The following is a 72,089-nucleotide window of genomic DNA, read 5'->3' as shown; positions in this document are numbered from 1 at the left end:
GCACGAAACCTTCTGACAAAGGTGTGCGGATTATCTCCAAGTTCATGCGTAAGTCCCATCAGAGTTTTTACTTCTTCCAGGTGCTCAAACGGTGGTGCGTCCTCTGCTTCGTCTTCCGACTCGGAATCCTTGTCGATGACAGGATGTGTTGAAGGCATCGTTGTCCTTTCAGCATGAATCCAAGTTCTCCCAAGGACCATGTCGTATCCAGGGTCTTCCCGGATTATGAAAAACTTGGCCTCAATGCAGATCGATCTTTCCGTAACTTTGAGAGTGATGAAGCCGTATGCGTTTCTGGAGATTCCTTCGTGGTCCCTGATTGCTATGGGAGCGTGGGTGGCTTCCTGTAGAGTAATACCAGCAGCTCTGAGAGTTTTCAAAGGGATGATGTTGACGGCGGTACCAACATCGATGAACGCCCTCTTGAACTCATTTTCTTTAATGTGCACTGTGGTGAGCAGTCCCCAGTCATACATTTCTGTGTCGGTGGCTAAAGGTCCGGTGGTAGTCTCTTGGATCAGCGGACGTCTTCCGGACACGATGTGGTTCAGTGCAGCAAACATGTCCTTCCTTTGAGCTTTCGAAATATACAACAGCTTGCAGACATGTTCGATCAGAGATTGGACCGTTTCCTTGACAGGAGGTTTGGAGATGGTAAAAGTTCTGACTGGGAGGGGGTTTTTGTGCACCCCCTCATTCCCCAGGTTGAGCTCTCTTGATTCGACCTTTTCTTTGAATATGCGCTTCAAAATTTTGCAATCACTCGTGGGATGGCTGACGTATCTATGGAAGCGACAATACCGAGGATTTTCCATGGCCTCTTCAGTTGGTTCCTTCTTGACATAAGGCAATTGTATTGCGCCATCTTGAATCCATGCATCGAGTAGTTCATTAACTTCTTCCATTGAACATGGAAAATCAGGTGCTTCTGGATCTTCCGTATGCTGAGGAGGGATTTTCGAATTCTCCTTCTTGTGTATCTTTGAAAGGGTGGAGGAAGTCTGCTTGTGTTGTGGTACTGCTTTTCGCTTACTCCCTTCCACGACAACATTTGTTGAAGGTTGCAGGTTATACTGCTTGTTAATCAGACGCCTGCTTCCTCGAGTGTCTTTTGAATCTTCGGTCTTTGTAGACTTTGCTCTTTCCAAAAGAGCGGGTGCAGTGGTTGCTGACCTCTTCGCAGCTTCGTGAAGCTCTAAGAAAGTCTGGAATCGAAGGTTTTCTAGCAAGGCCCTGTAGACCGGGAGCATGCCATTGATGCACAAGTCCCCCAGTTGTTGTTCCGTGACGTTTGGGTCATGACAATCCAAAGCTTGGACTCTGAACCTTTTCACATAATCATTGGGATTTTCACTGACCCTTTGAAACATTCTTCCAAGGTCGGAGAGGGTGACTTGTTCTGACATGAAGAAGTATTTCCTGTAAAATGCGTTAACCATTTCTCCCCAATTGTTGATGGTCCCTGGTGTGATGCTGTTATACCAGGTGTATGCCCTGCCTTTCAGAGATTTTGAGAATTCCTTGAGACGGACGACATGATTATGTTCATGTTCTCCCAAGGCTTCGATAAAATGAGAGACATGTTCCCGAGCATTGCCAGTTCCATCATACAAGGTGAAAGTTGGAGAAACGTAACCTTTGGGGAGTGGAATCCTCTGCGTAGCGGCAGGATAAGGAGGTTGATGACGATGGTCATACGATGTCTTTCCTTTTCCATGGTTCTCTAAGAGGTGCTCCAGATCCTCGCGAGTGATGAAATTCGGTGATCCCTTCGCTGCTGAGTTGTCTGCAACAGTTTTGTGGACTTCGTCGTCTTCTACTGTATGTATTGGAATTACTTTAGGATCGTCGTCCGGGGATTTCTCCTTCTCCTTTCCCTTCTCTTGAGTATTCTTTTAAGATAATTACACAGCTCCTTCTGTGTAGCAGTCATGTCAGTCTGGTTCTTTGCAAGAGTCTCCTGCGCTTTGATAAGATCAGCAATGGTAGGCGATGGACCTCCTCTGACTTCTTCAGGGTGTCGTCCGGAAAGTGGATGACCTTCAGCGTGAGGAGGAGTAGTGTCACCACCATCAGTGTTTGAGGTCGGAATTGTCTCCAGGATATTCTGATTGTTGTTGTTGCTAGTGTTAGCACGGTTTGTGTTAGGATTCGTAACTGAACCTGGCCTGAGATCAATCATCTTGTGAAATTGTGAGATTGCAACCGAGAGAATGATCTCCCACTGTGGTCTCAATCTGTAGATGGGGAAAATCGATTTGCTAGTTTTTAAGGAATTGAGGAGACGACCGTACGGAGGAGACTCCTCGAACCGAGCGAAATGTTAAACCTCACACAGATACACCGCTGCAAAGGGGGTGCTTTAGATTCGAGAGATCAATCTGTAGTACTCCGGCCTAAATCAAGACAATGACTGTTCCAGAGTAAATTCGGTCACAAGAGAGGATGGGTTGATCTGTAGGAGGAAAGCTGAGAAATGTGTGGAATCAATGGTAATCAAAGATTGTGGGTGTGTGTATTCTGAATATGATAAGATCTGAATGATTGAAATTGCTCAATTGAGAGTAGTTGCTCAATTGATGAGTTGATGATCTCGTGTTGTCGATGAGACGTGAGATTGATGATACCATTGATGCCGATTCAATCATGATTCAGAGACTTATTTATATTGCTGGAATTGTAGACACCATGATTCCATGAAGTGTGACAGTTGATGGAATCAAGGAGTGGGGAAGTGGAGATCGTGTTTGAAACCAGTTTCTCAACGTGTGGAGACTTGGTCGATTTTCCACCCACTACCTCGTGAATTCCTTCAACTGATTGCACGACTTGCTCACATTCCATCGTGTGTTTGAAAACACGTGTCGTAGACCGCCAGACCAAAACCCTAAGTGATATCCCCCCAAGTGACACGATTGACGTCTCGTGGTTTGTTAGTCAATTGATGACTTCGTGGTTTGATGTGACGATGAGTCCATGTAGTTGTTGAGTTGAACATGATGTTCTGAAACTCATGAATTGAACATGTCATGAGACAGAGGTATAGTTCTTATGATGAAGTGAGCAAGTATTGCTTGGATCGTTGAATATTGATTGTTGAACCAATATTCCTTGGTTTGAGCAAATATTTATCATCTGAGCAAGTGTTGCTCATGTGATGAATTGTTGAATATTTGATCGTATGAGCAAGTGTTGCTCATGGATTATTGGAAGTGTGACCAAAATATTAATTAAAATACTGGTTGTTGAACCGAGCATAGTTAATAAGATTAATGATCATGAGGTCGTCGTAAAATTATTAAGGTTGGAATCTGGAATGATGATCCTTGGATTCAGAAACCCTAATTTGATCAATTGATGATCAATTCATGGTTCGTCAGAATTTTAACCATGGGACGAAGGAGGGAGCAACTACATGGGACCGTGGATCATCCATGTAGTGTCCATATACTCACATAAGAAAATACAAAGAACTCCTGAAGAGTTGACGATTTGTTGGTGAAAGAATGATCAAATGCTGGTTTAATCATTTATTCGAAAATGCTCGTCTGAGCCTTAGGTGAGAAAACCTAATTAATTATGACGAGGCGAGGGACCGACCATGGAGTCATGAAACCGGACCTGGGTTGTCACATGACCGCCTGACGATCACTTCATGAAAATCCAAAGTGTGTGGAAGAGTTTTGGACCTAATACGAGCAATTGTGCAAATTAGGTCAAAACTGTGAAAATTGATGAGACTGGCTTCCGTGAGCCAAAGAGCAAATCTTGGTCGGTCAATATAGCGTGCTCATGTCCCCAAGGTGTCCGCGTCTCAGTCCTGAGAATTTTGATAATTTCTTGCGTGCAATTGAGCATCCATTCGAGAAAATATGCCAAAATTAGGGTTTCGACGAAACTGAGGAAAACACCATGAGATGATGAAAAATAATTATAAAATAAGGAATGAGGAGGCGTGGGACCGCCATGGTCAAGGCATGGTCGGCCGATCGTGACCACGGTTCTGTGGTGCCTTTTCCTTAATTTTATAATATTTTGATGATTTTATGAAAAATTCATGAATTTTGAGAAATTTGATGAATTTAGGGAGTTTCCATGAATTGAAGGAGTTTCCATGAATTTAGGGAAGTAAAAATATTAAAATAATAAAAAACAAGGGCGTGTGGGACCGTGGAAGGCATTGTCGGCCGGCTAGGGCCCGGTCCCACGAGTTTTCCTATTTTTTTTAATATTTTTAGGTATTTTGATGATTTGAGGGAATTTTTCCTAATTTGAGAGAAATACCATGAAATCAAGGAGTTTGATGAATTCAAGGAAAACTAATAATAACATAATAAAACAAATGAGCGTGTGGGACCGACTAGGGCATGGCCGTCCGGCCAAGGCCCGGTCCCACAAGTTTTCATAATTTATTTTATTTTATTATTATTTGATGATTTGTGCAAAATACCATGAAATCAAGGAGTTTTTCATGAAATTAGAGAAATAATAATAATAATAATAAAATAATAAGAAACTGTGGGTGTGGGGCCGGTTGGGACCAAGGCATGGCCGGTTGGCCAATGGTCACGCCCCAAACTCCTTTCCTTAATTTTTATATTATTTTTTATGGATTTATGGAAGTACCATGAAACCGAGGAGTTTCCTCAAGATGAAGGAGATTTGATAAAATGAGAGAATTTTCATCAAATCATGGAAAATAATAAAAATGCATTAAAAATATAAAACTGGCGTGGGATTGACCACGACACGGTCGGTCGGTCGTGTGTCCGTGCTCCTAGCACCCTGGTCAATATTTTAATTATTTATTATTTTCTTCTCTATTTTGCATAGGTTCATCGTTTCGTTGTATTTTTGAAATACTCGTTCGTGCGGTGACTGTTAGTGTATCATCGTTGAATACACCTTCACTATTTGAATCGGGGCTTACTTAGAGGTAGCTCAGACGCCCGGTTGTTGATTATTTATTACTAATTGTGGAATTCAGTGGAGAATAATTCACAATACTGAGTAATAAGATGTTTATTATTAATTCATAGGATCAGCTGAGGATTCGACTACGAATTCAGAATAATAAAGTGAGCATTACCATTCCATGGGATCGTAGATTCGACCATAGAATCAGAGTAATTAAGGTTTATCTATTACCATTTATGAGACCAGTTGTGGATTCGATCATGAAATCGGAGTAATGAAATAATATAGTTATTGTTATTCTATGAGATCAAGCTGTGGATTCGATCATAGAATCAGAACAATTGTTATTGTCATTCCATGGGACCAGTTGTGGATTCGACCATGGAATAGGAGCGATTGTAATTAGGAATAATTAACTCTGTGGCTCTATACTAGCAGAGCAAGTTGTCTAGGAGCATTAATCATCCCGATATGAGCTTGTCGGTAAGTCATCTGAAGCATCACACATGATCTCAAAGGGTAGGTTCCAGTTAGGTGCCTGGACTATGGGCGGTAGTGAGTAAAGTATTAAGCTTCTCAAAAGCCTCTAAACAAGCATCATCAAAGACAAACTTAACATCTTTTGGAAGCAAATTGCAAAGAGGTCTAGAAATCAAGCTAAAATCCTTAATGAATCGACGATAAAATCCAGCATGCCCTAAGAATGACCTAATATCTCTTATGGTTTTTGGGACCTGTAAAGTCTTAATAAGGTCAACTTTGGCTTTATCTACCTCTATACCCTTAGAAGATACGATATGCCCTAGAACAATTCCTGAACAAACCATGAAGTGGCATTTCTCCCAATTAAGCACTAAGTTCTTTTCTTTACACCTAGTCAACACTAATGACAAATGATGCAAACACTGAAAAATCATCCATAAAGACCTCTAAGAATAGTTCTACCATGTTAGAAAATATGCTCATCATACAACGCTGAAAAGTCGCAGGGGCATTGCATAGCCTGCAAGGCATGCGTCTATACGCAAAGGTACCAAAGGGACGGGTAAAAGTGGTTTTCTCCTGGTCTTCTGGGGAAATAACAATCTGATTATAACCAGAGTAGCCATCTAAAAACCAATAGTGACTATGACTTGATAATCGCTCTAGCGTTTGGTCGATGAAGGGAAGGGTAAAGTGATCCTTCCTAGTGACCTTGTTCAATTTCCTAAAGTCAATAAAAACACGCCACCAGTGGTCACCCGAGTTGGGATTAATTCATTGTTATCATTCTGGACTACAGTAACATCGGATTTCTTGGGAACAACCTGAAAGGGGATGACCCACTTACTGTCTAAAATAGGGTAGATAATGCCTGCATCTAACAATTTAAGAACCTCGGTTCTAACTACTTATTTCATATTAGGGTTTAGTCGACGTTGCATCTCCCTAGAAGGTTTGGTATCTTCCTCTAAATAAATCTAATGCATACAAACAGTAGGACTTATACCCTTAATGTCTGCTATGGTCCACCTTAAAGCTTCCTTCTTGTTTTGAAGGACAATTACTAGCCTACTTTCATGATCGCTATCCAAGTCGGAAGCAACAATCACAGGTAAAGTCTCAGACGGGCCTAAAAACACATACTTCAGGGTATCGGGCAATGGTTTTAGGTCCAACTTAGGAGGCTCTTCTAACGAAGGAACTAGGGTAGACTTAGAAACTGGTAGTGTTTCGAACTTAGGTTTCCATCCATTACTAGTGTCTAACGAAGGGGTTGAATCTAACAAATCATTCACCTCATTAATCACATTATCATCATCAAAATCAATCCCAAAGTGAGCTAGGCATTTCTCTAATGGATCTTCTAAAAAAAGTATTTGGTAAAGACTCCTCGACTAATGTTCCTATCATGTTCACCTCTTCTATGCTCGAGTCATATAGTTCAGAGGGTAGCTTACTAATATTAAAAATGTTCATCTCAATAGTCATATTACCAAAATACAAATTCATAATACCATTTCGACAGTTAATGATCGCATTGGATGTAGCTAAAAACGTGCGACCTAAAATTACTGATATCTGGTTCTCTGGGTCAGGGACAGGTTGGGTATCTAGGATAACAAAATCCACTGGATAAATAAACTTGTCGACCTCTATAAGAACATCCTCTATCACACCACTAGGAATTTTAACGAACCTATCAGCTAACTGAAGTGTCATCTGGGTAGGTTTCATCTCACCAAGTCCTAGCTTAAGGTACACATGGTATGGGAGTAAGTTCACACTGGCTCATAAGTCAAGCAACGCTTTCTCAACACGGTATTTACCTATTGTGCAAGAAATGGTAGGGGACCCTGGGTCTTTATACTTAGGAGTAGTGGTATTCTGAATAATAGAGCTCGCGTGACTAGCTAGAAAGGATTTCTTCTGGACACTAAGCTTACGCTTTCGCGTACACATATCCTTAAGAAACTTGGCATAAGCGGGAATCTGCTTAATTGTATCTAATAATGGAAGGTTGATAGTTACCTGCTTAAAAACCTCCAATATATCATTAAAGTTAGACTCCCTCTTAGTTGGGACTAGCAGCTGTGGGAATGGGGCTCTAGGAACAAAGTCGGGATCAACATGACCCTCATCGGTCTCTTTAGAGACTATATCAGTCTCGTCATTTTCTGGTTCATAAGGGTGAACTACAACATGTTCACTTTCAGGCATGGCGACCTTATTGTCGACTTTATTTCCACTCCTAAGGGTTGTAATAGAATTCACATGATTGTACGATTTCTCTCCTTTGGGATTAGGATCAGTATGACTAGGGAACCTTCCGTTATCTCTCTCACTTAGAGTCTTAGCTATTTGACCTACTTGAAGTTCTAACTTAGCAAGAGTCTGGGCATTATCTTAAAAATTCTGCTTGGTTTCCTGTTGAAAACTCACCTGGCTCTTTACTAACATTTCCTGGCTCTGTGTTAACATATCCTGGATCTTTTTTAATATACTAAGAGATTCCTCTAAGCTTTTCATTCTATTCTTAGAAGGGTTCTGGAACTGGGCTTGACCTGAAGAATTCTTATTATAACCAAAACCTGGGGGAGGCTGAGAATTACTAGATTGACCTTGATTCTGGCCTTTAGACCAAGAGAAATTAGGATGGTTTCTCCAGCCAGGGTTGTAGGTCTCTGAGTATGGGTCAAACTTCTGATGGTTTTCAAACCTAGAGTTTTTATAGACAGCATGGGATTACTCTTCACTAGCCTGACCTTCCCAAAACGAGTTATCGGGTTCTACTCCACAACTAGAGACTTGAAAGGCTCTAATTCTATCATTAGGTTCAACAAGAGACCTATGTTTAGATTGGTTCAATTCCAAAGCTTCTAACCTCAGATGGTAGGCTATGCATCCAGGACTTGGCTTTATCTCTCAGGGAAAAGGTGAACATCCTAAGTTTCAAGACCTCATCACTAAGGTCTTTAATCTTAATTGTTCCACAAACTTCTTCAAAGTCCCTAATATGAAAGTAAGGGTTTTCATCGTCTTTTCCTAAGAATATAGGGACCATCTGAAGGATACCAGGTTTCGACTCATAATTAGCCGTAGAGGCTGGCAATTTAATGCACGATGCTCGGTTGGTCCTAGTTGGGTACATGTAATCTTTCAAAGTAGCCATTGCTGGCACAGCTGAAGTACTAGGGGCCCTCAAAATGGGGCCCTCAAAAGAAGAATCTTCGAGCTCCCCGCCTTCACAAGAAGAACTACTAGGTTTGTCACTAATCAAACGACCTAGAGTGTTTCTTTTCCAAGCCCGTTCTCTAATGACCTCGGGCATACACTAGAAAAAAAAATTAAAAAGAAAAAGTCCTAAAAAGGAAGGGAAGTTCTACGCAAACACAAACAAGGCTGACTCCACCACAGCAAACCTACTGATTTCTAGCAAACAAAAAGCATGATGGCTCCACTTACATTTTTTCTAGACCAGCTTTTAATCCTTCGAAAGGGAATTCGTTACAATTTAAGCAAACCCCTCTGGAATCAATCTGAGTTAACGTAAGTTGAATAGAGACGAGGGAAGCTCAGTGGAGCTTTGATACCCAAGGCCTCACCGGCATTACAAGGCGGCGCATTCAACTTACAGAAACCATCATGAACTTCGAAGAACGCTTAAAAGAGTAACCAATATTTTTCGAACGACTTTCCTATTAAGCTCGTTACCCTATCGGTCTCGTTCTAGTCAGTATTTTAAGCTTGGTTCGCGTTTGGTATCGTTTTCCTAAGGCGGGAAAGAAGAGAACGGTGATGAAATCCGAACCCTTATCTTGTATGGCCATGCCTTGCGCTTTACTGGGAAATTAAAGCAGTCGTTTTCAATTCCTCAACATATATGCATACGAAGGAAGACAGTAAACTCGCTGACAGGGGATTCGCGGGTGTTTAGACAAACTTACCTCCCGTACCAGACGGGCGAAGAAACGTTGTAGTCGACTCGGGCCACAACTCCTATGTCATGTACGAACCCGAGGGGCCGAGGCAATATCGTAATTGTCGTCCTTCTCTGCACACAGTTTATATTTAAGACTACCCTTCCGTAGGGTTTAAAAAATAAAAGAATGTCCCAAAGTCCAAGTCCAAAGTCCAAATAGGGAAGTTCAAAAATAAAAAGAAAATTATAAAAATAAAAAATATCCTAATACAATTTCTAAAAACTTAAAAAAAAAATCTGAAAGATAAAAACAAAATCTAATAAAATTCTCTCTCTCTTTTTTTTTTTTAATTTTCTTTCGCTCTTTTCGCTTTGTCTTTGACTCCAAATCTTTAAGTATTCACCAAAATCTTTGGAAAATTTTTCTTTTGCTCCAAATTCCAAAATCTGTAATGCAAAAATAAAAACCCAAAAATCTAAAGTAGAAAAAATAAAATAAAATAAAAACCTAAGAAATAAATCTAAAAACTCTAGCCTAAAGACAAGTCCGCGTCGGCGGCGCCAAAAATTGATAGAATTTTCAAAGTTGTTGTAGTAAAAGATTAGTTGAGACTTGTGAAAGCAATAGATTTTAGATTTAATAAAACTTAAAAATAAAGAAAACTTAATTCGAAGTTGATTTCAAGATTTAAAAATAGACCAATGCTTCGGATTCCACTATTCCTTCTAGTTGATTGGTTTATAATGATATTTCTGAAATTATTATAAAGCTCTTTTTCTCATTAATTCACTATTAATCTATAAGGTGTCCAAACATTAAGTTGTAATCCCTAAGTATGAATTATCAAAGAATTGATTCTAAGCATAACACATCGAATTGATTTACAACTTATTAAGAAAACCAATTTTATCTTTATGTTGATCCTAGTGAATTAAATAAAATAAATAATTAAAGAAATTGTAAGAGAAATTACCAATCAAGCATGAGTGAATAGTTTCCTCCTTTGCATTGATCACTAGGTATTTTAGTCGCTCATCATGGTGAAAACCATTTCAAATAATTTATTTATGCTCAAAAATGGTTTACAAATGATGAATAAGGGAGAAATGATGAAAAACCTGGTTTGTAACAGTTATATTTGTTACAAACCGAGCTGTTACAAAGAACGATAAAACTAGAGTGTCGTTGTTACTGTAGCACAACGATTGTCTTCTATAGTCTAATGTTCTTCGTGTTCTTTTCAATGGCAGCAGCAACAGATATCTCCAACTCACGTTTCTTTGCTCTGTTATCTCTCCAATCACTTGGTAACCTTTCTATGAGTCCCCAGCACCCTATATATACCCGACAGAACCTCCAAATATCGCATTCAACTCCTAAATATTCTCTCATTACTCGGTAATATTTTGTTTCCATTTCTTCCTACTTTCGTGTCTGCAGCTGTCAATATATACTCAATCACGCATCAAATGAATGTGTACACGAATCATATGGCGCTAACATGTTCAAAACTCACGCCATCCTTCCAAAAATAGCACAGAAAAAATCCCGAGCACACTTCCATCTCAGTTTTCACGAGAAAACATGCATCTCCGCTGCATCACTTTAGCACGGGTCTTCTAGCCAAATTCAATCAAACGAAGGACCCATACCAAGCCTGTTAGCCTCAGTCACGTCATCCAAACCAATCTCAGCCATTGAGTCTCGCTAAAACACCACCAAAGTGTGAACCCTAATCTTGGCTGGTGACTGCAACAGTTTCCCGCCAATTCTGAAATTTAAATGAAACGGACGACCTCCCCCTAACAGACATGGGGGTGTGAATAGCATGCCCAACTGAGGTTCCCCTTATCTAAAGTGAGGGTGCCTTTGTAATTTTTCTCCGGGGGTCCAAAAAACACTTTTTGAGCAACTTTTTCCACACAAGTGTATTTCTCCAAAAACACCTACACAAACATAAAAAACACCATAATAAGTATAAAATCAAGCACTAACAATAGAGACACTGAGGACAACTCAGACACAAAAATGTATCTATCAGATCCCATTTCCGAAGAAAATATTCATACATGGGCACCTGACGGGGAATGGAATTGGAATTATAATATAAGCATTTACTTTGAAGAGGATGAATGGCCGACTTATAACCCGATAGCCCTTATTTTGGCAAAATAGGCATTTATTGCATTACAATACACTCCCCAGAACTTGGACGAAAATTTGGGGGGGCACTACCGTGGGAAACAAGGTTTGAAATTATTCCTCACATGAGGAGCACTGTCTCATTGTAGAATTTTGGTGGACAATCGGAAACGTGTACTCATGATGTCCATGCCGCTAACACGTTCCTTGGCTTATCTATGTAGTTTTTTTTCTTGTAGTTGTGTGTTTTTTTTTTTTTTTTGGTATTTGGATTTTTTCTATGCTGAAATGTACAATTTATTACTTGGGTTATCATTTTTTTTTTCTTGTATTTTTTTTTTTTTTGGCGTTTGGATTTTTTTCTATATATGTTGAAATGTTCAATTTCGTGTATCAACATGATAGGTTTGCCGCTAAATATTGGGTCATTGTTTAACTAGTCAACCTTTGGTTTTTTCCTTTTTTTGTGTTACACCTATGGTCCAGCCGGCCGGGCCACCCCAACCGACCTAGGTAATTAGTTGAAAAGTAGAAAAAATATTTGGATATTTCCTAAGAGATCGTGATATTAAATTAAAAGAGAAATTAGATAAATATGAAAATATTCATACCACATCTCATGAGATCGTGATTTATTTTAGTTTGTTATGTTCGTAATGTATATTAGATCAAAAAGGAAATTGGATAAATATTAAAATATTCATTTCATATCTCATTATATTGCTACAATATTCGGTTTAAATAACAAAAAATAGGTGATTTAAGATAATGATGGAAAACCTAAAAAATTAGGGTTTTCCTTACAAATATATATAAATTCCACCAAGCATAAAAAAAAATTAACATAGAGCATTAAGAGGAAAATGAGTTCTGTTAAGAGGGATTGTAGAGATGAAACTGAAGAGAGGATCCAAAAAATGTCCTCGACTGATGGCTGGTCCTCGTAAATTGAGGATTATCATTATTGTGGACGGAGTAACTACTGTTCATGGTGTTCCTCTCGACGTTGTAATTAGTTCTGTTGTCAGTAGTGTTGATGATAGACGCATTTATGTGTCTATTTTCATCTATATTGTGTATATTGTTAGTACCCATTTTTGTACTTATTTCAGTATTTTATCTCTTTGTAGGTGTTTTTGGAGAAATAAGCTTTTGCGGCGAAATTGGCTCGAAAAGTTGTTAAAGGAACCTGGGAGGACATTTGATATTCGGACTCTCGCTTTGGATAAGGGGTAATCCATTTATAGGCATGTGCTAAAGGGACACCGGAACTGGATAGGGGGACACCCTTCTTCTTCACGTTTAAAACGGTTTTTGGCGGGAAAAATGCATGCAGACGTTGTTGATTTTGGATTGAAGATTTGAACGAGTTTCAGGGTGATTCAACACTGGAAATCGATTGGGCTGGACTTGATAGAGCAAAACAGGTTTAATAAATGCGTTTGGATCGATCTAATTGGGCTTGAATTGCCGGAAAAAGGAAACATAGTAAAAAAGGAAACACGGTCCTGTTGGGTTTTTTTTTGGATATTCAGAGAGATTAAAGGCAATAAATTCTTTCCAAAGGTACATATTTTATCTAAGGAAGAGTTTGATATAAGTGGGAGAGCTCAGAAACGCGTAAAACAATTTCTGGAAGGAATTATTGCCGTGACTGCCAAGGAAGGAAAGAAGAGATTTCGAAGCGATTTGGGAGAGATTTAATCGTCCTGTGGTGTATAAATAGATTGTTTGGGTCATGTAGAAGGGGTGACGAACAGTTTGGGTAATTTAGAGAACCACAGGAAACAAAAATCAGAGTTACAGACATTCGTTTCTGCTGGTGTAAAAGGAAGAACACGAGGAACATCGACCCTCACCTAACTGTCGCAGAATACTGTCGTTCTTCTACAACACTTAGCTTCTATCGTTCTGTAACAGTTCCGCTTGTAACAGAAACATTCAGTCTGTAACGCTTATAAACGTTGCAAACTGTCTGCTTATTACTTTTTCATTCTTTTAATCAACTTTTGGGCTATAAACATGTATTTTGAGCAAGTGATTAATATGAGGAGCTAAACCCAAACACTGGGATGACGGAGGAAGCCCTATTTCACGCATGTGGTAATTCTAATAATTCTTTTATGACTATTTGCATTGATTTTTAATCGATTTATGATTTTTATTGAATGGGTGTGATTTCATTTGATGGTGTATGCTTGGTCTATGTATTTTTGATACATCATGCTTTTGATTTACAGTCATTGCTTTTCAAAAATCTATTTTTGGCAAATAACAAGAGTCCATATTTTTATTATTTGAACTATAATTGATTGGAATTATTATTTGAGTTGCATGAATGGAATTTGGTGGAATCCTGAGTCACAGTCTCTCTCGACATTGTGACAAACCTTTTGTATATATATTTTCTATTTTTATTTTAAGTTTAGAACCCAATCTTATCAAGTCCGAGTTCAACGAATCTTATTACCACTTTTTCTACAACAATTAAAATTACATCAGTTGACAATGATGATGTTCCCATATATGCTTATGTTATTCCTGGTGTTCCTCTGGATGATGTAATCACTAGTGTTGAGAATGCTGATGTTCATGCTTATGCTGATGTTCGTACTGTGAATGATGATGCTCCTGCTTCTATTATTGATGAAGATCCTGATGTTCCGGATATGGAAGAGGATCCAAAAGTTAACAAGCATGATCTTAACAAGCATGTGGAGCCTGATGAAGCAGAAAATGCCAAATCTGAGGATGACAAGGCGCACAAGCCTGCTGGTTGGAGTGATCAAGTTCACCTCAGCATTGCGAGAAGAATTGTTTGAAGATGGGGGATGGTTCTTTTGATATTTTTTTTTTCCTGATGATAGGGTTTGGTTTATCGATTTCTTTTTATGGACGCTTTGAAAGTTGTTTTCATTTCTTGTTTCGTTTGCTAATTTTGTCATTTAGACTAAGGTGATGTTTATGAAATCTTTTAATATTTAGGTATTGGAATCATGAAATAAATCAGATAATTATTTACAAGTTCACAGACTTTACAGAATGCAATATACTCTTGCAAACTTATTTATTTATGAGGTGTGCATTCTTTTGGAAAAATAAATATAATTAGCTGAAAGAACGGAGGAAATGTAGAAAAATACAGTTGTTCCCCCCTGTAAACAATAATAATCAATTTATCACTTTAGGTCTGATTTTATTATTTCCTTGCCAATACTTTTAACAAAAATACGAGTTTGAACAAGTAAAGTGCTATTGAAAGTAAAGTACTGCTATACGACGATGTTAATGATAATGATCTTTGCCTGGATTTGGATGAGAATGAGGAACCAGACTAATCTGACACAGAACCAGACTGATCTGACAAAGAACCAGACTCATCTAACAAGTTCTTTGTTTTTTAAACAGGGTTTTTGATGTGTGAACTTTCAGTTTACGTATTTTTAAATATAAAGCATTTCGTCTGACCATTTTGTTTTCAGTGGTGGTTGTATTTATTTTTTAAGTACTGCACTAGATGCAGGCTTTTTATACTGATAGATAGGTTGACATTTATGTGATGAATGATTCACGCTGAACTTTTATGTTTTCTGGAAATGATGATCATGAAAATGGATGGGTTTAGTTTATTTATCATTAGTAGCTTACTGTATGATTAGAATAATACGTTTCCTACATAGGTGCCACTAATAATTCATACGTTTCCTCCCTAAACCAAGAATAATACAGGAGACAACCCAGCTTAAAATTATTAAGGAAAATATTATTCAAAATAAGAAAGTAATTTTTTTCTATAGCCTCTTCTCTAGTTGGTTAGAGATAGGAAACTAAATTTCGAAAATTTTGGGAAACAATTTTATCATAACTGTCTACGATATATTCTCTCATAAAATAAGGAAACTAACCATATTGGTTACACATCAAAAATTTGGAAATAAAAAAAGAAAAACACCAAAAAAAAATTTGTTTGGCGGGTGATGAAAATGAATTTTACTGGGCGGGATGATTTCAAAAGGAAAATCAATTCCCGACTGATGGTTTGGTTAAATTCCAAAAAGAAAAAGAAAGATGAGTTCGATCTACTTTTTCAGTTTTTATTACTCGATTCATTCTCTCTATGAAATCATAATTCTACTACTATCTCTAATCTTTACAAGGAACCTACCTCTTCAGACTCGATGTTTGTTGTTGGTATTATTTCTACAACCCATTATCGAATGAATATTAAATTAATGTTAGATTAGATCTTCACGGAATCGGATGTTAGATCTTATAGGTGTATTAGTTAAAGCATGATTAGGGTTTTTATTCTATTACTTCTTATAGGTTTACTAGTTAAAGCATGATTAGGGTTTTTATTCTATTACTATCTCTAATCTTTACAAGGAATCTACCTCTTTAAACTCAATCTTTGTTTTAGGCTTAAGTTATCCCATTATCTCTATTACTATCCCATTATCGAATTATCGAGGTTCTCATTACTATCTCATTCGTACTATTACTATCCCATTCATTACAGTAGGCTTAAGTTATCTCTATTACTATCCCATTATCGAATGAGAGTTAATAACTCTACTTTGATCGACGATGTTTTGTCAATCATATATATATACAAGGCTTCTCAAGATTTAATCATTTGAGTCTTTGTTACTTGGCGAGCCTGTAACGTCTGCATTTTAAGTTGCCACTTTTAATAATACCATGTTGCTGGTTGGCCAATTTGACTATCATCTTCAAGCTAAAAATGGATAATCATTATGTGGTGCTTTAGTGCTCTTGGCTTTTGTAACAAAAATTTATATAAGACCTTTTAACCGGTACCTTTCGCTTTGTGGATAACACAATAATCATGAGGAGATTTTGTGTGTTGCAGTGATGTTTTAGCCTCAAGTTACATGTATCAATGAGTTCATGTTTGTTTTCTTTTCATATAATAGAAAATAGGTGTAACACATGTTTCCTATCCTGTTAGGTTTAGCTAATATTCCAAAATAAGCTCAAATTCCTAACTGAGATGCACGTACCAACACAACTTTTGTCATGGGAGAAGATGATGATTACAACGTGTCCCCAGAGGATGACCAATGGAGTGAACCAGATGATGAGGTGGATTCTGATGAAGAAACGATAGAGTTACATGAGACGCATGATGACATTGTACAATCAGACGACGATGATGGTGAAGATATGGTCCCCGCTGATAAATTTGAAGAATTAACAGGTAATGTTCGAAATCTTGTACTAACTTATTTTTACTTAAACATCACATGGTTTCATATGTTGCCTCGGTTATTTCCAGAGTAGACGATTCTGAAAATGATGTTCTTGAAGTGTTAGAAGAAAAAGAATTGGAAAATGCTCCAGAAGCAGAAAAGCAGCCACAACAAGAAGACTCTACAGAAGAGATTTGAAAAGAGAGGGGAATGACAAGAATGTTGAAGCTGCATAAAGACTTCTCGAATTCTGAAGCCAAAAAAAGGGATATTGAATTTGAAAAAATGTTCCGGCCTATTGGTGGCCATAAAATTGAATTCAGTAGTTACCTAGGCTATTTGGCCCGTGATATGGTTGGCATACAACATTTATGTTGGAAAAAAGTCCCTTCAGCAACAAAAGAAAATATGTGGGAGAAAATTCTGGTATGCATATGCGGTTATCAATTCTTCGTTTTTGTTGTCTAACTGTGAGTCTGTGATTAACATACATTAATTGTTAATTCAGTTTCATTTTGAGGTTCCCCATGACCTGAAGCGAGCGGTCATGAAGCGTCTACCTGTTCAGCTGCGGGACTTCAGAAGGAAATTGTACAAGAATCATGTACAACCCTTCCTGGAATGGCCGGACAAACTAAGAACTTTCCCCAAAAAGTACAAAACGATAATGGACCAAGAAGACCGGGACAATTTCCTTAATCATGTACTAGCATCGCCTAAATTTAAGGTAAGGAATACACATTGCTTTTTCTAATTTGTGTTTCGTTCTTATTGTCTATCCCAACATACTAATGAAATTATTTTTATTTCCTCTGCAAGAAAAATTCGGTGAAGTGAAAAGAGGCAATATCACAATCCAAGTTCCCACATCGGACGGGACGAGGAGGATGCTCGGGATTAAAACTAAAATTAGTAAGTCTGTTGTCTTATTTATTATACACTGCACAGTAAAACCGGCCATATCATATACTTCTGTTTTGTATGTCGTGTTGCGTGTCTCATATATGCAGAAACTTATAACGGTATAGGGATGTGTCCTCTTACACCAATCTGTAATTTTGTAACATTAGATGCTTTGGAATATGTTTTCTGTTTTACATAGTTAATATCTGTGCGGATGTAAATCCTTACTTGTTTCTGGTAACTACTAGATCCAAAAGGAAAATGTTGCCGAAGAAGATATTGAAGACCGGTGCTTCACGTGGGAAAGAGCACGCGAAAACAAAGACGGAATTGTACCAGACAAGTTTTTCAGGGAGAAGACATATGAAGTTGTGAGAAAACAGAAACTTTACAGTCCTCATGTTTTTAACTAAAGTAAGTGCAAAGTAAGTGTGCAAGGTTTAAATCAGAATTTAAAACATTATTTGAACAGGAAGAGAAGTGGAAGATTATTCGAGAGGGAACTCTAATGGTTGGTTATAACGAGGATGCCCTAACAGTTGCGATCGACCCGGATAAGGGTGGACGTGTCAAGGGGGCTGGCTTTGGAGTGGCGGCAACCCTTTACTTTCCAAATGGAAGAAAACCAAGACACTAGAAAGAGAATGATGAACTGCGTGAAAAGCTGAAAGCTAAGGAGAAAGAATTAGAGTCTACTAAAAATGCATATCAGAGATTAACAGATAACTTGTTATCTCAAGGAGTCGACATTGTGAAAATTGTGGGCAACAGTATCAGCAAGTCTGGAGGAGAGGTAAGTGAACTGAGTTTTGATTAGATTGTGTAATTTCTTTTAAAAATTAGCAGACAGTATCTGATTTTTTCAAACAATGTGTTCAACTACAATCACAGGATGCAGGACCTAGCAACCCCTCCAATCGATCTAAGAATAACATAGGTCCAGAATCAGTTAAGCAACTTCCAAAAAAACATGGGAAATCCGGTCCGCAGAAGTCATCTGAAAGCATCAAAGGGTCCGCGAAGCGGGACTCTCCTTGTACTAAAACACTGACCGTTTCTACTGAATCCCCGACGTCTTTAGTATCAAAAAAGAAGTCTCCGTCTCCTCTATCCACTGGGGAATGTCAGAATGTGGCATCTGAAAAAGTTACCATTGATGTATGGTTTTCCAACACATTTAAATTTTTAATCTTCCATTTACTATCTCTCATGCGCCTTGTGTTTCTGCAGGGCATAGGATGCAAACTTTGGTTTGGAGAAAAGGACAACATTGTTGCCATTGGTAGATCTTACTCTACAAAGTCGGTATTCTATAAAATGAAGTCATGAATGACGGCATCAGTTACATGCTATAGCGTCCGGGTTAGTGAAGTACCAATTGAAACCATAAAATTACCCATTGGGAAACCTGGGATACAAACTTCAAAAGATGTTGGTGATGCTGAAATTTGTTGGCCATCAAATCAAACCACCTTGGATCAAAAGGTTGGTTGCTTGGCTTGTTTGCTTTATTAACTCATTGGATATGTTTTTACACAAACCAGTTTTATATATGTATCTTGTTTGACATAAGAGATGAATATGTTATCAGCTATATGAATCACGGACGTTAGTGTATATTTTAGAGAACCTTATAGAACCAGATATGTGGTTAGCTATTTGATTGTGAGTCAGTTGTGCATTGTGCTTAAATGGTTTCACTGCAAAAAGAAGGTATAATTTTCATTTCAATTTTCTGATGCAGGTAAGTCAACCAAAACATTCTGAGGCTGTGAAATCACCGGCTCTACTCAACGGAAGCCAATCTCGTATCGCAATATCTGAAAAAGTTCCGAAGGTATGTGTTTTAAACCAGTTACATGATCTTAAGACCATATGAGTCTGAAATATGCTATCAACTATATGAATCACGGATGCTAGGGTGTATTTTGGAGAACCTTGTATATTTTTTACCTATTCAATACATCAGTGTCTTCGCATTCACTTTGGAATTTGGTACATTTGTTACCCGAATATGGAATATTACTCTACTGCTGCAGGTAACTCAACAAAATTCGGGGAAACATACTCTGGATGTGACATCAAAAGATACATCTAATCGGAGAAAATCTGAGATCACGAGAACTGCAACAGTTCATCCGGTATCTGTTTTATTTTTACATGCATTTTAAATCTCAAATTTGCTTTGAAGTTTTCGCTTGAATATGTTCATATGCCATATATTTTCGCAGGGTAGAAGGTGCTACCTTTTTGACGAGCTGTCTAAGGCGAATGTCCTTGCTATAGGTAGAGCTTTTCTGTTAGCAAGAAAACAACAATTACATGGAAAGGATGGGGTGGAGGTTGATTGCCACAAAATCTTGATTGAGGAAGTAATAAAACCGAATTTTTGTCTACCCGTACGATTTGATGGTATAGAAACATTAGGACAAACTCTTGGAAAAGCGATTCCTTGGCCAAACTATAGTGTTAAGCTTACCGGGCCTGCTAAGAAGGTTAGTTGCTTGGCTTGTTTGATTTGTAAGTCGAATATACATAAACCAGTCTATCAATTATATGAATCACCAATCCAAGTGTAAATTAGAGAACCTAGAAAAATAGAAATATGTGTAACTTTCAAAAGTAACTAACTCTTTTAATCTTATGCAGAACCCTACCAGTAACTCACAACCAACTACTTCTCTGCGGAAGTCTCCTGCACGTAGCAACCTTTCTGATGGATCTAAGAAGCAGTCTCCTAATCTTATGCAGAACTCTACCAGTAATTCCCAACCAAATCCTTCAATATCTCTAGAGAAGTCGTGCACATCTACGACAGAACCTCTGGCTAAGACATCTAATGGAGTATGTTTTTTTTGATTTTTTTTTCTTCGTAAATCTATATTGCTGATTCTAGCATCTTATTTTTATATGATGTTCATATGATGTATACCTCCACAGAAAGCAAAATACAACTTTTGAAATGGATCTAGGGGAAACGTCGTTGCTAGAGGCAGTATTTTACCTACGATGCCTAACCATAAAATACATGGACAAGATCTTCCTAAAAAATGTTATGTTGTCAATGTTCAGGAGGTTATAGTTCCATCTTTCGTGTTAACCGACCCAAGTGGTGAGTTTAAGTTATTAGGGGAAGCTAAAGATGGTTTTGTGGCATGGCCGAAAGATAATTGTTCCATCTCTGATGACAAGGTTAGTTTCTTAGCTCTTTTGCTTTGTTAATCAACTATATAAATTGTTTTACATAAATCGTGTATTCAGTTTGATTAAGAATAAGTACGAGACAGAAATATATTAACACCTAAATGGAACGTGAATGCCAGTGTAAATTAGAAAATTGATATTTGGTTACAGATTTTATTATGGGCGTCAGCTGTGAAAAATGGCGCGTCCTTCAGTGAAATTGGCTTTATTACAATGTTGGAAAAATGACTTTTGTCTGTCTGTTGTTGAGAATTCACATGACATACGAATTCACCTTGGATTTAGAATATATATATATATATAATACATTTAATCTCTTGCTGCAGGAAACTCCACATCATGGAAAACCTAATAAGCAACCAGAACCAGTTTTAGATTCTGAGAAGAAATTGGACAGTGACCTAAGAACAACTAGCAGCCTTGCAGATGATAAACTGAATGAGCATCTAGCAGTCCATCCACATTCGGGGAGTCATGCAGCCTCTGAAAAGCCTCCTCAGAAGATTAAAAAGACGCAGAGAAATTTATATATACAAAGTGTAAATCAGGCATACCAACTTCCAGATGGGAAACAAAGGATGACAAGGTTTAGCGCGTCGAGAATGTCACAACCTGATCCATTGCATGCAGAGACACCACCATCAAAAAAGTTGAAGAAAAACTGATGATTTTTGGATAAATGCTCTTTAGTATTTTTTTTTGCAAACTGTTAGACCAAAGCTCAACATTTTTTACTGTGTTATTAATAATAATGTGAATTTTTGGCACATATGAATTTCAGATTTAACCACAATTTATAAAGTATAAGAGAATTTGGATAGTGCCAGGTGGATGGTTTAGATGCGTCATATCTGAACGGCTTAGAGGCGTCACACGCGTAATACACACGATTCGAGATTAATTGGCGTGGATAAACATAACATAAAGACACATTAAGCATATATAAATTGGCGTGGCTAAATATCACATAAAGCCACGCTATATGGCGTGTCTATATGATCTCCAATGAACGGCTCTCAACCTTACATGTGGACGGTGAAGGATGCATATAATTTAACGGTCAATATTGCATCATCTTAAATGAGATCCAACGATTCCTAATACGACCACGTGGATCAAGGTAATTATAAATTGGCGTGGATAAATATCACATATAGACACTTTATATGGCGTGTCTATAGGATATCCAATGAACGGCTCACAACGTTACATGTGTACGGTGAAGGATGCATATAATTTAACGGTCAATATCGCATCATCTTAAATGAGATCCAACGATTCCTAATACAGCCACGTGGATCAAGGTAATTGTAAATTGGCGTGGCTAAATATCGCGTACAGCCACGCTATATGGCGTGTCTATAGGATATCCAATGAACGATTCACAATGTTACATGTGGATGTTATTCAACGGTTCCTAATACAACCACGTGGACGAAGATTATTGAAATTGGCGTGGCTAAAACATAACATATGGCCACGTTAAACCTATATGGGGCGTGTCTATAGGATATCCAATGAACGTCTCACAACGTTACATGTGGATGTTATTCAACGGTTCCTAATACAACCACGTGGATGAAGGTTATTGAAATTGGCGTGGCTAAAACATAACATATGGACACGTTAAACCTATATGGGGCGTGTTTATAGGATATCCAATGAACGGCTCACAACGTTACATGTGGATGGTATTCAACGGTTCCTAACACAGTCACGTGGATGAAGGTTATTGAAATTGGCGTGGCTAAAACATAAAATATGGCCACGTTAAACCTATATGGGGCGTGTCTATAGGATATCCAATGAACGACTCATAACGTTACATGTGGATGGTATTCAACGGTTCCTAATACAGTGACGTGGATGAAGGTAAGTGAAATTGGCGTGGCTAAAACATAACATATAACCACGTTAAACCTATAATGGTGTGTCTATCCGATAACCAATGGCTACGTCAAAAAGAAATTTGCGTGTCTAAAGTTAACCAAATAGCTACGCCAAAAAGCAATTTGTGTATCTATAGTGAATCAAATAGCCACGCTAAAAGCAATTTGTGTATCTATAGTGAACCAAATAGCCACGCCAAAACAATAAATCGTGTGTCTATAAAGTACCAGTACTTAAGTTTTTGAGACACTATATAGCAACGCCTATATGGATCTGGCATGTCTATTTCATGCAGAAATAGACACGCAGGGAAGGCGTGGCTATAAGCTACCTAAAACCACGCCGTCATACCTAAAACCACGCAAGCAGAAGCCATGCCAAGTCCAAACCAAATTGGCGTGTCAAAACCCCTACGGACACGCCAATTTGGCGTGGCAAAAGGTCTGTTTGTACTAGTGCAATAAGAGTGGAAACTTAAACTAAGCCAAATTTACCAGAGAAATATATGTACCTGCAAAGAACTCAACTGTTGACAGAGTGGTCATTGTCCACTACCACCTCCGGTTTCCAAATTTCTTTCCAAATTTAATCTTCCATGCTTCCATGAATTTGATCAAAAATAAAATCTTATATATATATATACACACACATATATATATTCCTAGATCTCCAATATTACCAGATATCAAATCCTAAAGTCAAATCTCGATGTCGTTAGTTCATGTTTTGAAAATTAATCTTCAAAATCCTGAACTAGTTGGCGACGGCGAAGGTGGTGATAGTTGCAGGGTTGGTGACGATGAAGATGGTAGTGGTGGGATTGGTTTGGTTTGATTTTGAATCACAGATCTCTCTCAATCACAAATTTTATCAATCTCAAATCTAATTGGTTCTTGAATCTGTTATAAAGATGGAGACAGTGACTAAAGAGGTGGTGGTGGTGGTGGTTATGGTGATGGTACTGGAGGTGTTGGTTGTGGTGGCGACGGAGATTGTTGTGGTGGTGACGGAGCTTGAGATGCTGTGGTGGTTCGTGTTTTTATCAGAAGTGAAGAAAAAGTTGAATTATATAACACATAAAGGTCAAAAATGGAAATTACAAAAAATACGATTTTAAATAAAATCTCAATTATACCATAGGGATATCTTTAAAGAGTTTTAAGGATATTTATGAAGGCCATCAAAAAGAGGGATAGTTATCAAATTTCCACTTTCTTATTTGAAAAAAATTATCGTACTCATAATAAAGCGTCGCATTGGGTAATGATGATTAAAAATAAAATCTTTATATGAACTTAAAAGATTCTTAAAAGACTTTTTTTTTTTTTTGGAAGCATGTTATTTGGATTTTGGTTTCGGACGAACGAGAGATGTTTTCCTTGTGGTTCCTTTCGAGCTCTATTTTACTATTTATCCCAGTGTTGCTTCCTCTAAGGCTATTTGCCAAAACTTGATAGCGCCCCTTAACTTTCCTTGTACTAGCTTCTGTAATTTCCAAATTAGTCTGCATAATTAACTTAGTTATAATAACGTTTATTTCTCTATCTAATTAGCCTTTATTTATTTTCATGAAATGAATTTGCAACAGATGCCATATTATATGATTTATACAAGTATTAGCCACGCTTGGATGATTACAGTTTGAGAGTCTTCCCTGTAAATATTTTTAATGTGAGATTTATTTGAAAAATAACTTGTTTAGGATTTTAGTTTGGTTTCTAGTATCATTTTAATACAGTTGTAAAGTTGTTGGGAGATGATACCAATGACCTGAGTTTGAAATTCGTTGGCACCAAATTCTTTATTTAAGGATAAAACAAAAAAGACTAACTCCGTTTTTGGAAAAGTGTTACTTTCATTTTTTTTCAATTTGGCCTATTTTTAGACTAAAATGAAAATAATGAAAGCAACACTTTTCCAGAAACAAAGGGAGTACATTTCATCTTATAGGCTGTGTTATTCCTCATTTTGTTCGTTGTATTTAATTACTGGTGGGATGTTACTCTTCACCATACCGTTAAATGTTGTACCATCCCAATATGAAATTGCACTTTCCTTTAAGTCAAGGCACACTAAGGAATCTACATATATAATCTTTATGGTTGGTGGTAGGTATTATAAGTGTAAGCTGAGTGTAATTTTTTATGTTTATTGTGTCTGTTGAGGGTGATCTCTATGCACTATAAATAATTGATCCCTAGTCCTTTGTTTGTACCGATTCACACACTTCTTAATACAACTGTGATAAGTTGCTTCATGGTATCAGATTTATCCATCTCTTACCGTTGAAAATTTATTTCAATCCTCATCCCTTTCTTGCTTCTCTTTGTTGCATGAACACATAAATCCTATCAAGTCTTTAGTTGAAATTAATTATTTCTTCTGCAAATTTTTGTCTCGATGGATATTCTTACTTCAATTCTTACAGATATGATTCAAGCTTTACAATAACAGGATCTAAATCAATTTTGTCATTCTAATACTTCTTGTTCTTTCAATTTTAATTTACCTTTTCAAAAAATCTTCAGTTTTGTGTCGTTTAAATTGGATAACACGAATTATCTATTGTGAAAACATCAATTTGAGACTATTCTCACTAGTAGAATCTTGTGTGTTTTATGGATGGATCTTATGCTTGTATTTCATCTTAAATTCGTGAGAATGATGTTATGGTTCCAAATCCGGAGTACATTTTCTGGATCTCGATGGATGGCTTCCCTCTGTCATGTCTTAATGCAACTTTTTACCAGATCTATTTCTTCTGATACTCTTGGGCTAACTACTTCGAAACAGGTGTGGGATTATCTGAGGACTAAGTTCAACGACCAATTTATAGATCGTAAATCTCTCTTACGTCGTCAACTTTACTCAATTAAACAAGGTATTTATCCAATTCCTGAGTTCTTGAGTTTGGTAAAGGAGATTGTTGATAATTTAGCTGCAATAAATGACCGAGTTTCAAATGATGATGTTGTGTTACATGTTTCAAATGGTTTGAATCCCGAGTTTGATCATTTTGTTGTTACTACTCAACATCTTGAGACTACTCCTTATAAGTTTATTGCGGTATAAATTAAATCATCATGAGTTGTGGTTAAAGAGTAAGTCCTTTGTGGTCCTTGACTCTATCAATGATCCATCTGCATTTCACACAAATAAGACTTCTCCTCCTTTTTGTAATTCTTCTGGTGTTGATGGTTCTTGCGGAAATAGAAAAAAATATTTTGGGCAATCTTCTGGCTCTAGTGGTAATTGCTCTCAGCAATTTAGTCAATCTTCTGGTTCTGGTGGTAATCGCCATAAGCATTTTGGTCAATCTTCTGGTAATATTGGATAAGGTGCAAATAAGTCTCAACATTAGCATCATCAAAATTTAATTTCTCCTTCGAAAAAAATCAACCAAAACTGTTTATGTGTCAAATCTGCAAGCAATGGGGTCACACTGCTAATAAGGTGTAGGTTCTGATATATACCTCATACTAGTTATTTAACCCTCTAAACCGTTACCACCTACAAATGATACTGAATCACCACCTCAATCCTTTTACACATGTTCATTGAGTTCATTTTTTCCAGTGAGTCTGTTATTAAATCACTGCTCGGTCGAACTCGCATGCGTTGCTATCTCAAGCATGTTTGTCAATGTTAGTGATCAAAACTATAAGTCTTGATTTCTAGTCTACTATAGCTAAGTCTCGGACTAGGATATAAAGTGTAGTTGAGCTCGAAGACTCCATGACGATCATCATATGAGACGAAGAACTACTCAAGGAACTGGTGAAATTCATCGACTAAAAGGTATGTGGAGACTTGAACTTATCTATCTCTCAAAAGTCTATCTACTTTATCTCCTATCTTGAGACAAAAGTCGTTTTGCTATATAGACTTTGATTATACACATTTGTTATTTCGAGCCGAGTTTATCTCGCTTATCTATTTCTCGAAATATGTGTTGTAATGCTTTCGCTTTGGCCAAGTTCATCTTTACCTAGTGACGAAAGTCATGTTATCTTTCAATCACTCGAAAATGGCTTTGACGAAAAATGGTTTGTGAATCACAACTATATAACGTCATCTAAGAATGTTTCAATGATTGAAATGAGAGTTTAGATTATATAACCATTGTTGGATATAAGCATTGTGTGGTAACACATACATGTATAAGTCCTTATTCCTTGAACCAAAGTATGTGTACTTTGCTGCTCAGGAAACCGGAACAGAGTCCGCGAACCCAGTTCGCGTACCCAGTCCGCGTACTGTCGGAGGTTCTCTTCCCGAAAAAATCTGCTGGAGTTTGTGAACTATTTATAAACTTATTCTGGGTACTTAAGTCCGCGTACCTAGTCTGCATACTTAGGTTGGTTATTTTCTGAAAACGATTATTCGTGAACTTATACTTATATTAACTAAGGAATGCAAGTTTGCAAACCGTGGCTATAAAGTTCATGAATCGATTCGAGTGAATCAAATCGTTTTTTCTTCGATTGTGTCTTGTATACTTCTATAAGATCTAAGCAATTGAACAACTCTCTAACTAGTTCATTTGAGTCATTTGAACTAGTTATGGTAATGAAGAATATGGTTGATATGAAAGTGCTCATATGGCTAACCATTTGGTTAACTACTGTTGAACCAACGAATGTACATGTTTGGGTACGGTTACACAAACCTAAAACGTGCATTTCATTTGTGTGTAACTAGCTAAGTTTTCGATCTAACAATTGAAAGATATTAGCTTGAATCTAAATCAGGTTTTCATCTAAAGGTGAATATTGAATGCTTTGTTACTAAGCTAACATTGATTGCAAACCCTGATTTGAAAGACTATATAAAGGAGAACTCTAGCAACTGGGAAACCTAATCCCCACACCTCATGTGTGATACTAGTTTGATAAGCTAGAGTCGATTCTCCTTTAACCTTACGTTTCTATCGAGACCATGTAGGTTAACGACTTGAAGACTTCATTAGGATTGTGAAGCCAGACCAAGGTAGTAGATATCGCGTATCGGTCTCGTATCGGCCGAGTTCGATACACCTACACAAAAGATAATATCGGTTTTTATCGGTGATACATCATTAGAACTAGAATTTCAAATATTTATAAAACCATAGTAAAAAATAATAAGAATCATGCATATATCTCAAATTTCCAAAATACAAGGTGGTTTATTAACCAGTATTGTGATTGTTGTCCCATTATGCCGGTAAATCTTTCTTATTATCCTTCACTTTTATCTTTTACATTTCCCTGTCTTGCAATCGAAATATGGTTACCTTCTTATATCCTACCATATAATCATTGATTTTATATCATAAATATATTAGTACTTTTTACCTTCTCCAGTTGACATTGTACTTATTTGTAAAGACTAGATGCATTTTGATTGGAAAATTTATTCACTGAAACCGATATTACCGATGTATAAGTAAAACTAACATATCGGTCTGTACCAACCTGTACAACCGATAATATCGTTTCATCTTTGTATCGACGATATTTTCAATATCGTATAGGTATTTTCCGATACCCGATAAAAACCTGTAATATCGGCCTGTACAACTGGTATTGACTACCTTGACCCAGACCGATACTACTTTCTTGTAGTTGTGTGATCTGATCTTGCTGTTTCTATCGTATTGAGTACAATCGTAATGATTGGCTTGATATTGATATCTCTGATAGGAAAGATATAAAAGTAATCACAAACATCTTTGTCTCATCGTTTGTGATTTCACAATATCTTCTTTCGCCGCGTCGATTAAGATTATTGTGAGGTGATTGATAATACTAGGTTGTTCTTCGGGAATATAAATTCGGGTTATCAATTGGTTCATGTTCACCTTGATTTATCAAAAGACGGAACAAAAACTCGTAGGTATTTATGTGGGAGACAGATTTATCTATTACCGTATACTTTTATGTGTGATACAAATTTGTTTATTAAAGTCTTCGACTTTGGTTCGTAGCAACTCTTAGTTGTGGGTGAGATCAGCGAAGGGAATCAAGTGTGTAGTATCCTGCTGGGATCAGAGATGTAAGGAGCGCAACTGTACCTTGGATCCGTGTGAGATTGATTGGGGATCAACTACAGTCCAGACTGAAGTTAGTTTGTAGTAGGCTAGTGTCTGTAGCGGCTTAATACAGTGTGTGTTCAATCTGGACTAGGTCCCAGGGTTTTTCTGCATTTGCGGTTTCCTCGTTAACAAAACTTCTGGTGTCTGTGTTATTTCTTTTCCGCATTATATTGTTTATCTTTATAATTGTGATATCACAAATTGTGCGTTTGAATCAATCAATTGGGAAATCCGACCTTTGGTTGTTGATTCAAATTGATTGATACTTGAACATTGGTCTTTGGTACCGTTCAAGTGATTTCTCTTGTATTCAATTAGACTCGCAGATTTCTATTTGCTTGAGTAAGAATTGAATCGAGAAAGAGAGATATAACTCTTTGATATACTTCATTAAGATTGAGTCTAGTTGATTCTCTTGAAAATATATTGGAGTTAGTCCATACAGATTGCTAATCGAAATATTGGGTGTGGTTGTTGTAACCAAAGTAGTTAATATCGTGTATCAATATCGTATCGGCTCGGTCCGATACACCTATACAAAAGATTATATCGGTTTTTACAGGTGATACATCATTAAGACCAAGAATTTTAAATTTATTAATTTTTCAATTTTGGTGTCATATGATGTATTAATTCTCAAGATTAACAGCTTCACTGTACAAATTCAATCATATTCCAACATCATTACTGAATCAGATTAAGTTTTCAAGGGTACAAAGGAAGAATATAATTAGGAGGAAAGGTTATGTTTATAAATTTTAATATATAATTAATTTATTCTACCAAATTACTCTTGCCGATATTATCAGTGTACAGGTGATCCCGATATATCGGTTTGTATCGGCCGATACGAGCGTTTTTATCGTTCCATCCTTGTATCGCCGATATTTTAGATATCGTACAGTTTTTTCTGATACACGATAAAAACCTATAATATCGGCATATACAACCAATATTGACTACCTTGGTTGTAACCCCGCTTTTTCAATTGGTATCAAAGCAGGAAAATACTTTAAACCTGATAAGTTTGTGTTTGTTCGATCCTCAAAAATTGCCCTATGGGAAATTTCTTTGGAAAATTTGCTCTTGGAATCTGCAACACACGCCGAAAATCCTTAAAGGTTGATCAAATATTATTATGGATAAAGCCTCAGGTTTCTCATGATAATCTCATCTCATCTAAAAAGGTAAATTTAGATGATGAGAAACAATCTAAAGGAAAAAATAAAAAGAAAGGAAGATTGAGAAAACGTTCGTTACGCTCAAAGATATGGACCCTCACTAGATTAACTCTTAATATTTTTGAGAAACACTATCGTTATGGATCAATTGACAAAGATCTATTCAGCGCTTTCGAAAGCGTTTTCAGATTCTTAGAAAAATTTAATTCAGATAAGTTTAAGAATCGACCCGATAAAAGTTTTGTACATGTAAAACTATGGAATAATGATGTACGAACAAAATACTCTTTCAACACAAGCAGATCTGATGCGGGTTCTCATGTTTTTGACACAGGGTCTAGGAATCAGAAGAATCTTCTCTCTGGTCACATCAAAAGAAAGATAGAGAGCTCTTACAACCCTGATTATCATCATTACTTTGATTATATTACTGGAACTGCTCACAAATATCAACCAGAAATGTTGCATGAGGATTCCTCTGGACATCATGCCTCTTGGTAACAAGCGTGGCATCACCCCATTTGTATATATCTTGAGTTGGGAAAGAAATGGTTTGATTTGGGTACAATTGCATTAAAATGTTGTTTTATCCTTCTTGGAGTTTCAAATAGAGCTTTCTACTACATCCGTCTTCTCTCAAAAATTGTGTTGTCACGGGATGCACAACCTTGATGTGCGAACATAAAAAAAAAACCACATTCCTTCTGTGGGTCGCGGTTCATAAACTGGTCCAAGCCCATTAGTGGGGGATATAAAGAAGAAGTACGCACACCTTCTTCCTCATCCCATCAGTCCGCGTACGTGAACTTTCTAGGATTCATGATATTTCTCCATTAAATCTTCCTTGGAGAAAAATAAGAAAAAGGGGTGGTCAAAGTTCATTCCAAGTAAGTAATTTCCTCTTGTTTCCTTCCAAGTTTTATATCTCATGATTAATTTCAAGGTTTCAAAAAGAACTTCAAAAATTTTGGGTTCCTCTAGCATGAATCTTCCTTTAGACCAAAATTCTATTCAAATTAGATTTGTCAATGATTCTTGTGCTAATGTTTTTGAAAGGATTTCATCTATGGGTTTTATTTTAGAAAATAAATCGGATTCTTCTAGTGGACATAAAGAGGATTTAGTTTGCTTTGAAAAATTCAATCTTGGAAACATCTTTGATGGTCTTGGTCAAGGATTTCATACTCTCACAAGAATTTTCTATGCCAACATTCATGATGTTGATCTCGAAAAAATGGAATTCAAAACCATGATAAATAGAGAAAGATTTCTTGATAATAGAGAGTTGATTTCAAAGATTACCAAAATTCCATTGGGTAATGTTCGTCTACCTAGACCAAGTGATGAACGACCATCGCGTGAGGACATCTCTCTTGGCCTTTGCGGTAAGAAGGTTGCTTGGAATCAAGGGAAGTTTCCTACTAATGTTCTTAGTGTTGCTTTGATGGCTTTCGGAAAAGTTGGTAACTCTAATATTTATGCCTCCACAATTGAGAATTCTCGGTGGAGTCGCGAGTTTGCGGAATTGGTCTATTTCCTTGAATTGGGTGTTCCGAGTCTCGATATTTGTGGTTTCATCATTTCTCTAATGACTTCGATGACTTCACCCAACAAGAAGTTAGGTTACCCTTGCTTGATTAGTCAAATTTTCCGGGAACGTGGTTTTGATTCAATTGGCAATTCTTTTGGGGTTCCCAAACCGGTTCGTCCATGTACTTTCAAACGTATAAGGGATAATGTGTGCAAAAGACAAAGAAGTGATTCCCTTGACGATTGTGACCCTACCACCTTAAGTCTTCTTCAAAAAATTCAGGGTGTGTGTAGGGTAAATTCAACGGTGAAGTGTGTGCAAGAACAATTGTTATTGGTTGCAACTAAGTTTCCCAAGCTCAAAGAAGAATTGAACATGATTCAAGCATCTTGGAGTGTTTCCGATGATGAAGATGATGAGTAAATTTTGATCTTATTTGCCTAGTAAATCTTCTATCAAGAATTTTATTTTCTTGTTTTGTTTAGAAGAATAAGTAGAGTTTGAAATAGCCATTATTGTGATTACACATAGCTATGTCCAATGTTTTCATTTTCATGTTTTTAGGTTTATTTTTTTAAATTATAAAAAATTGTTTGGAAGATGATTTTTGCGCTATTAATCTTTATGGTTTTATGTATTGCAATGTGTTATGGGATATGTGTGTTTGCGTCCGTGAACTATGATTGTCCCATACCTTGTCAAAACTTAAGTCTTTTGTCTGCCGATATGCATGTATTGATAAAAGAATGAATGAACTTTTGACATTACAAAAGTTTGAAGCTTATTATGTCATTATGCAAATATTGATGGAAGACAAGATGAACTTTTGTTTATGAGGATTATGTCTATTGTAAGTCATTATGCAAATAGTGATGGAAAATAGAATGAATCTTTGTCTATTCTGTAGTATTGATCTTCCCTAATCCATATTTTATGTATATACCGTGAGGATCCGTAAGTTTTCTTATGTCGAGCAATTCCGATTAGATTAATCATGGGTTTTCTTGTGGTTAATTTAGTTTAGTATTTTTGGATTCAAATTCATATTCGTATGTGATTTTTTATGTCCAAAGAAATCCTTCTTTTCTTAAGAAATTAAGGTCGCTCTTGTTGTTCTTTCGGGAATGGAATATTATGGGGGAGAGTTCTTAATCGAACTTGTGCTTAATTGCCAAATCTTTGTGGGGAGTGCGGTTGTGGAATATTATAGGAGTTATCTTGTATCTTTATAAACTCCTTGATGAAAGCATTTAGCTTTGGCTATATGATTGCATCTAAATAAGCTGATATGTGCTTACTTTTGGTCATGAAATGTCTCTATAGAAATTTTCATTAGGATACTGTTTTCATACCTTTGCCAATTTTATTGACAAAAAGGGGGAGAATTAATGTGTAGTTCACACTACAAATACATATGGTTTTCGGATCATCATGTAAGGGGGAGTGGTTTCCATGTGAGATGGAGTATTGACTAAGGGGAAGTGAATGAGTGATACATATCACCATAGTATTGTTATCGAAGTTTTGGTACAATTGGACTTTGATGTTGTATAATAATACTATGACATTGTATAACAATGATTGAGAATTCTTGTATTCTGATTGTTATAGCTACGGATTTTCAACAACGATGATGCTAAACTTACAACCTTTGGAATCATTGGAGTGCTTGGAAGTGACGAAGATTTCGAGTAATGTTGAAGATTAGGCATGTAGTTGCAGGAAATCCTACACTACACCCCTCATATGCTTTCATTGTTGATCAACTCATTTTAGGTTTACACTCTTAATTTTATTGATTAATTTTTGAATGTTCTTACAAAAAAGATAAAGAAGTCAAGAATAATCTCTGCTTTGGACTTTCTCTCTCCTATTTACTTGATTCTTACTCAAAAAGATCTCTCCCTCTCTTTACAACTCGAATGACTATTTATAAGGAAAGACATAGTGGATGACAACTAATCTGTCCTTTATTTTTGGATGTGGTTTGCGACATTCTCGCAACCTTACAAATGTTAATTTCGCAAGCTCTCTAATTTTCGCAAGACTATCACATTTTTCTCATGATCCTTGCTGACGTCATTTCTGAAATTGTTCTGCGACGCTATTGTGCAATACCATTGATAATTTCGCTGAGACATAATTGTTGCGAGAATCTGATCCTACATCTTTCCTCTTATCATATCTTCTCTGCAAAGTAGAGAATGATGTGAGAAATGCAGCAACTACTTATCTTTTCACATTCCACATTTATCACATGTACTCTCTCTTCCATTTATTTCTTGACACGTCTTCTGTAACCGCCACCTTTCAACCGCTTACGTCTCTTCGTCTTAATGGTGTTTATTTCTTCGAGAAGTAAATTTTATTTATATACTCTTCTCCCTCCCTCTTTCCACTTTTCTTTTTACTTTATCTTATATTTTTATTCTCTCATCTCTGCAGCTCTACCATTCTTCTGCAAATTCTGCTGCTGTAATTTTTTCTTCCTTAAATTCTTTTACTTTCTATACATTCCCATACTCTATATTCAATCATGGCTCCAATTGGTCATAGATATGAGAAGAATCTACAAGATTTCCAAAAAGATCTTGCTAATAAAGGTCTTACACTCTCCCCCATTCCTGGTGTGAATGTCAAATCAATTCTTTCTGTCAAGCTTTTCTCCAATCAAAATTGTGATGATCAATCAATCATAATTTCGCTAGGTAAAATTCTCGCAAGTCTCCCTATTCCTCTTTATAACCCAGACATTCCTTTATTTTATGAAATTCTCGCTCATCCGGGGTTTTCGCGAGCCATTTTCCAACTAAGTGGGGACTGCATCCGTCTGATGCTAGAGCTCGCTAATCGTGGTGCTGGTAGAGGATCTCTTTACTCCAAAGAACTTAGGGATCCAAAATTCGCAGACCTAGAGATAGTTGCTGAGAAATATACAGTGGCGAATTTCTTTGAAAACTACGAACTTATCTCCATGAAGAAAGAGAATACTCGCTGGGGTATTCGATTAAGAAGAAAAGATAACATTGATGAAGCCAAAATTCTTATGCCAGATATTGACTGGCATTCTGGTAAAAACACAACTCCTCGCCAATCCAAAGATGAAAAATGGTGTGTGTTTCCTTTAATGCTAAAGGGTCCTTACATTGCTGGATCAAACGTTCTTCCTGCGAATCTCGCTGCATATCAAGTTACTTCTATGCTTCCATTTTATACTTCTTTTATCATTTTATACTTCTCCCCTTTAACTCATTTTATACTTCTTTTATCATTGAATCTCGCTGCGAGAAAGCGGTATACTTCTCCCCTTTAACTCATTTTATACTTCTTTATTGATTTTTATTATTATGTTCGCTAACTCTTGCGATATTCCGCAGATCCAAAAACTAAAAGATAGTTATAACAGGACTGGGAAATCTAGTACTCTGTTAGGTCTTCGCTCATACACAGATGAGGTAAGAAATTTTCTTTTATGACTTTAAATAGTACTGTTACTTCTATGCTTCCATTTCTTATTTATATCTGTGTGTAAAGGTTATTGCTGAAGTAGAAGAATCTGTTGATGCTGCAAAGATTGGTGATAAAGGTAAAGGTACTCTTCGCAAGGAAAAATCAACTGGTCCTCCTCCAAAGAAGAGAAAAGTTCGTTCTCCTTTTCTTTCAAATGTTCTTCCTAACAAAAGTTCTGAAAATGATAAGGGTGATGAAGATAACGATGATCTTGCTGCAACTGAAGATTCTCCACCTGAATCTTCTATGGCTAAGATTTCTGGCCTCTTTACTGATTCTCTACAAGGGATGGGAGATAACCAATTCGCAAATACCTGCAAAGCTCTCGCTACCCTTTGTGATGTCCCTTTACTGGATGGTGATAACTCTCTTCGCGGATTTTCTAGATCAGTGACTCCCGACTTCTTGCATTCTCTCAATAGTCTGGTATACTGTTATCTTTTTACTTTTTCATTATTATAAATCAAAATCTCTTTTTATATTAATATTTTTTTTATTTTTTTCGAGGCTGGAAAAGCTTCTTTTGCTGTTGCCTCAGATCTAGAGAGAAGACGCGAAAATCTTGAAAAGAAGAATCTTCAATTTCGCAGAAAGAATGAGGACTTGGAAGCTGAAGTTAAAAGTCTTCGTGGGAAAAATAGGCAATTAGAAATTGATTCTTCCTCATATAAGAATAAAATTTCTAGTCTTCAACAAGCCAATAATCAGCTTTAGGTATGTTGCTCTTCTTTTCTCTTTATTCATTCATTCTGTTGTTTTATCTTATTTAAATGATCCTTTTTGCAGACATTTATGGTCTTTCTGATGAAGCTACCCTTCTTCCCTCATTTCCTAATGCCTTGGATAATGATACCCTTCTTGAACGCCTTAACAATTCTTTAAATAGCTTCTCAAATGATAGAATTTCATCTCTTTCTCTAAATGAACTTAGATCGAAATTTCGCCTCTTAGAGATTGATCATAGATCCAGTTTAGGCTTAGCCAACAGATTTAAGCGTCTCCTTATTGATTCCAAAGAGAAAACCAATGAATTAAGAACCAAAATTAGCGGTCTCATAGATGATAAGGATCGTATCTCTGATCAAGGTGCCAAGGCTTTAGCGAAATTCTAAGAGGCTCTCCTTGAAGTTCAACTTGAGCGAGATGAAGCTAACCGCAAGAATATTGAACTCTGCGAAAGGTAAAATCAAATTCGTTCTCGTCTTCTCATAAGTAGTGAGGATGAATTTGTCTGGGATGCGAAAATTTTATATGATGCTAGAAAAGATTTAGGCGTAAATGTTAGTCTCCAAGTTGAACATACTACCTTGATTAGAGACATGATTTCTGACAGAGAAGGTTGCTAATTGCTCTTCTTTACTAATCTTTTGCTTCTTATGAATTTCCATCCAATTAATAATTGATTGCCTTTTGTTCGCAGATTCTGAAAATAAATATCGTGAAAAGATTGAAGAACTTGAAGCTGAAAACAAGGAACTCGCAAAGAATCTTTCTTCTCGCAGTATTCTAGATTGAAGAATCAAATCATAATCACTATTGAGAATTTTAAGAATGACGCTATGCATTTCCGCAATCAAACCATTCAGATGGTTTGTGATGATCATAATATCCCTCATTCTGATTATCCTTGTCTTCAAAAAGAAATCCCACAAAATACTCCCAGTTTGATTATCTCTGACAGTGAAGCTGACAATGAAGAGTCTGATAGTGATGGAAGTTCTGATGGTGATAAAGATTCTGACGCAGATGAAGAAGGAAACAAGTCTTGTGAAGATAATGAGGATTAACCAAGAAGTATTCTTTACTTCTTTCTTTGATTCTTTGTAATACTTGTACACTTATTTCTTCTTTCTGTATATTTGCGTTTCTTCCATTTTAACCTGCATGAATGAAAACAATTCTTCTTTGCAATACAATTAATCAATATAATTATTAATTCTTGAATTTTTGAGTAAATATCTCATATGGATATAAATAACATTTTCTAATTTCATACATTCCCATACTTGCCTCTTTTATTTAAATCTAAATGAGAGATTTCATATAACTTTTCTTATTGTATAATTTCGCAGCCTTTTGCGAAGTGATTTTTGTTTCTTTTCAAAATCTCATTCCTGTGTGGTCTTATTTTGCGTTCCTAATTAAAGGTCTTAATATGCCACTTCTTGTCATTGCGACAAAATCGCAGGGCGTCCTTGCATTTTCATGCAAAAACCCATTGATCTTCCCTTAACTTTTTCTTTTGTATTATGGCCTCTTCAGGAATGTTGCGACAATATGACAGGCCAAAATATTCTTGCGAAAATAAATCTCCATGACATTGCTGTCGTGCGACGAAATCGTAGGACCTCTTCGCATTTTCATGTGAAAACCCATTGATCTCGTCTTATCTTTTTCTTTTGTATTATTACCTCTTCAGGATTGTTGCACAAATATGACAAGCCTTAATATCCTTGCGAATAAAAATCCTCATGACATTTGCGTCTTAAGACACTTATCAGCTCCCTAATGGAGGGTGCCACCCTTATCTCCCCCCTGGTTGCCCCTTCAAGGAGGCGTACTTCTACCATACAAGGTTAGCTCCTCCCATCCAGTCTTAACAACAACCAGTTGTTTTCGCATCCTCTTATCCCTTTTACCTATAGGGTTTATGGTTACGAGACTGCACCCTAAGTGGGGTTTTCTTCAGGCCGAGTGCAGTATAAGCCAAGACTTGTCAAGAATGGCAAGGACGCTTCAAACACCCTCGGCACCCTTGACTCAACCATGTACCTCAACGCCTTGATCAGATTCTGCACTCCTTGAGATATTCCTTATTACCTTAGTCGCCCAACCTAAGTCATATGCTTAAGTTGAGAATCCAAGGTGCCTCTCCCGTATGGGCTTTATTGACCCCAAATCTCCATGACTCAGGTTCGGGTGGCGGTGTAGCCTTTCCCTAAGCCATGTAACAGGTACCCCCTAATATGACGTACTTTAGGTCTTACATTTGCCTCTTGCGAAATTTTATTCGCGAACTAGGGTGTACGCTATAAAGGTTTGCATCTTTCTCTTTTGTCATTCTTTTCTGATTATTTTTGTAAAATTCATTATCTCTGCGAGAGTCTCGCAATTCATAATATTGTATCTGAATTTCGCAATCTCAATTTTGTTGTTCAATCAAATGTATTTTTGAGAATTTTATTTATTGCGAGATTATCGCAACAACTTAATCATTCATACATTTCTTGCTTTTATTACTTTTGCCCTCCTCTGCTTCTTTATGATTTTCTGCTACTGCTTCCTTGGTAATGGTATGTTCATTCTTTTTATCCTGAGCTAGCATTGATTTTGTAACGTCTCTTCTCCTTTCTTTTCGATTGTATCCACCATCAACTTCTCACTTCTTTGTACATCCTTGATTTTGTGTCGCCAGTTTTCCTTCTTGTTTGCTCTTCCTTCGCAAGATTCTATCTCAGTTTCGTAACATTTTTTCCTTCAACCCAATCTCCCTTTATGATTCCTACACCATTGGGGTGAGGGAATTTGATGCATTGATGGAAAGTTGAAGCTACACCTAGAATCCCATGTAGCCAAGGTCGACCAATTAATGCATTGTAGGGTGATTCTACATCAACACACAGAATGAGATTTCAGAAGAATTCCCTTCAATGGAATTTGCATAGTAACCTCCCCTTTAGGCTTGTTAGCAGTACCATTAAAACCATATATCTTATATGTTGATGGTATAAGATCATCATCTCTTCCACCCATGGTTTTATAAGTATGATAAAATAAGATGTTCACAGAGCTTCCAGTATCGACTAGAATTCTATTGATTGCCCATGAATCTTCAGCTTCATCATCCTCATCTTCTTTCGGTTTTGGATTAATTTCTAATTTTATTACCAATGGATTGTCATGCACCTCTTCTCCTTCGGGAATTTCTTCTGCGGTAAAAGAAATGATTGTTTCTGCCATTCCTCTAGTCGCGAATTTTCGCAATATTCATAATTTCTCTTCCATTATTATCTCTTGCGAACACTCTACTCAAATTATCATGAAAATCTTCAATTGTCTTATATGAATGTACGATAGAGTGACAGAATAGATTTTTTGCTTTTGCACCAACTTCTATGAAGAATGTTTCTTTCTTTTTCATCGTATTCACTTTGTGATGTTCTGGCTGGTGGTAATGGTTGAGATTGCGGATGCCCTACCAGAAAGTCGTTTAGTTTTCCTTGATCTATCATTCTCAAAATAATTCTCTTTACATTTCTGCAATCGTTTGTGGTATGTCCATGAAAATGATGATAAGAACAAAATTCATGACTTCTGTGATTTGGAGGTGGTTCCGTTCCCATGTTCCATGGTGTTGGTATATTCTCCATCAATTATAGCTTCCCATATCTTCTCCACACTTGCATTTAGAGGTGGCATCTTGATTTCTTCCCATACTTTGTGACCTCCTTGTCCTCTATTAAAGTTTGGTCTTTGACCTCCATAAGTTTCTTGCGGTTGATCGAGTCTTTGAATCTTGTTATTTCCTCCACGATGAAATTTCTTTCTCTTTCATACTCTTCTTGATCTCGGCTCCCCATAGCTACCAATTTGCTGATTGTTACTGTCACCTTTTCTTGTTGTACTTGCGAAGTATTCGCCACTGTGTTTATTAGCTTGGGTAATAAGCTTGCATTCGCTGTTTGTGAGCTGGTGTTCGCAACTGGATATGATTCCATTTCATTTTGTCTTTCCTCTAAAGCAATGTATTCTTCTTGAAGTTCTCGCAATTCAGTCATTGTAATCGTATTCTTGACTCTGAAAATTTGGACATACAACAGGTTTGTTGCAAACATAGCATTGATAAATGATAATATGAGATATCTCTCATCTACACGGCCAGCCATTTCGCTACACATAGTTCTCCATCTTTTAGTCAAGTGTTTCAAACTTTCGCCAATCCTTTGTTTTAATCACATCTTCTATACCAGGTCGTGAGGAATTATTACTTATATATGCCCCAAGAATGTGTCTGCAAATGATTGAAGGAGGTTATTGTATTCTTTGGTAAACCTTCAAACCATTTTAACGCTTCTCCTGTTAAGCTGGATGCGAAATATTTGCACAATACCGCATCATGATTTTCCCATTGTAACATGCACCTCACATAAGCTTTAATGTGTTGAATTGCACAAGTTGTTCCATCGAAAATGCTGGTTAATGCGGGCAAATTGCATTTCGGTGGTATTCCTCCTAATTGTACTTCCCTTGTAAATGGAGTTTTCGCAGCTTCTTCTATTGCTTCATCCAATTGTCTTCTACCTACTTCTCCTCTGTTATTTAGCATTCCCCTCATTTCTTCTAATTCTTTCAAGATTTGTTTATTTACTCCTGAATCTTGACCCATTGGTCTCTTTAATTTTGCTTCTCTTCTTCTGCGTTCACGTCTATCTTTTTTTGCGAAATTTTGTATCTCTTCTTCTTTATCCTCATCTCTCCTTCTTCTGCGATTCTCTTCCTCATCCATATCTTGAATTCGCAAATGATGACGTCGTTCATTTTCCCCTCCATAATTTTGTTCATTTCTTATCAATTCAATTCGCTGTCTTTCATCCATTCTCTTTATTCTACCATACTATTCATTGAGATTATCGTTATTCCGGTTTTGTATACGCCTTCTTTCCCGATTGTCATGATTGTTTTGGCGAATTGTCTCCTGAAACTCTTGTTCTTCCATTTCCGCTCTCAATCTTTCATGTTCGCAGATTAAACGTGCTTGTTCAGCATTATGTCTTTCAATTTCTTCTTCAATCGTCTGTTGATTTCTTTGCGTTTCTCTCACATGTAAAATTCTTCTTCCTTCCTCTTGATTTCCTTCGCCATCTTGGTTATTTTGTCTCTGATTTTGCCCGTTCTCTTGATTTCCTCCAATTTTCCCTTCATCAAAAGTTTCATTTTGTGGAATGTAACGATCATCAATTCGTTCTCTATTTTCGCGATATTCTTCATTAGGATTTGACATTTCTTCTTGAATATTGTTTCCAGCATTGATCGCGGGTGAATTTTGCCTCATTTCTCTTCTAGTCGATCTGGAATATGATTTTGTAACACTTCTCGATCTTCTATTCTGTAATCTGATATTCTCCATCCTTAATTCGTGATTTTGTCTAGTTAAATTCGCACATTCTTCTGCCTCAGCTCTTCTTTCTTCATGTATTCTTCGTCTCAATGTTTCTAACGCTCCAATTTCCTCACCTCCATGAATTATTCCTTCATCTGCTTCTTGATTTCTCTCTTCCTGTCTGTAATTTCTATTTTGTTGCTCTTCTTCCATTTCTTCTGCTGAATTTGATCGCCAAGTGTGTACGCTCACTCTGTCATAATCTGTATTCCTCTCTTGAACTAGTGTTTGTTGAATTGGCGATTGAATTAGATTTTCTCTATTATTTCTCATTCTAGTAGATTCTCCCATTTCACTTCTTTCTCTTCCAGCAATTCTTTTGCTTCTTCTAATAGTAGTCGGTTGTTCGGATGTATTTCTTCTTCTATCCATTTCTTCAATGCTAACAGTATTCCAAGAAATTATGAAAAATTCTTAATCAATTACTTTAAATTTTCATAAATCTCAATATCAATCTTTAGCTTTTTCTAGAATAATCTTCAACTCGTCCCTGTTTCTAGCGCCATTATGTAGTTGCAGGAAATCCTATACTACACCCCTCATATGATTTCATTGTTGATCAACTCATTTTAGGTTTACACTCTTAATTTTATTGATTAATTTTTGAATGTTCTTACAAGAAAGATACAGAAGTCAAGAATAATTTCTGCTTTGGACTTTCTCTCTCCTATTTACTTGATTCTTACTCAAAAAGATCTCTCCCTCTCTTTACAACTCGAATGACTATTTATAAGGAAATACATAGTGGATGACAGCTAATCTGTCCTTTATTTTCGGATGTGGTTTGCGACATTCTCGCAACCTTACAAATGTTACTTTCGCAAGACTATCACATTTTTCTCATGATCCTTGCAAACGTCATTTCTGAAATTGTTCTGCGACGCTATTGTGCAATACGATTGATAATTTCGCTGAGACATAAGTGTTGCGAGATTCTGATCCTACAAGGCATGTGGAAGAAGAGCTACAAAAGTTTATTTATCTATTTTTGTATGCCATATGTATTGATAGTTTTGTCAATAAAATTGACAAAGCGGGATACTGTTAGAGCACTGCTCGGTCGAACTCGCATGCGTTGCTATCTCAAGCATATTTGTCAATGTTAGTGATCTAAACTATAAGTCTTGATTTCTAGTCTACTATAGCTAAGTATCGGACTAGGATAGCAAGTGTAGTTGAGCTCAAAGACTCCATGGCGATCATCATACAAGACGAAGAACTACTCAAGGAACTGGTGGAACTTCATCGACTAAAAGGTATGTGGAGACTTGAACTTATCTATCAATCAAAAGTCTATCTACTTTATCTCCTATCTTGACAAAAAAGTCTTTTTGCTATATAGACTTTGATTATATACATTTGCATTCACAAATCGGCTGACTTGGAGCTCTGCAAATCGGCGATCGACTCAGTCAATTTTTTCTTCGTTTTTTCTTCAATTTTCGAGAAACTGTATCATTAATTCAGGTATTTTTCTTACAGATCTAATGATTGAAGTTAAAGATTTCTTCAGTTGTTAGGTATCAGTCTTTAATTCAGATATTTTTCATTAAAAGTTACAAATATGAAGATTTCTCGTGGATCTGGTTTTCTCATTTTTCAATAAATTTCTTCGAACAAGAATGAATTCTGGATCGAGTTTAAATGCAAGTAAGTTTAAGTTTACTTCAGATCAATAAAAGATGAATTCTGATTCTGATCAATATTAAATTCCTTCATTATATATATTGGATGAAGATTTAGATGAGAGTATTGATGATGGAAATATAGTTTAACTGGGAGATTGGATTTTGTTAAGTTGAAATTTGCAACTGCTGAAGAAAAATTAAGAAAACAGTGGATAACTAAAGGTAAATTTCAATTAATCCCTCTTGGTAAAGGTTTTTTTGTTATTAAGCTTGAGAATGAAATTGATATGAAGTATATTTGGAATGGGTATTGGATGGTGAACTCTCATGTACTTAAACTTAGATTATGGGAATCTAATTTTAATCCTGCAGCTCAAAAATCTACTACAACTTTCGTTTGGGTTAATTTTCCTGGTTTAGGTATTGAGTATTGGAAGTAGAAAATTCTAATGTCTATGGGAGATGCAATTGGCAGAGCAATTAAAGTTGATGATACTAATCTGAAAAGAGAAGTGGGTTACTATGCCAGTGTTTTAGTGGAGATTGATTTAGCAAGAACTGTTCCTCATCAAATTGTAGTTAACTCCAAATATGGAAGTTTTGAACAAGAGGTCTAGATACCTAAGTTACCTAAATTTTGCAGTCATTGTAAGGTTGTGGGTCACTTGGTTACTGAATGTAGGGTGTTGAGGAAGGAAGATGCACAAGAAGTTGAAGAAAATGATGATGATTATGTTATTCCTAAAAAGGTTTGGAGGATTAAAGAAAGACCAGTACCTCAGCATGTTGGTTTTGATATCTTTAATACCCCAACTAAAAACATTTCAAAGAATGATGTTAATGATCTATTTAGTGATGATGAGATAGTTGATGCCATTATTCCTCCAGTGGAGAATTCTCTTGTTCAACATACTGATCCTGGAAGTCACAATTCAGGTAAATTTCATATACTTCAAAATTTCATAAATGAAGATTTTCCTCTTATTAGTGTGAACAAACTAGTGGACGTTGCAACAAGTAGCTCCTCTGCTGTTAATTCTTTTATTGTGGAAGCTGAAAAGGAGATGTCAGTAAAGGAAATAGTTAAAAAGATTGTCAAGCCTGAACCAATTAGCCTGATTACTACAAGAAAACAAAATACTACATTGAATTTAGTGAAAGAGAAAAAAGGAATGAGAAGTCCTGGTCCTTCTCAATCTTCTGTTTCTAAATGAAGACTCTCTTCCTTAATGTTGGAGGCTTAAGGAGACCTAGAGCCAAAGACAAACTAAGGAGTTTAGTTAAACAGTTTAGTCCTACATTAGTATGGGTGGTGGAACCAAAAATTAGATGGAATTCAAAGGATTGTAAGAGTTTAAAGTTACCAGGAATGCATCACAAACTAATACATAATTCTACAAATGAGAGAAAATGTAACATATGGCTTTTTTGGAGTGCTTCAATAACTGAACCTTATGTTGTTTCAATTACTAATCAAGTGATAACAGTAAATGTGGGTGGAGTTTTAGTATCTGGTATTCATGCTGCTTCTCTTGCAGCTAACAGAAAAGAATTATGGTTGGAATTAGAGCAAATGAGCAATATGGATCTACCATGGTTATCAATCGGTGATTTTAATACAGTACTAAGTGTAGATGAGAAAAATGGAGGGAGAACACCATTAAGAGTAGCAATGAAAGATTTTCATGAAGCTTTGAATGTTTGTAATCTAATTCAGGCTCCAAAATCAAGATTACAGTTTACATGGTGTAATAATAGAGCTGGTACCAAAAGGATAGCGTGCACTTTGGATAGAGCTTCATTTAACTTAAAATGGAGTGAGAAATATCTTGGATGGAGCTATAAAGTTGGAGTGAGAAGTGTTTCAGATCACAGTCCTTTATTGGGATCATGTATTACTGTTCCAAAACCTAAAAATGTTCCATTCATAGTGCTTAAAGTATGGTTAGAACATGAAGATTTCAAGAGACTAATTCAAGATGTATGGGCTACAGAAGTTATAGGAAATCCAATGTTTGTTTTTATGCAGAAGTTGAAGATAATGAAGATAAGAATTAAGGACTGGAACTGGATGTTTTTGGTGATGTTAGAGTAAAATTGACAAAGGAAGAGGAGGAGGTTTTAAATGCAACTACAATATCAGACCAGAATCCTAGTGATACTATATTATTAAATAATTTGGTTGTGGCAAGAGGGAAACAAGAAATGCTCAATCAACAACTTCATTCCATTTTACAACAAAAATCTAGGGAGAAGTGGTTAAAACATGGTGCTGCTAATACAAGGTTCTTCCATACTTCAATAAAGATAAGACAAGCTGCAAATGCTATAACTGAGTTGGAGGATGATAATGGATCAATAGTTACAGATCAACATCAAGTTGTACATTTTCTAGAACAACATTTTGAAGAGAAGCTTAAGTTTAAAAATGTGATTTTTGTTGATGGGATTTTTTATGTTATACCTGAAGTAGTCACTTTAGAAGATAATAAGATGCTAGAAGGTGTTCCCTCAATTCAAGAAATAAAAGATGTTGTTTTTTCACTTAATGCAGATAATGCTCCTGGGCCAGATGGTTTTCCAGTTTTTTTTATAGATTTGCTTGGGAGATAATTGGTGAAGATTTAATCAAATCCATTCAATACAATTGGAGAAAAGGTTTTATACCAAGAGGACTAAACTCTAATTTCTTATTTCTGTTGCCAAAGGTAAAATGTGCTAGAAGACCAAATCAATTCAGGCCCATAGGGCTCAAACTTTTCTGTTTTAAAATATTTATTAAGATCATGACAACAAGAATGTATGGAATGCTGGATAAAATTGTCTCTGGTCAACAAGGTGCATTTATAAAAGGTAGATGTATACAAGAACAAGTTGTGTTGGCTTCAGAAATGATTAATGAGCTGGATACAAAAAGGAGAGGTGGTAATATAGGCTTAAAACTGGATATCACTCAAGCATATGATTCTCTGAGCTGGGAGTTTCTTTTTGAAGTAATGAAGAGATTTGGTTTTTCTCAAAGATGTGTTAACTGGATTCATCAATTGTTCACATCAGCTAGAACTTATGTGCTAGTAAATGGTGGCCTTGTTGGTTTTTTTGAAGTTAGCAGGGGATTGAGACAAGGTGATCCTTTGTCACCCATTTTGTTTGTGATTGTTGAAGATGTTTTGAGCAGAAGCCTTATTAAAATGGTTGCAGAAAGAAAGATCATTCTCATGGTCAACTACAGAGGTGTGCATCCAACTAATATTTTATTTGCTGATGATGTTTTTTTGTTCTTTAATGGACACAAGAGAAATATACAAACTGTTATGCAGCTTTTACAAGATTATCAATTATCTTCTGGCCAAGTGATAAATAAGTAAAAAAGTAAACTTTTTATTGGTGGAGTAACTGAGCAAAGGAAACAACTATTGGCTAATGACTTTCAAATGAATGTATCTAGTTTGCCTGACAAGTATCTTGGAGTGATTTTGAAGCCAGGGAGGGTAAAGTCAACTATAATTTGGGGTGTGGTAGAAATGATACAAAACAGGTTGGCAAGCTGGATTGGGAAAATGTTATCTTTTATGGACATACTAACTCTAGTTAAATCCATATTAAGTAGCATTCCAATCTATAATATGTCAGTATATAAGTGGCCCTCAAGTGTGGTGAAAATTTGTGAAAAGTTGATAAGGAACTTTCTATGGACTGGTAACCCATATGAGAGAAAATGTGTAACTTTGAAATGGGAAAAAACATGTTCGCCAATGGAGGAAGGAGGTCTTAGAATAAGAAGACTGTAAGTTGTAAACAAGTCACTTTTAATGAAATTGGTGCGGAAAATTCAATTATCTGAAGCAGAATGGGCAAGATTTATGAGAGAAAAACACACTAAAGTGACTGGGGAATGGATTACAAGTTACAAAAAGTATTCTATATGGCCTGGTTTGAAATGGGTTATTGAAGAAGTACATCAACATACAAGATGGATAACAGGTAATGGCACACAAATTTCTGTATGGAATGACTCTTGGATCATAGATAAGCCTCTAAAAGAACTATTTGAAGAAGATGAATATATGAAGCAAAATGCTAACATGAAAGTAGCAGATTTAATAGTAAATGGAGTTTGGTTGATTCCTCAGAGAATGTTAAATTATATTAAGGTGGAGGAATTACCAGTAATCTCAGGCCAAGAGGATAGAAGAATCTGGGTAGGAACATTGTCTGGTGAATTTACTGTTTCTTCAACTGCTGAATTGATAAGGAAAAAGTACAATAAAGTAGATTGGGCTAGACATGTGTGGAATAGTGCTACATCCTGCAACATCCAGTAACATATGGAAAATAGTCCAAGGTGCCTGTGCAACTGATGAAAAAATGCAAGGCAAAGGTTTCAGCTTAGCATCTAAGTGTTATATATGTGGGAAGGATACAGACAGCATTGAGCATATATTGTGGAAGTGTAATTTCAGTCAGCTAATCTGGGAATGGTTTGGTGGACTTTTCTTTTCTGCAATCCTAAATCATATGAAGATGTAATGAAATTTGCAAAGCACAAAAGTGGTGCAGTAAAAGAAGTGTGGAGTCTGGCTGCTTCAATAACTATGATGGAAATTTTGTTTCTAAGGAACAAAATATGTTTTGAGGATGAAAAGGGGAACTTGGTCAGTATAAAGATGAGAATAAAACAATATGTCAAATATTGTTCCTTGAGAATAAGGAATCACATGTGGGATTATAGTTATGAATACATATTCAAATATTTTGAGATCAAGAAACAACCAATAAAACTCCAGAGGATTGTTGAACTGAGATTCTGTCTACCTGAAGTACATCAGATACTCATTTGTTGTGATGGTGCTTCTAGAGGTAATCCAGGTGCAGCAGGTATGGGATTTGTTTGCAGAGGACAGAATGGAGAGTTTATATATGCAGAATCAAGAGGATTGGGTACAGCAACTAACTTCATAGCTGAAATAATGGCAATCATTGGAGCAGCTGAATGGGCAGTGGAAAATAACAGTTTTGATATATGTACTCAATCTGATTCAAATGCAGCAATAACAACTTACACATTTGGGAAGATTCCTTGGATAGTTCAAGCAAGATGGCAGAGCATAAAGATGTTATTCAGGAGGATTCAATTTTTTCATAGTATGAGGGAAATAAATTCTTCTGCAGATGTTATGGCCAAGAAGAGTGCAGGCCTGAGTAGGGGTGTCTGTCAGAAGTATTCAACAAAACAAGGTTTTATTACTTCTCTGGAAATGCCTGACAAAATCTATTACAGATTCTGTTAAGATTAGTTTTTCATTGGGTTTGTTTTCATTTCTGTTTAATAGGCCTTTTTTTTTTAGTTTTTGCTCTTTCATTTTAATTGGCTTGTAAATAATTTTCAGTTTTGACTTTGAGATGTAATTTTTTTCTTAAATGAGTAATACAAGAATTGATTAAGCAAAAAAAAGATTATACACATTTGCTATTTCGAGCCGAGTTTATCTCGGTTATCTATTTCTCGAAATATGTGTTGGTAAGTTTTCGCTTTGGTCAAGTTCATCTTTACCTAGTGACGAAAGTCATGTTATGTTTCAATCACTTGAAAATGGCTTTGACGAAAAATTGTTTATGAATAACAACTATATAACGTCCTCTAAGAATGTTTTAATGATTCAAATGAGAGTTTAGATTATATAATCGTTGTTGGATATAAGCATTGTGTGGTAACACATACATGTATAAGTCCTTATTCCTTGAACCAAAGTATGTGTAATTTGCTGCTCAGGAAACCGGAACAGAGTCCGCGAACCCAGTCCGCGTACTGTCGGAGGTTCTCTTCCCGAGAAAATCTGCTGGAGTTTGTGAACTATTTATAAACTTATTTCGGGTACTTAAGTCCGCGTACTTAGGTTGGTTATTTTCTAAAAACGATTATTCGTGAACTTATACTTATATTAACTAAGGAATGCAAGTTTGCAAACCATGGCTATAAAGTTCATGAATCGATTCGAGTGAATCAAATCGTTTTTGCTTCGATTGTGTCTTGTATACTTCTATAATATCTAAGCAATTGAACAACTCTCTAACTAGTTCATTTGAGTCATTTGAACTAGTTATGGTAAAGAAGAATATGGTTGATATGAAAGTGCTCATATGGCTAACCATTTGGTTAACTACTGTTGAACCAACGAATGTACGTGTTTGGGTACGGTTAAACAAACCTAAAACGTGCATTTCATTTGTGTATAACAAGCTAAGTTTTCGATATAACGGTTGAAAGATATTATCTTGAATCTAATCAGGTTTTCATCTAACGGTGAATATTGAATGCTTTGTTACTAAGCTAACATTGATTGCAAACCCTGATTTGAAAGACTATATAAAGGATAACTCTAGCAACTTGGAAACCTAATCCCCACACCTCATGTGTGATACTAGTTGTATAAGCTAGATTTGATTCTCCTTTAACCTTAGGTTTCTACCGAGACCCTGTAGGTTAACGACTTGAAGACTTCATTGGGATTGTGAAGCCAGACCGATACTACTTTCTTGTAGTTGTGTGATCTGATCTTGTTGTTTCTATCGTATTGAATACAATCGTAACGATTGGCTTGAGATTGATATCTCATATAGGCAAGATATAAAAGTAATCACAAACATCTTCGTCTCATCGTTTGTGATTCCACAATATCTTCTTTCGCCGCATCGATTAATTATAGTGAGGTGATTGATAGTACTTGGTTGTTCTTCGGGAATATAAGTCCGGGTTATCAATTGGTTCACGTTCACCTTGATTTATCAAAAGATGGAACAAAAACTCGTAGGTATTTCTGTGGGAGACAGATTTATCACTACCTTAGACTTTTCTGTGTGATACAGATTTGTTTATTAAAGTCTTCGACTTTGAGTCGTAGCAACTCTTAGTTGTTGGTGAGATCAGCTAAGGGAATCAAGTGTGTAGTATCCTGCTGGGATCAGAGACATAAGGAGCGCAATTGTACCTTGGATCAATGTGAGATTGATTGGGGTTCAACTGCAGTCCAGACTGAAGTTAGTTTGTACTAGGATAGTATCTGTAGCGGCTTAATACAGTGTGTGTTCAATCTGGACTAGGTCACGGGGTTTTTTTTTGCATTTGCGGTTTCCTCGTTAACAAAACTTCTGGTGTCTGTGTTATTTCTTTTCCGCATTATATTGTTTATCTTTATAATTAAAATATCACAAATTGCGCGTTTGAATCAATTAATTGAGAAATACGACCTTTGGTTGTTGATTCAAATTAATTGATACTTGAACATTGGTCTTTGGTACCGTTCAAGTGATTTCTCTTGTATTCAATTAGACTCGCAGATTTCTATTTGCTTGAGTAAGAATTGAATCGAGAAAGAGAGATATAACTCTTTGATATAATTTATTAAGATTGAGTCTAGTTGATTCTCTTGAAAGTATATTGGAGTTAGTCCATATAGATTGTTAATCGAAATATTGGGTGTGGTTGTTGTACCCCAGCTTTTTCATCTGTTGGTAATGAGTTTGTAGTTAGTACTCAATGGATTCCACATTCTGTAGCTTCCGCTTACATGACTAACAATCCAATTCTGCTACAAGATTTTGTACCCTACACTGGTTCAGATCATTTAATGGTTGGCAATAATATATAAGTTTCTAACAATCACTCATGTGGGTTGTTTAAGCATTGCTTAGTTGAACCTGACAAGCGTTGGTATGTCAAGGTTGGTTGTCATATTTATTTTCAAAACTCAAGGTTGCTTGATTAGATTACTAGAGTCAACTTCGTTAGGTTAGACTAGGAAGTTATTCTGAAGACCTGAAGAATCTGAAGATGCATCGACATCATCCTTCTCTTCGAGGTTATTAATACAAAACTTGACTTGTTTCTCTTTTTATCTATGTTACTTTCAAGTCATTTACATTGAAAACGCAACATGCGAAGTTATGTATATATGAAACTCTAGTATAAGAGACTTGATCATCTTATTATGATCAAAGTGTCAAGGAAGAACATACAAGTTGTATCACAATTTATGTATATTGAATTACGAAGTATAACGCTTGTCTTTTGAACTTCATAATTGCGACATATACAATATATTTGTAACTTGTTACTAGATTCTGTAATGAACTTAGGATTGATTCCATACCTAGATATAAAACTATGTTTAACAACATGAGTTTAAGGAAGTAAACTTCCGAAACTTGTTTCGTAGTTGAAAGTAATCAATGTGATTGGTGGTCCAGTTCCTACTGGGGATCTATAGAAGGACTGATCCCTATAAGGGATGTCTTGTATGACCAATCCCAATAGCAAAAGTTATATTCCCTATTTTACATATACTTTAGGGTTTGTGAATATCAGAATATGAGTTTCTATTAAGGAAAGTTCAAGATGTCGACATAGTGAGTAATTTAAAAATGAGTTAAAATCTTACCTTTTATTGTTCAAAGATATTCAAGGTGAGATCCCAAACCGAAAGTTTTGAGAATCTTCTTATTTAGATATTTAAATTTATATGTTTTATTTTTCCAGCAAGTAAAACATATCTTTGGAAGATATAATACTAAAGTATACTTGTATACTAGCTAATATTGAGTTGTCATCCATGAGGGATTTCGGTATATTAGTTGGATATTAGTTGGAATTAGACAAAACCGAAAATTGGTGATTATTGATGTTTTCGGATATGGAAATTCTTGGTATCTAATCTACATAGGTCTATAAATATTGAAGTTTATTCTTCTTACAAAATTATCCTGACACAGGCACTTCATTTGTAGTCACCGTGGTAGCCGACTAATAGTATTATTTGTAATGTTATCTTGGAGAGGCGAGTAACTTAATTTAGAGAAATCTCTTATGTCCGCTAGTTTAAAGACTTTTGTGAGATCAAGAAGTGTCTAGATAGTATCGTTGGTGGGAAACTAGAATTTGTATTGTTTTTAGTTTTCGGTTATTGATTTGGTAGACTCAAACTAGTTTGCGGTGATTAAACCTTACACCTAGTTTGATCATTATTCTTGAGAGCCCTCTCTTCTGACATATGGTCACTCAAACTAAATCAAAGATTGACGGTAGCATATTTGTTTTAATTTAGATCCGACGATGGACTTGTAATCGTCCATTGTTAATAGACTTTGTTATGTGCGTGATCGATCATAAGTGGAATCAAGTTTGATTGCGCAGGTACTTTGAAGAGATTGAAGATTTGAAGACAAGAAAATTTCTTATTGGTTTTTGATCTTTGTGATTTACTTTGTGCATACACTTGATCGTCTGGGATCTGACTTACATTTGCTAGTTGTATAGATCGGCAATCTATCATTTGGTGGACTTCTTCAAGATTCGAATCTGATAGATTGTAAACCTAGATCTGGATATTTTGATAATTTAGAGCTTGGTTGATAGATTAAACAGAAGCACATTTCTTGGACTCAACTAAATCTTTGATTTACTTCTTGAGATTGAGTCATCAATTTAACTATTTTTTCATTTTAGTTATTTTTTAAAATTAAAATAAGCCAATACAAAAAGAAGAAAATTAGTTGTAACCGCCAACAGATCTAAAGGCTAAATCCTTACATTATTGGAGATGGTTAATAAACCAAAAAGTAATATTTGTGAAAACTTAATGTATATATTTTCATAAATAAAGGTTTGAATCATACCTCCACATAGAAATTTTTAGCACCACCTATTGGAGATGCTCTAAAAGATTTGTCGGAAAACTTAGATGGGATTTATGGACCCAATTTTTACATTATCCAACTAAACTTTAAAAAAGAAAAAGAAAACTTCCACCATAAGGCCAATCATTATGGTGTGCCATTTTCCTTAGCTATAGCCTATTTGAAGCTAAGGAAAATACATCCAAGAGTTATATCTCAATTTCTCAAATCAATCTGCAATCGAACAGATGGAAATATGTGAGCCGGATTAATATGAGAAATAACTTGGATGGTACCAAAGACCAATATCTAAGTGTCAATCAATTTCAATCAACAACCAAAGGTTGGATTCACCAATTGATTAAACTATGCATAACCTGTGATATTTCAATTATATAAAAATATAATGCGGAAAAGAAATAACACAGACACCAGAAATTTTGTTAACGAAGAAACCGCAAATGCAAAAAAAAACCGGGACTAGTCCAGATTTGAAAACCACACTGTATTAAGACGCTACAGACTCTAGCCTACTACAAATTAACTTCAGACTGGAATGTAGTTGATCCATAACCAATCTAACATTGACTAAGGTACAATCGCGTTCCTTACGCCTCTTGAACCACACCGAAATCTGTGCACTTGATTCCCTTAGCTGATCTCACCCACAACTAAGAGTTGCTACGACCCAAAGTAGAAGACTTGATAAACAAATTCATCTCACACATAAAAGTCTATTGAATAGATAAATCTGTCTCCCACAGAAATACCTATGAGTTTTTGTTCCGTCTTTTGATAAATTAAGGTGAACAGGAACCAATTGATACACCAGACTTATATTCCCGAAGAACAACCTAGTAATATCAATCACCTCACAATAATCTTAATTGTATGGTAGCGAAACAAGATATCGTGGAATCACAAACGATGGGACGAAGATGTTTGTGACTACTTTTTATCTTACCTATCGGAGATTAAATCTCGAGCAAATCTTAGAGAAGATAATACTCAATACGATAGAACAAAGTAAGATCAGAACACGCAACTACAGAGAAAATATTTGGGTCTGGCTTCAGAATCCCAATGAAGTCTTTAAGTCGTTAACCTATAATGGTTTTAGGAAAAACCTAGGTTAAAGGAGAATCGTCTCTAGTCGCAACTAGCGTCACACATGAGGTGTGGGGATTAGGTTTCCCAGTTGCTAGAGATCTCCCTTATATAGTCTTCAAATCAGGGTTTGCAATCAATACTACCTTGGTTACAAAGCATTCAATATTCATCATTAGATTAAAACCTTATTAGAGTTCTCTCTTTAAGCCGTTATATACACTAGACTATTACCAATTAACTTCGGATTAGAATGCAGTTGAGACCGAATTAAACCCTCCCAGTAATTAGTTACAGTCGCGTTCCTTATGCCTCTTGAATCCTAGCAGGATTCCGCGCAATTGATTCTCTTAGCTGACGGCACACCAACTAAGAGTTGGTTCAACTCAATTGAAGACTTTAAACCAATCTACCTCCCACATATAAGCCTATATGTGATTTCCTTTGCGATCAAAAGTGAAAAAGCGGGGGTCTAACAGCTACACCCAATATTTCGCTTAGCAATTTGTGTGGACTAACTCCAATATACTTTTAAGAGAATCAACTAGTCAGTCAGACTCAATCTTAATAAAACTATATCAAAGAGTTATATCTCACTTTCTCGATTCAATACTTACTCAAGCAAATAGAAATATGCGAGTCGAATTGAATACAAGAGAAATCACTTGAACGGTACCAAAGACCAATGTTCAAGGATCAATCAATTTCAATTAACAACCAAAGGTTGGATTTCCCAATTGATCGATTCAACGCACAACCTGTGATATTTCAATTATATAACAAAATATAATGCGGAAAAGAAATAACACAAACACCAGAAGTTTTGTTAACGAGGAAACCACAAATGCAGAAAAACCCCGGGACCTAGTCCAGATTGAACACATACTGTATTAAGCCGCTACAGACACTAGCCTACTACAAACTAACTTCGGTTTGGACTGTAGTTGAACCCCAATCAATCTCACACTGATCCAAGGTACATTTGCGCTCCTTACGTCTCTGATCCCAGCAGGATACTATGCACTTGATTCCCTTAGCTGATCTCGCCCACAACTAAGAGTTGATACGACCCAAAGTCGAAGACTTTAATAAACAAATCTGTATCACACAAAAAAGTCTACGATAATAGATAAATCTGTCTCCCACAGAAATACCTACGAGTTTTTGTTGCGTCTTTTGATAAATCAAGGTGAACAGGAACCAATTGATAACTCGGACTTATATTCCCGAAGAACAATCTAGAATTATCAATCACCTCACAATAATCTTAATTGACTAGCCAAAGAAGATATTGCGGAATCACAAACTATGAGACGAAGATGTTTGTGACTTCTTTTATATCTTGCCTATCAGAGAAATCAAACTCGAGCCAATTTTACGATTGTACTCAAGTACGATAGAAACAACAAGATCAGATCACGCAACTACAAAGAAAATAGCTGGGTCTGGCTTCACAATCCCAATGAATTCTTCAAGTCGTTAACCTACATGGTCTCGAGAAGAAACCTAAGGTTAAAGGAGGATATACTCTAGCTAATACAACTATTATCACACAGAAGGTGTGGGGATTAGGTTTCCCAGTTTCTAGAGTTCTCATTTATATAGTCTTTCAAATCAGGGTTTGCAATCAATGTTAGCTTAGTAACAAAGCATTCAATATTCACTGTTAGATGAAAACCTGATTAAATTCAAGATAATATCTTTCAACCGTTAGATCGAACTTAGCTTGTTACACACACATGAAATGCACGTTTATTTAGGTTTGTGTAACCGTACCCAAACATGTACACTTAGTTGGTTCAACAGTAGTTAACCAAATGGTTAGCCATATGAGCACTTCCATATCAACCATATTCTTCTTTACCATAACTAGTTCAAATGACTCAAATGAACTAGTTAGAGAGTTGTTCAATTGCTTAGATCTTATAGAAGTATACAAGACACAATCGAAGCAAAAACGATTTGATTCACTCGAATCAATTCATGAACTTTATAGACACGGTTTGCAAATATGCATTCCTTAGTTTATATAAGTTTAAGTTCACGAATAACCGTTTTAAGAAAATAACCAACTTAAGTACGCATATTGGTACGCGGACTTAAGTACCCAGAATAAGTTTTTTTTCAGTTCACAAACTCCAGCAGAAATTCACGAGACGTAAACTTCCAACGGTGCGCGTACTGGTACGCAGACTTTAGTTTTGGTTTTCCTGAGCAGTAAAGTACGCATACTTTGGTTCAAGAAATAAGGACTTACACACGTATGTGTTACCACATAATGTTTATATCCTTCCAAGGTTATATATTCTAAACTCTCATTTCAACCATTGAAACATTCTTAGAGGACGTTATATAGTTGTTGTTCACAAACCATTTTTCGTCATAACAATATTTAAGTAATTGAAACTTAATATGACTTTCGTCACTGGTAAAGATGAACTTGGCTAAAGAGAAAGCTTACCAACATATATTTCGAGAAATAGATAAGTGAGATAAACTCGGCGAAATAGAAAATGTGTATAATCAAAGTCTATATAGCAATACGACTTTTGTCTCAAGATAGGAGATAAAGTAGATAGACTTTTGAGTGATAGATAAGTTCAAGTCTCCACATACCTTTTAGTCGATGAAGTTCCACAAGTTCCACAAGTTCCTTGAGTTGTTCTTCGTCTTTGTATGATGATCGCCATGGAGTCTTGAGCTCAACTACACTTTCTATCCTAGTCCGAGACTTAGCTAATAGTAGACTAGAAATCAAGACTTATAGTTTTGATAACTAACATTGACAAACATGCTTGAGATAGCAACGCATGCGAGTTCGACCGAGCAGTGCTCTAACAATCTCCCCCTTTGTCAATTTTAATGACAAAAATATCAATACATATGGAATACAAAATAAATAAATAAACTTTTGTAGCTTCTCTTCCACGTGTCTGATCTCCTTGGTTCTTCAACATTACTCGAAATCTTTGTCACTTCCAAGTACTCCAATGATTCCAAAGGTTGTAAGTTTAGCATCATCGTTGTTGAAAATCCGTAGCTATAACAATGAGAAAACAAGAATTCTCAATCATTGTTACATAGTGTCATAGTATTATTACACAACATCAAAGTTCAATTGTATCACAATTTAGACAACAATACTATGGTGATATGTATCACTCCCCCTAGTCAATACTCCATCTCACATGGAAACCACTCCCCCTTACATACTGATCCGAAAACCATATGTATTTGTAGTGTGAACTACACATTAATTCTCCCCTTTTTGTCAATAAAATTGGCAAAGGTACGAAAACTAGTGGGATCCTAATGAAATTTCCATAAAGACATTTCATGACCTAAAAAAAGCACATATCAACTTTTTAGATGCCATCATATATCCGAAGATAAATGCATTCATCAAGGAGTTTATAAGATACAAGATAACCCCTATAATATTCCACAGCCGCATTCCCCACAAAGATTTGACAATTAAGCACAAGTTCAATTAAGAACTCTCCCCCATAAATGTCATTCCGGAAATAACAACAAGAGCGACCTTATTTTCACAAGAAAAGAAAGATTTATTTGGACATAACAAATCACATACGAATATGAATTTGAATCCAAAAATACTCAATTAAATTAACCACAAGAAAACCCATGATTAATTTAATCGGAAATACTCAACATAAGAGAACTTATGGAGCCGCACAATATATACATAAAAAATATGGATCAGGGAAGATCAATACTGCGGAATAAACAAGGATTCATCCTATTTTCTATCACTATTTTCACAATGACATACAATAGACATAATCATCGTAAACAAATTTTTTATCCTTTCTTCCATAAAAAAATGACATAAAAGGCTTTAACTTTTGTAATGTCAAAAGTTCATTCATTCTTTTATCAATACATGCATATCGACATATGAGCGACTTACCTTTTGACAAGATATGGGACAATCATAGTTCACGGACGCAAACACACATATCCCATAACACATTGCAATATATAAAACCATAAAGATTAATACTGCAAAAATCATCTTTCAAACAATTTTAGAATTTAAACAAATAAAACTAAAACAATGAAGATGAAAACATTGGACATAGCTATGTGTAACCACAATAATGGCTATTCCAAACTCTAGTTATTCTTCCTAAAAACACAAGAATAAAATTCTCATAAGAAGATTTACTAGACAAAATATCCCTATAAAGCACTTCACTTACTTTGAATACTCTTCTCATATTCTCTGTATTCATCAAGCTCATCTTCGATCAGATCAATTCTAGATTCCAGATTATCCATATTTTCTTCAAGTCTCTTGGAAGAGGCTTCAAGTTTACTTTTCAGGGAACGAACTTGTTCTAAGACGAGATTCATGGTTAAGGAGAGCTTATCAAAATTAGAAACAGAAAAGTTCTCATCTAGAGAGGAACCGTGAATATCAGGGCTCATCACATTCTCGGAAGAATCAAATCGAATCTTCTTAGAAGGAAAAAGAACAGTCCATACATCATTTTCTTTGCTAGAAAGACTTGAAGAGGACATGATAGTAGAGATAGATGAAATATTTATGCTTAGGAGAAAAAAACTTCCTCTTAAAAAGAACTGAGGATAGGGGATAAATATCCAAAATGACCTTTGACCAAAAACCCTAACTGAATTTGGTTATCGACAGAAAAAATATTAAAGGAGAAAACGTTTGTAAACAAAAACAGTTCTTGGCTAAAACAAACAGAGACAAAAATATTTCATCACAACCCTCTTGAAGATGATGATTTTTGCCTAAGAGGGATCGACAAAAATCATCAACACAGAATTATAAGATGTAATTGTTCCAATCAACTACAGGACTGAGTGACTTCTTATGAGGGGGATGAAGTATTTATTATTTCTTATTTCTGTCTTGTTTTCAAGATAAAAGAGTTGTGTACATCATTCTTTCTTTCTCTTAGCACAGTTTTGAATACCTTGATTGTTGATTTTCGCAAACCATGTAGTCTTTTGGAAATCTCTTTTACAAAGAACAAGGGTTTTGTATAAGATTTATTTTTCTTCTTCTGCAAACAACATGTGTCAGAGAAGAGCTTCTCCTATTTCTTAGTGATAAATGTTTTAAGATGATCCTGATATTCATATGAGGAAATCACAAGATTAGGTACATTCTTGTGGTTTTCTATACAATCCTTTTTGTCAGGGTGACTTAAGAATGATATAGAAACAGGAGGAATTTGCTGACCTTTTAGAGGCATAATCGAAGAGGTTCGACATGTCTTATAAGAATCACCATTGCAACTGATCACCTCCAATTTTAAATTATACAGTTGGCATTCCAGATCTTCAATCTTTTTAATTAAGACTTCCTTTTCCCGTTGAAGTACTTTTGGATAAGTAAGATTGTTTATCATGGAATAATCAGGACTGTTAGGAGGGCAGACATGATTATCAACAAAAAGATTAAGAGAACCAACACAGATGTCATCCTTAGGACAATAGTCAAGAGTAGCCATCCATGGTTTAGTTATCTCACTCAACTCCGTATCAGGATTTTCAGAAGTATCATGGACACTTCTATAACACTTGAAACTAGTTTCGCTAACATAGTTTTCTGAACTTTTTTATTGATTGACTAAGCCTTCTTTTGAGACTTTCTTTTACTCTGTCTAAGAGTTTTATTAAGTTGTTGTATAAACAGTGACAGAGTCGAATTAAAGCAATTCTCATTCCTTTTATCAATCAATTTAGGACGTCGAGACTTACAATCAGATGCAGCAACATGGTTGCTGTACAGGTGATGCTTCTCTCTTTGTTTAAGTTCAAGATCGAAAATTTTCAGCTTTCCAGCTAGGCAATTTCTGGAAAGTGTATCAAGGTTATTGCCTTCAACTATGACATGCTTCTTAGAATCGTATCTGGATGGCAATTATCTAAGAATTTTCATCACAATGTCCTTTTCAGGAATGGTCTTACCCAATGCAAAAGATGCATTAACAATTTCAGGCATTTTGTGATTAAATTCATCAAATGATTATTCATCTGCCATATGAAGGTTTTCCCAGTCAGAATTTAGGTTTTGAAGCCTAGCTTCTTTCTCACTGGTATTTCCTTCAAATATGGTTTCTAAGATATCCCAGGCTTCTTTAGACTTAGTGCACATAGTCACATGGTGCTGAAGATCTGGGGTAATGGCATGTACGATAGCATTTAAGCCATCAGAAATTTTCTTTGCAGCAAGGATTTCTTATGGACTATATCTACCAATATCCTTAGGCATAGATACATATCCTTCTAATTAACCGTAGGATCATAGCCATTAACAACACGTACCCATGTTTGAAAATCACGAGCTTCAAGAAAAGCACGCATAGCAATTTTCCACCATAAATAGTTTGAGCCATCGAAGACTGGTGGTACGTTTATGGAGATAGAATTCCTGTACATAGAGTAAGATTGCTACAAACACAGACTTATAAGGTCTGTAAACGTGTTTGCCTGCTCTGATACCAATTGAAAAGGCGGGGGTCTAACAACCACACCCAATATTTCGCTTAGCAATATGTATGGACTAACTCCAATATACTTTTAAGAGAATCAACTAGTCAGTCAGAGTCAATCTTAATAAAAGTATATCAAAGAGTTATATCTCACTTTCTCGATTCAATACTTACTCAAGCAAATAGAAATCTGCGAGTCTAATTGAATACAAGAGATATCACTTGAACGGTACCAAAGACCAATGTTCAAGGATCAATCAATTTCAATCAACAACCAAAGGTTGGATTTCCCAATTGATCGATTCAACACACAACCTGTGATATTTCAATTATATAACAAAATATAATGCGAAAAAGAAATAACACAAACACCAAAAGTTTTGTTAACGAGGAAACCGAAAATGCAGAAAAACCCCGAGACCTAGTCCAGATTGAACACACACTGTATTAAGCTGCTACAGACACTAGCCTACTACAAACTAACTTCGGTCTGGACTATAGTTGAACCCCAATCAATCTCACACTGATCCAAGGTACATTTGCGCTCCTTACGTATCTGATACCAGCAGGATACTACACACTTGATTCCCTTAGCAGACCTCACCCACAACTAAGAGTTGCTACGAACCAAAGTCGAAGACTTTAGTAAACAAATTTGTATCACACAGAAAAGTATACGGTAATAGATAAATCTGTTTCCCACAGAAATACCTACGAGTTTTTGTTCCATCTTTTGATAAATCAAGGTGAACAGGAACCAATTGATAACCTGGACTTATATTCCCGAAGAACAGCCTAGAATTATCAATCACCTCAAAATAATCTTAATCGACTAGCGAAAGAAGATATTGCGGAATCACAAATGATGAGACGAAGGTGTTTGTGACTTCTTTTATATCTTTCCCATTGGAGAAATCAATCTCAATCCAATCTTACGATTGTACTCAAATACGATATAAACAGCAAGATCAGATCACACAACTACAAAGAAAATAGTCGGGTCTGGCTTCACAATCCCAATGAAGTCTTCAAGTCGTTAACCTACAGGGTCTCGAGAAGAAACCTAAGGTTAAAGGAGAATCGACTCTAGCTAATACAACTAGTATCACACATAAGGTGTGGGGATTAGGTTTCCCAGTTGCTAGAGTTCTCCTTTATATAGTCTTTCAAATCGGGGTTTGCAATCAATGTAGCTTAGTAATAAAGCATTCAATAGTCACCGTTAGATGAAAACCGGATTAGATTCAAGTTAATATCTTTCAACCATTAGATCGAACTTAGCTTGTTACACACAAATGAAATGCACGTTTATTTAGGTTTGTGTAATCGTACCCAAACATGTACACTTAGTTGGTTCAACAGTATTTAACCAAATGGTTAGCCATATGAGCACTTCCATATCAACCATATTCTTCTTTACCATAACTAGTTCAAATGACTCAAATGAACTAGTTAGAGAGTTGTTCAATTGATTAGATCTTATAGAAGTATACAAGACACAATCGAACCAAAAAAAAATTGATTCACTCGAATCAATTCATGAACTTTATAGCCACGGTTTGCAAATATGCATTCCTTAGTTTATATAAGTTTAAGTTCATGAATAATTGTTTTTAGAAAATAACCAACTTAAGTACACATACTGGTACGCGGATTTAAGTACCCGGAATAAGTTTGTTTTCAGTTCACAAACTCCAGCAGAAATTTACGGGACGTGAACTTCCGACAGTGCGCGTACTGGTACGCGGACTTTAATTCCGGTTTTCCTGAGCAGCAAAGTACGCATACTTTGGTTCAAGAAATAAGGACTTACACACGTATGTGTTACCACATAATGTTTATATCCTTCCAAGGTTATATATTCTAAACTCTCATTTCAACCATTGAAACATTCTTAGAGGACGTTATATAGTTGTTGTTCACAAACCATTTTTCGTCATAACAATATTTAAGTAATTGAAACTTAATATGACTTTCGTCACTGGTAAAGATGAACTTGGCTAAAGAGAAAGCTTACCAACATATATTTCGAGAAATAGATAAGTGAGATAAACTCGGCGAAATAGAAAATGTGTATAATCAAAGTCTATATAGCAATACGACTTTTGTCTCAAGATAGGAGATAAAGTAGATAGACTTTTGAGTGATAGATAAGTTCAAGTCTCCACATACCTTTTAGTCGATGAAGTTCCACAAGTTCCTTGAGTAATTCTTCGTCTTTGTATGATGATCGCCATGGAGTCTTGAGCTCAACTACACTTTTTATCCTAGTCCGAGACTTAGCTAATAGTAGACTAGAAATCAAGACTTATAGTTTTGATCACTAACATTGACAAACATGCTTGAGATAGCAACGCATGCGAGTTCGACCGAGAAGTGCTCGAACAAAAAGTTAGATCAAGGTGATGGAAATCTCTAGAAATAGACACAGTCTAGCTAACCTCAAAATCCGGACTTATGCAACCCGAAGTGCAACCTAGATTATTATTCACCTCACAGGTATAAAACTTGTGGACTCAACAAAGTTTGAGACGAAGAGAACTTTGATGATTTCTATTTATCTTGTTCAAGTAAGCAGCTCAACAATCGAACAAGATCAGGAAAATCGATTTATCAGGAAAATCGATTTATCAAGATAAATAATAGCTGGACATGGCTTCACGAATCCCAATGAAGTCTTTGTAGTCGCTAAACCCTAAAATGATTTTAGGAAGAGGACGACTCTAGTTACAACTAGCGCACACCAAGAAAATTAGTATCGGGACTCAAAGATCCTAGTTGCTTGAAGTTCCCATTTTATAGAAATTCAAAGCAAAGGTTTCTTTAGGTTTAAGCTAAGATAACTTTGGAACCAAGCCAACAATATCCACAGTTAGATGTGTTAGAGCATAACTCGGTTGAACTCACCAAGCGTTTGTATTTCAAGTTTAGTTGTCATATTTTATTATCAAAACTCATCTAGAGTCACTTGATTAAATACTAGAGTCAACTTCGTTTATGTTAGACTATAAAGTCTAGGAATGTTGAGACATATAAGTATTACTTCGAAGACCTGAAGAATGAGAAGAAGTAACGACTACAATGACGACATCATCCTTACACTTGAGGTTAGTAATATTGACTTGAACTTGTTTTAGTTCCTTACGTATCTTTCAAGTCGTGTTATATTAAGAACATAACATGCGAAGCTGTATATACTGTATATAATACTCTACTGATGAGACATGATCATAATAGTATGTTCATAGTATTAAGGAATTAGATTACGAATTATAACGCTTATCTTTTGAACTTCGTACATATGACATCGACATAATCTTGTACGTAGTTTTATGATTATGTGTATGGGTGTATGGTGAAGATTTCATCCTAAGAGACGATGTCTTACATTTTTTTAAAGGAAGTAAGTTCGTGAACTTGTTTCATGAATTAAAAGGGAAATTAATAGGTGTATTGATCCGGCTATTCATGGCATATTCTTAGGATGACCAATATGTGTGAGTTGGTAGAACCGATCTTAACTCGGGTTATGTATCTTGGTATAACCTATCATAATACCTAGACTTATGATATGGTATGACCGGTCCTGGTAATTGGTGTAATAGATCTTAAGTAATCACCATGAGATGGTATGATCGGTCCTTTATAATTGATGTGACTGATTCTGGTAATTGATGTGACCGATCATAAGTGGTTGTGTGACCGATCCTTGTAAATGGTATGACCAATACCAGTGACTGGTATAACCGATCACAAGTAGGTACCATGTTTAGGTAGAACCGATCCTAGTGATTGGTATAACCGATTCGAACCCATATATGTGACTTGGTAGGACCGATCACAACTAACCATTGTGAGTTGGTATGACCGATCACATGGTAGTCTTGGAATTTTGGTAAAACTAATTCTAAACTTGTTTGGAAGTGTGGTAGAACCGATTCTGTTAGAGCATAACTCGGTTGAACCCACCAAGCGTTGGTATGTCAAGTTTGGTTGTCGTATTTTAGTGAATCAAAACTCATGTTAAGAGTCGCCTGATTATGTACTAGAATCAACTTCGTATAGGTTAGCTTGAAAGTATTAGGATAATGAGACTTTACAAGTATTGCGAAGACTTGAAGATGTGAAGAAGCAAGGAGCTACAACGACAACAATCATCCTTCCACTTGAGGTTAGTGATATTTGGCTTGAACTGTTTCATTCCCTAACGTATCTTTCATGTCGTGCATACTGAAAACAAAACTGCGAAGCACATTTGAACTCTAGATAGACATAGTATTAAGGAATACAATACGAGTTTTATTGCTTAACCATTAAACTTTGTAGATAAGACATCGCCATAATCATTTGTATGTTATTGTGATTATGTATGGGTATGAGGTGATGATTTTATCCTAGGGAACAATGTTTTACATGTGTTCTAAGGAAGTAAGTTCATAAACTTGTTTGTGAATCTAAAAGGAAATCGCCAGGCGTTATTGGGATTGTTATTCATTGCATATCTTGTGAACATCCAATATGTGTGATTTAGTATAACCGTTCATGACTTGTTGTGTTCTTGGTAAAACTATTCACAAAGGCCTGACTTATGTATTGGTATAACTTTTATTAGTAAAACCGATCTTAAGTAATCACCTGAGATGGTATGATCGGGTTTGTGATTTTATGTCTGCCCAAATATGGGAAAGAGGAACCGATCCTAGTAAGAGGTGCAGTACATCACAAAGGGGAACCGATCCTTGTATGAGGTGCAGCAAAATTTTATAGCAGAAGGGGAACCAATCCTATGAACATGTGCAACACGTTTTTAGGCAAAGGGGAACCGATCCTATGGACATGTGCAACTCATATAAGTTAGATACCATATATATGTGGGGAACCGATCCTAGTACCTAGTCAACCGGATTTTGGAAAGCTAGTGTGACTATGCACAATGCTCACATGGAAGGTAGAACCGAAACTTGTTTTGGTAGAACCGTTAAACCCCTGATTATGATTGAATGTTATTTGATCAATCGCATAGTTCTTGAAAGTCAGATGAACCAATTCTAAACTTGTTTGGAAGTGTGGAAAATCGGTTTCAAGGTTGTAAGTGTGAAAGATAACTTTCAAAGTTAAGATGTCGACATACTTTGAACACGTGCTATGAATGTTTATTTCTTTAATTGTTCAAAGTTATTCCTCAATATCTAAGGGAAGAGAATCCCAGGATCGAAACATAAATAAGTTAAGAATCTTTTAATTAAGGTAATTAACTTCATTTTTAGGAAAATAAGAATTAGTAATGTGCATTTACTAATTAGAGATTTTCTGAGAGATTACGATCATTATTTTTGGACAGAGCATTTCCAGGAATTATGAAAACCGAATTTGTGCTTTAATGAATATCTTGAGAATATTTTCGGTTTTGGAAATTCCTTGGTGTCCAAACTTCCTTGTTTATAAATACTTGAAGTTTGCCTTTCTTTCAAACTAATCCTTCGTAACAACAAACTTCCTCTTTGTTGTGTTGTTACTGGTGTAGCCGCCTATTCGGAGAGGAGAGTAACCTAATTAGGCGAAATCTCTTACGACCGCTCTACGAGTACCGTTAGTGGGAAACTAGATAATTGCGGTTTATCTTTTGTTTTCATTGATTTGATTGACTAACGGTGGTTGAACTTTGATTGCACCTAGTTTGTTTATGCATGAGAATCTTCTCTTCTGATATAAGATTCACTCAAACTAGTTTAGAGTTTCAATAGGGATCTTTAGACTGTTGTTAGTTCTAAAGACGAACTTGTGATAATTCATTGTTAACAGACTCCGTTCTGTGCTTGATTGATCACAAGAGATTGAAGTGATTGTGTGCAGGTGTTTATTGAAGATCTAAGAAGATTTGAAGACGAAGAAGATATTGAAGATTTCTGATTTGTGGGTTCATAATATTTGGTGTGCACAATACTTGTTTCGGTAAAAGAGGATCCAATTAATAACTGGTTTATCCTTGTGATAGATTAGATTGATTAATTGAGTAGATCGGCATCAACACAATTCTTTGGATTAATAGTGTTGTTGGCTTAATCTTAAACGATTACTTCGGTAATTGAACATAAGATAGATCTAAGGACCTTACAAAGGAGTTTATGTTAAGATAAACAGAAGAGCCTTTGTCCGACTCATATCACTTGGTTGAATAGAGTTGATACCAAACATATTTGTTGTTCCTTTACTGTTTGGAATACGAACCAAAGGAATTGTTCCAAGTACGCGACTTATTCATAGGTCGGAGGCGTGGGAATACAGACGGAACTAGGTGAACTATAGGTTTAGTTGCTTGGTCTCAACTATACGAATTTAGGTGTAATTTTATGTAGCGTCTTAATCCTGAGAGTATTCAATTTTGGACAAGGTCTCGGGGTTTTTCTGCATTTGCTGTTTCCTCGTTAACAAAATTTTGCTGTGTCATTTACTTTATATTTTTGCATTATAATTGTTTTATTATAATTAAAGTAAATCACACAAACGTTAATTCCTATTTACTTGATAAGTGAATCCTATTGTGTTTGGTTAAGTCCGAACCCTTTTATCAAGTAACATACTTCGTTGTTGTATTGTCTCGATCTCGTATCCATAGACGATCACACGAAGTGTGAACCGATTAGTTGCATTGTCTCGACTCAATCCATAGACAATCACTTTCGGAGAAAGGACTTATAGGTAGGAAAAGTTTTAGCATAAGGTATATTTGGGTACCCTCGCCTTTTCATATTCCAATATGCAAATCCGGTTTTCCATGAATTACATATTTCTTCATGAACTTATGCAGATTCAGAATTAGGGTTTGTTGTGTAAAGATGTCAACATACTTTCAACACGAGAATTAACTCTTATCATTTATTGTTCAAAGATATTCCTTGATACTCAAGGTGATCATGTAACCGAAATAAATTTAGAATCTTTTAATTAAGGTTTTTGGTTTTATATGCTTTAATTACCAATAATAAATGCGTAGCTCTAGAGAATAAAAATTAGTAATGTGCATTTACAAATTGGAGATTTTCTATGAGAGATTTCGGAAAATATTGGACTGCATTTATTGGAGTTAGGAAAACCAAATTTTGCTATTCGTTGTATACCTTGAAAATATTTTCGGTTTTAGAAATTCCTTGGTGGTTTTGGTTTGTAAATACCTAAGTTTGCATTTCTAGCAAACTATCCTAAGATCCAGGCAAACTTCATTTCTTGTTGTTTCTGGTGGAGCCGTCTATTCGGAGAGGAAAGTATCCTAATTAGGTGAAATCTCTTACGACCGCTCGTTTAAAGACTTCTGTGGGATCAAGAAGCTCTACGAGTACCGTAGGTGGAAAACTAGATAATTGAAGTGTTATTAGCTTTCGCCTTAATTTGATTGCACCTAGTTTGTTTATGCTTGAGAATCTTCTTTTCTGATATAAGATTCACTCAAACTAGATCAAAGTATCAACGAGATCTTTGGAACTGTTTTTAGATCTAAAGACATCTTGTGATAATCCATTGTTAACAAACTCCGTTCTGTGTGTGACTGATCACAAGAGCATTCAAGTGTTGTTGTGAAGGTATTTGAAGTCAATAGAAGATTTGAAGATGAAGAAGAATTCTTATTATTTTTCGTATCTTGTGGATTTAATGTACAAACCTTGATCGTCTGAGATCCAACTAGAATTAATTTATCTTTGATAGATCTGATTGATTAGTTGCGTGAGATCGAAATTCTCTAAAGTTTATCCTTGAGATCTATATCGATTGAGTGTGAATCTAAACTTGACTATTTTGGTAGTTATTGGATAGATTGATCTAACCAGACAAAAGAGTTTATTAGATTTAACATAACATCCTTTGTCAACGACTCATGAATATCTTCTAGCAAGATTGATTAGATTTGTCACCAAACAGATTCTTCCTTTACTGTTTGGAATACGATCCAAAGGACTTGCTATTCACGTGCGTGACTCTAGAAGTCGAAGGCGCATGGATACTGAGGGAACTAAGTAGCTAGGGGTAGTCTGCTTGGTCTCAACTATAGGAAGTTGGTATTAGATTTTATATAACGGCTTAATTTTGAGAGTATTCAAAACTGGACTAGGTCCCGGGGTTTTTCTGTATTTACGGTTTCCTCGTTAAACAAATCTTGTCGTGTATTTTACTTTGTTTTCCGCATTATGATTGTTATTATAGTTAAGTAAAATACACAAGTACGTCAACTCCGTAATACTTGATACTGATCCTATAGAGTCTCGGTTATTTCCGAACCTATTATCAAGTACACACTTTGTTGTTGTATCATCTCGATCTTGTATCCGTAGTCAATCACACTGCAAGTGATCTTGTTGTTATATTGTCTCGATCTCGTATCCATAGACGATCACACGAAGTGTGAACCGAATTTTCGTATTGTCTCGACTATGTCCATAGACGATCACATTCGGGAGAGGACTTATAGGTTTATAAATAAAAGATTGTGGTGTATTTGGGAACCCTCGTCTTTTTAATTGGTATTAGAGGGCGCAAACACGAAAAGATCTAACAATCTATGTTTGATGCAATCCAACCTATAAGAACTGAAATCATAATTGATTCAAATAACATAATAAAGAATTTGAGTGCTCTACCATTCGATTTGGATGATACAGAAGAGTGTTGTTCGGTATTGTTTAAGATGTTAAATGAAAAGGTTGAATACAATCAGTCATATGCTGAAGACATCAGTAATATCTTGATTGATAGAGGACCGGTCAAGGAACCCTTGAAACTTCACAAAAGGAAGTCTTATCAATGTTCAACTCCAACATCCGGACAGCTAAAACCAAACAAAAAGAAACAGAACATAAAACCTCTTCTAAAAAGGTGTAAAGTTTTGAATAAGAAGGTATCTTGTGCAAAAAATCTGATTAATCAAACTAAACTACGGTTTCGAAAATTTACAAAACCTCCTGATACAGAAGCTAAAAACCAATTTGAGTGAAACCTATTGGAAGATGTCTGGGAGCTTTTGCACTCAAGACCACTTCTCCTTTTCAATGGTTTCTATACAGTAGTTTTAGTAGACATATGACAGGTGATCTCTCTTGATTTATAAAGACATGAGACTATAAATGAGGGTCTGTAACTTTCGGGGATGGAAGCAACTGCCTTATCAGAAAAAAGGGGACTATCAAACTTCCAGGTATTCCTGAAATCCATGATGTTGTTTATGTCAAAGGTATGGAACCTAACCTTCTTTAAGTAAGTCAAATTTGTGATAAAGGTCATAAGGTTATTTTCAATATGGGAGGTTGTGATATTGAAGATAAGTCCGGAAAAATAATTTTTCGAGGACGATGAAGTATGAATAACTGTTATTCCCTTGATATATAATCAAATTTATACTGTAACCGGACCAAGGTAAAATCAACCCATTTGTGGCATGAACGGTTTGGTGACATCAACTACCGAATGCTTGGTAAGCTAATTAATTGTGAACTTGTCAGAGGTGTTCCTAAAATAAATATTAAAGTAGAAGGTGTATGTGGAGCTTGTCAAAAAGGTAAGCAAGGAAAAGTACCACACAAACTTTCTCGAGATATAGCAACTCGTGCTCCTCTCGATCTTATTCACACGGATCTCTTTGTTCATATCCAATAAGCTACTGTTGGTGGAAATAAATTCGCTTTAGTAATGGTACATGACTACACACAGTTCACCTGGGTTACTTTCCTAAGGCACAAAAATGACACTCCTGAGGAGTTCAAGATTATTGTGAGTAAAATTCAAAATCAACAAGGTAGCGAACTTAAGAATGTAAGGAGTGATCGTGGTACAAAATTCAAAGATACAGAAGTATATGAATACTGTAACAAACTAGGAATCACTCATCAATTCTCTGCTCCCATTACACCACAGGAAAACAATGTGGCTGAAAGGAAGAATATGAATATTCAAGAAATGGCTAGAGTTATGCTTCACAACAAAAATCTACCAACTAACCTTCTGGGGGGAAGTTGTCTTCACATATTGTTATCACATAAACAGAGTTTATCTAAGATCAAAAACTCTAAATACCCCTTACTAGTTATGGTATGGAAGAAAACCCAATCCAAGCTATTTAAGGGTTTTCGGAAGCAAATGTTATATACTTAAGGACAGAGAACATCGAGGAAAATTCGATTCCAAAAGTGATGAAAGAATCTTTCTTGGTTATGCTTCTGATAGTCGTGCCTTCCAAGTATATAATCTCTGAACCAAAGTTATGATGAAATCTATTAACGTAGTTATGGATGATATTAATGATTTTCGTCAAGATAATCATATTTCTGCAGAACTACCTCCTTCGGCAACTGTTAACAAAGAAAAACAAATTGCAGAAGAACCTACAATTATTCCTACCATTTATGATATAGATGACAAAGATGACAGTGGCAGTATAGTTGAGCAACCCAACGATACTGAAAGTGAATCCTACAAACCTACAAAGTGGGTACATCAAAGACATTATACTGATGATATCATCAGAGATGCCAATGCCAAAGTTATGACTCGAAGGGAACTCCAGAATGTCTGTCACTATACATGCTTTCTTTCTTCAATAGAGCCAAAAAATATTGAGGAAGCTCTTAATTATCCCGTCTGGGTAAACTCAATGAATGAGGAACTTAATCAATTCGAAAGGCAAGGAGTTTTGGAACGTGGTCCGAAACCGGAGGGCGTCAACATTGTAGGAACAAAATAGATTTTCATGAACAAATCAGATGAATACGAGACTATTGTTCGAAACAAAGCCAGACTTGTTGCTCAAGGATATTCTCAAATTGAAGGTATTGATTTCGATGAAACTTTTTCTCCCGTAGATCGTTTAGAATCAATTAGGCTTTTACTTGCATATGCCTGTAATCTTAAGATTAAGCTATTTCAAATGTACATTAAGTCTGCATTTCTTAATGGAGACTTAAAAGAGGAAGTCTTTGTTGCTCAACCTAAAGGATTTTAAGATCCTTTATTTCCTGATCATGTCCTTAATTTTAAAAAAGGAATTATATAGCTTAACAAGCTCCAAGAGCTTGGTATGATAAGTTAACATTTTATTTACTTCAAAAAGGATTCTCTAGAGGTGGTGCTGATAAGACTCTTTTTACCAAATGGAATGGAAATAATATACTTGTTGCACAAATTTATATGCATGATATCATCTATGGATCCACCTCAAAGACTCTCACCGACGAGTTCCTAAACCTTATGAGTGGGGAATTTGAGATGAGTAATGTTGGAGAAATATCATACTTTTTAGGCTTGCAAATTTAACAACAAAAAGACAATATTTTTCTCTCACAAGAAAAATATGTCAGGAATTTAGTCGAAAAATTTGAGTTACGGGGTACAACTCCCATGGAAACTCCAATGACAACCACTGGAAAGATTCAGTATAATCCTAGTGAAAAGTCTGTTGACCAAAAACTTTATCTATCCATGATAGGAAGTCTGCTGTACTTAACTGCAACTAGACCAGATATTGCTTTCAGTGTAGGATGTTGCGCCAAATTTCAAGAAAATCATAAAGAATCACATTTAAAAGTTGTGAAAAGGATCATAAGATATGTCAATGGTACCTTAGATTATGGTATATTCAATGGATACGAATAACAATTTTGTTGCCTACTCAGACGCTGATTGGGCAGGATGTGTAGAGGATCGAAAAATTATATCTGGTGGTTGTTTCTACGTCAGTCAAAACCGTGTATCCTGGCATAGTAAGAAACAAAATTCCCAGTCCCTCTCAACCTTTGAAGAAGAATACATTGCTGCTGGTACTTGCTGTACTCAAATTCTGTGGATGAAACAAATGCTCATAGACTATGACATAAATATTTCAACTATGAGCATTTTTTGTGACAACTCAAGTGCCATCCATCTAACAGAAAATCCAGTTGAACATTCTTATACCAAACACATAGATATTAGATATCATTTTATTCGAGAACTATATGAGAATGGAGTCATCAAACTTTAATATGTTCCTTCGGAACGCCAACAAGATGATATTCTTACACAACCACTAGACCGTGCTACC

General features: G+C 35.9%; 2 protein-coding genes across 2 annotated transcripts; both read left to right on the top strand.

Annotated features, from left to right (window-relative positions):
• Nucleotides 1-43,968: 43,968 nt before the first annotated feature.
• Nucleotides 43,969-45,371, top strand: LOC113354465. Its single transcript, XM_026597796.1, has 2 exons — nucleotides 43,969-44,771; nucleotides 44,849-45,371. The coding sequence occupies exons 1-2, from the start codon at nucleotides 43,969-43,971 to the stop codon at nucleotides 45,369-45,371; spliced, it is 1,326 nt and encodes a 441-aa protein (XP_026453581.1).
• A 1,865-nt stretch (nucleotides 45,372-47,236) lies between these two features.
• LOC113354457 lies at nucleotides 47,237-48,049 on the top strand. The gene has a single exon (XM_026597786.1). It carries the CDS (start codon nucleotides 47,237-47,239, stop codon nucleotides 48,047-48,049), a length of 813 nt encoding a protein of 270 aa, XP_026453571.1.
• Nucleotides 48,050-72,089: the final 24,040 nt, after the last annotated feature.

The sequence above is a fragment of the Papaver somniferum genome, chromosome 1 (genome assembly GCF_003573695.1).
Source record: "Papaver somniferum cultivar HN1 chromosome 1, ASM357369v1, whole genome shotgun sequence".
Taxonomy (NCBI): Eukaryota; Viridiplantae; Streptophyta; class Magnoliopsida; order Ranunculales; family Papaveraceae; genus Papaver; species Papaver somniferum.
This window is presented reverse-complemented; position numbering and strand designations above follow the sequence as displayed.

Excerpts from the sequence above, each read along its gene's own strand:
- LOC113354457 (XM_026597786.1), top strand. The coding sequence starts at position 47,237 with ATGGTTTGGTGGACTTTTCTTTTCTGCAATCCTAAATCATATGAAGAT.
- LOC113354465 (XM_026597796.1), top strand. The coding sequence starts at position 43,969 with ATGAAGACTCTCTTCCTTAATGTTGGAGGCTTAAGGAGACCTAGAGCC. Across the intron at positions 44,772-44,848 it reads GAAGTTATAGGAAATCCAAT|AGTAAAATTGACAAAGGAAG; the intron begins GTTTGTTTTTAT and ends TGGTGATGTTAG.